The following is a 72,089-nucleotide window of genomic DNA, read 5'->3' as shown; positions in this document are numbered from 1 at the left end:
GGCTGTAGAGACAACCGGCATCCCTTGAAGTCACTGACCTTGCTAGTCGCCACTTAGGTCTTTGCTGCTTTAGCCTGCTGGGGCTGATCATGTGTTCAAAGGTGGCCCAAAACAGTGCTGCTCAGACTACGGCTTCCAGTGCTAACGTTGGAGAGGATCTGCAGTGAGCCACACTTCCCCAAATCATAAAGTAACACTGCGTAGGCCATCACTTATTCCTTGTACGTTTTGGGCCAGTGGGTGGTCACATATCACCACGTTGATGATCACTTGGGCCATTGAGAGATGAGCAGAATACAAAGAATCAAAATATCTTCACTGATTCCTTCTTTCATGGATTCAACAGATACTCTTTCTACCTGTGACAAAAAGGAATTTATGAATGTCCTCAAGTGTTGGTATCTACAGAGTAGTTTTGGCATCCATTCATCATTCACCCCATATACTGAGCACCATCTGTGTGTCACACTCCAATAGTGTATATAAAATAAGCAAGTCAGACAGTCTTTACCCAGCCTAAGGAAAGAATAGGAAAATAATAAAACAATTGGAGTAAAGAATAAGTTCCTTGGAGGGGAAAAAAAAGTGGTATAAGAACAGAAAGAAGGTGAACCAATCCAGATTTTAAAATCCAGGATGGCTTCCTGGAGTAAACTTAAAAGCTCAAAAGCCAAAGAGTACATCATGTATTAAAAGAATATATGTTCAGTATGGTCAGAACCTAGCACGCGAAGCAGGAAGATACAGGATGCATAAGCTCAAGATTGATGAACAGAACCATGGAACGTCATGTTGAAGATCTTGCAACTTATTCTCAGGGTAGTATAGAAGAGGAATGGAAGTTACCAATTTGATAATTTCATCAAATTTTCCAAGTAGGCACTCTGGAGACATTGGAAGGAATGAATTACAAAAGCAAATAGGAAGCAGGAAGACTTACTAAAATAACTGAAGTAGGAAATTAAGGTTTTCTGAACTAATATGATTCTAGCCATGGTGGGAGAAAAAAAGATGGGACAGATCTGAGAGACAGGGAGGGAATAGAAATGATAGCCTGGTGACTGGCAGAAGGATAGAAAAAAATGGGAACTCATCATTCCCTACTGATGAGTCAGGTCATGTCACTCCTGAGCTCAAAGCCCTGCAATGGCTCTCAACCCATTCAAAATGAACACCAAACTCTTCACAGTGGCTGTAGGGCCTGATGAAGTCTAGAGCACACCCTTCCACACCCCTTAACCCTGCCCTACTACATCCTACAAGCTCACTGGCAATCTTCCTGTGTTGTCCAAGCATTCCAGACGTAATCTGGCCTTAGAGCCTCTCCTCTTTTTGTATGCTCAGCCCATTGTGGTTCACACTTTTGATTTCCTCAAGTCTTTGTTTAAATATCATCTTTTAAGCCAGGTCTTCCCTGATTGTTCAGCTGTAAATATCAGCCTCCGTGAGAGTACTTCCAAGTTTTCTCCTTGACTTACAATATTAATTAACTGAATTAATATGTTAACTATAACATATGGTGACTAACTTATTTTGATAATTGTCTATCTCCCATCACTTGAATATAAACTCCTTGCAGGTGAGGAGCTGTGTCTTTGTTCACTGCTATATCCCCAGCTCCTAGAACAGTAGCTGGGATATGCATTCAGTATATATTGAGTAAATTAACAAGGACCAATTGATCAAGTGGGAGTTCCTATCAGTAAGATAAGAAATCTGAGAGGTGGGAAAAGTTCTCAGAGAGAAAGTTATGAGTTCAATATGGAATCATTTGGAGGGTCCCTTGCCTGCTACCAAAACTGTAATAATAAGCATGACATGTATGTGTAAGTCAAAAGTACTAGTAAAATTACAACTTCTCCTAAAATATTGAAAGCCAGGCTGTTTTCCAAGGGGAGAACATTCAGAATTAAATTTCTGATGTCACTGACAGGGCACCTGTATTAGTTTCCTACAAGTCTATTAGTGCTATCATGCCCAGCTTTTTTTATTGGTTGAGTTAGGCCTCACTATTTGATGGTTTCAAACTGCTATCCTCCCAATCCCTAATTCCCCAGTAGCTACAATTATATGCATGAGCTGCCACACCCAGTTCAAATTGATTTTTAAACCTTCTTTTATTCAATGTGATTGGGTTCTGACATTTTTCACACACAGTATAATCTACTGGCCTCTCTTTTTCTTTTTTAAAGCAATTTTTTGGTTAAAATGTAAGTGAGCATTTATGTTTGTATGATTGCACTGCTGAGTTAAGCATTATATCAGGAGGATTATTTTTCCTCTTAGAACTGCCTCATTCTTAATTCGCTTGGTTTTCTATGACCTATTGCTAATGTGGTGGACAACTGCTAAATGGTAACACTTTGCAAACGATGATCCACATGGGAAGATCAAATATTTCCCCCCACTCCATCTTCCTGCCTATGACTGTTGAGTCACATGGGGCATTTCTGAACTTTCTGCACAATCCTTACCCTAGAACTTCCTGTCACTGTCCTGTGTTAGCTCCCTGTTTCCTGTCAACACCCTCTCCTCCTGCTTCTTGATTTGCTCTTTGTCGCAGCATTCCTGTAGCTGTGGCAAAGGAATGGAGGCAGGTGAGGTAAATAGTGTGAGCCATTGCAGGTGTGAAAAATTCTGTTCTCTTGATGAGCTGGATAAGAATTTTAGATTAACTTTATTTTTACTTCAGCTTTTTTTTTTAGGGTTTTGTTGATGGCATTCTAATTCCCAGTGTTACTTGTGAGTATTCAGGTGCCATTTTGGTTTCCTTTTTCATTTTTATGGATATTGTGACTTTTCCACTTTTAGGGTCTTCACCTTTACTCTCACACTTTGGGCAATGTCCTGGGGCCTTTTCTCATGGGCTGGGAACTGAGGCCCCACATGAGGGGCCACTTCAACCATGGCACTCATGCTTTTCACCCAGAGACATTTTCTCACGCTGTTTATTTGGCAGTTTCTTCTATATCTCTGTGGGAATCCTATTAAGTAGATCTTGGATGTATTCTATTAATCCTTTTAATTTTCTTATCTATCTTTCCTTCTCATCTCTTTGTCTCTTTATTTAGTTGGTGCTTTCTGCAACTTTGTTTCCACATTCTTCCACTGAATTTTTTTTTCATTTTTCTTTTATTATTCATATGTGCATACAAGGCTTGGTTCATTTCTCCCCCATGCCCCCACCCCCTCCCTTACCACCCACTCCACCCACTCCCTCTCCCCCCTTCAATACCCAGCAGAAACTATTTTGCCCTTATTTCTAATTTTGTTGTAGAGAGAGTATAAGCAATAATAGGAAGGAACAAGGGGTTTTGCTGGTTGAGATAAGGATAGCTATACAGGGCATTGACTCACATTGATTTCCTGTGCGTGGGTGTTACCTTCTAGGTTAATTCTTTTTGATCTAACCTTTTCTCTAGTACCTGTTCCCCTTTTCCTATTGGCCTCAGTTGCTTTAAGGTATCTGCTTTAGTTTCTCTGTGTTAAGGGCAACAAATGCTAGCTAGTTTTTTAGGTGTCTTACCTATCCTCACCCCTCCCTTGTGTGCTCTCGCTTTTATCATGTGCTCATAGTCCAATCCCCTTGTTGTGTTTGCCCTTGATCTAATGTCCACATATGAGGGAGAACATACGATTTTTGGTTTTTTGAGCCAGGCTAACCTCACTCAGAATGATGTTCTCCAATTCCATCCATTTACCAGCAAATGATAACATTTCGTTCTTCTTCATGGCTGCATAAAATTCCATTGTGTATAGATACCACATTTTCTTAATCCATTCGTCAGTGCTGGGGCATCTTGGCTGTTTCCATAACTTGGCTATTGTGAATAGTGCCGCAATAAACATGGATGTGCAGGTGCCTCTGGAGTAATAGTCTTTTGGGTATATCCCCAAGAGTGGTATTGCTGGATCAAATGGTAGATCGATGTCCAGCTTTTTAAGTAGCCTCCAAATTTTTTTCCAGAGTGGTTGTACTAGTCTACATTCCCACCAACAGTGTAAGAGGGTTCCTTTTTCCCCGCATCCTCGCCAACACCTGTTGGTGGTGGTGTTGCTGATAATGGCTATTCTAACAGGGGTGAGGTGGAATCTTAGCGTGGTTTTAATTTGCATTTCCTTTATTGCTAGAGATGGTGAGCATTTTTTCATGTGTTTTCTGGCCATTTGAATTTCTTCTTTTGAGAAAGTTCTGTTTAGCTCACATGCCCATTTCTTTATTGGTTCATTAGTTTTGGGAGAATTTAGTTTTTTAAGTTCCCTGTATATTCTGGTTATCAGTCCTTTGTCTGATGTATAGTTGGCAAATATTTTCTCCCACTCTGTGGGTGTTCTCTTCAGTTTAGAGACCATTTCTTTTGATGAACAGAAGCTTTTTAGTTTTATGAGATCCCATTTATCTATGCTATCTCTTAGTTGCTGTGCTGCTGGGGTTTCATTGAGAAAGTTCTTACCTATACCTACTAACTCCAGAGTATTTCCTACTCTTTCTTGTATCAACTTAAGAGTTTGGGGTCTGATATTAAGATCCTTGATCCATTTTGAGTTAATCTTGGTATAGGGTGATATACATGGATCTAGTTTCAGTTTTTTGCAGACTGCTAACCAGTTTTCCCAGCAGTTTTTGTTGAAGAGGCTGCTATTTCTCCATCGTATATTTTTAGCTCCTTTGTCAAAGATAAGTTGCTTATAGTTGTGTGGCTTCATATCTGGATCCTCTATTCTGTTCTACTGGTCTTCATGTCTGTTTTTGTGCCAGTCCCATGCTGTTTTTATTGTTATTGCTTTGTAATATAGTTTGAAGTCAGGTATTGTGATACCTCCTGCATTGTTCTTTTGACTGAGTATTGCCTTGGCTATTCGTGGCCTCTTGTGTTTCCATATAAGTTTCACAGTAGACTTTTTAATCTCTTTAATGAATGTCATTGGAATTTTGATGGGAATTACATTAAACATGTAGATTACTTTTAGAAGTATAGACATTTTTACTATGTTGATTCTACCAATCCATGAGCATGGGAGATCTCTCCACTTTCTATAGTCTTCCTCAATCTCTTTCTTCAGAAGTGTATAGTTTTCCTTGTAGAGGTCTTTCACATCTTTTGTTAGGTTTACACCTAGGTATTTGATTTTGTTTGAGGCTATTGTAAATGGAATTGTTTTCATACATTCTTTTTCCGTTTGCTCATTGTTAGTGTATAGAAATGCTAATGATTTTTCTATGTTGATTTTATATCCTGCTACCTTGCTATAGCTATTGATGATGTCTAGAAGCTTCTGAGTAGAGTTTTTTGGGTCTTTAAGGTATAGGATCATGTTGTCTGCAAATAGGGATATTTTGACAGTTTTTTTACCTATTTTTATTCCTTTTATTCCTTCTTCTTGCCTAATTGCTCTGGCTAGGAATTCCAGTACTATGTTGAATAGGCTTCCACTGAATTTTTATTTTATCTTATTTTAATTTATTATATATAAAATTTTAATTACTTTCATTCTTCTAACTAAATATTTGCTATATATTTAACTTCTAAGAGTTCTTATTCTCACAGCAGTCTTGGATGTTTTTGAGAGTATTAATTACAATTCCTTAGATGATTTCTTCTGCTCCATGGACTGTTTCTTTTATGCTCATGTCTCTTTTTCTCCCTGATTTGATTTTTTTTTCTCTTAATTTGGAAGCTACATTGGCAAATATAAAACAGTAGTCCATTTGCATATCACCTGAAAGGCTTATTGAAACACTGATTACACATTCTAACCACAGAGCATCTGAATCAGAAGGTCTAAGGTGAGGCCCACCTACCTTCCTCACAAATTCCCAGGGGCTGATGATGTTTCTTATGCAAAGACCGAACTTTGAGGACCGAACTTTGAGCACCATGGATTGAGCTCATGATTAGCTCAGTTTTGATGGAAGTAGTAGCTTAACATTTTCAACATCTTCCATATATTTGCAGAAAATTGTCATGCCAATAAAACATATAACACATATAACATTCTTACACTTCCCAAATTTGTGCTTATAAAATAGACTGTTCTCTTAGAAAAATAGCAGAGAATAAATAACAAGAAAATTCCAGAAAAGGCTTAGAATTTAGGATGTCACTCTGACTTTATCTGCTGTAATATAAAAGAATAAACAAATTGCATAATACACCCTGATTATTCTTTATTAGCTATTGAAATCTTCCTGATAATGAGAGAAAATTTGAGAATTGAGTTGTAGCCTCCCATGTGACAATGAAATGAAGCTTCCTGGAAATGAGGTGCCCAGCAATAAAAGGGCACCAAGCATATTCTTTAAGACTGTCCATCTCATGAAAGACATTATCATTTATAGTTTTTCCTCTTCTTTGGTCTAATTTGCTTACAAATCCTGAACTGTGAGATGCTTAAAAATAAGACAAATAGCTCTGTCTAGTGGTAAATCCAATCATTACAACCTAAGTCACGAATAATTCTCAAATCAGACACTTCTTCAAAATCTGTCTAAAACTTGGCAAGCAAACATGACAGGAGGTGGCCAATTTAATCCCTGCTCACAGCATACAATGCATAAACACTTAAAGCCATCAGTCATGTTTTCTCTATTTGGGACTTTTCACTGCAGTTAAAGAGTGACAGGTGCAAAACCCAGCTTAGTAATGTAATTTAAAGGGGAACAGATTTATTGTGAAATTTTGCTTTTTCAAATATTTTGTAAAACATAGGCACAAATTTTAGCTTGTTCTTAGCTTCAGCTTTCCTCCTCATTTTTTCCCCCTTTCTCCTCTCTTGCATTCAAGAGAAATCTGGAATTCAACTACAAGTAAAAATTTTATCATTCTTCATATGGCAGAGATAAGTCACCTGAGGGATCTGAAGTTCCCTGCCTTTGACATTGTTTCCACAAAGCACTCAAGGGTGTAAATAGAACACTGTGGAAAAATGAAGAACAGCAGTGATTTCCTCCTGGGTCTAGGATGAAGCACTCCGAAAACAATGGATTTTGCTGACAAGCACTGGTACAGCAGGACAAAAACTTACTTTCTTCCATGCCATTCCTCTTTCATAAAATAATATGAAGCACCACACAAAACATAAAAAGAGCAAATAAGCTTGAGAGAGGTGAGCAATCTAACTGTGGCCCATGACCAGTGCCCCATGGTATTTCTAGATAAATTGGATGGAGAGGACATTTACTGGATTTAATTAAAACTGATTGACAGGGAGAATTTGGCTTCTTGATTTTGCTTTTCAGTGCAGAGATGGAACCCAGAGCCTCACGTATGCTAGGCAAATGCTTTACCACTAAGCTACACTCAAGGCTCAGTTTTCAATACATAAGAGATTAAGCCTGTGGCTGTGCCCCAAAGTAAAATGATGAAAGGCTTAAATTTTTACATGTGTTTCCTAAATGGGTAATTAAAAATTGAAGAAGTCACTTAAAATTAACATGTTCAAGAAACATTTCAGTGTGAAAGAGTATTTACTTTCTGGAAATAAGTATGACATGTTTGTTTAAAAAAATTGTAGGACCAAAAAATGTAAAGAGGTCTAAAAAAAAAACACAAGATCTGCAGACAAGAACTGTTACTATTTAGTTCCTATTCTTTAAGATTTTACTCCTATGAGAAAGGAAGCATGGAGATCAGAGATTCTTCTGTATGCATTACTGTTATGTACAGAAGTGACGACTCATGGTGCTGAATCTCGGGATAAAAGGCTGATTCCAAGGAAATGCACATAAGCTTTTTCTAAAGCACAAATTAAAACATTATTTTTTCAAATGTATCAGAAGGATGAATTTGTGGAGACAACCCACAGTATGAGTTGAAAAGGTAACTGTAGAGACTAAAAACATGGTTATGACACAAATGGTGTCAGTTTCATGGTTATGCTGAGAGTGGACAGAAAAGAGAAACGCTCTTTCAAGTTCTCCCCCATGGCAATATCTTCTCTAATTAAAAATTTAAATTATGAAATGATCACAATATCATCAAGAAACAAACCAAGAAGTCTAGGAATCCTAAATATGATCTGGTGTTAGAATCACACACAACCCACTGCAAGGCTAATATGACACATATTTAATAATATGCGTAATCACAGTAGTGTTACACAGTAATTTGGCATAAATGGGGAATAATTACTTCAGTTCATGCAGCCAAATTGTGCTGTTAAAATCCAAGTACAGCTCATCTCTTTTCCTTACCTCCTATTGTTTCAGAAGCCCAAACCAGCTCACATCTCAGCTTCTACAGGTGTCTTTCTTCTTACCTGAAATACAAAGACAACAGTAGAAAGTCTGCCAATTATCAGGAAATTCTCAATCAGGGGTCGTTTTGACACTCAGCCCACAAATTTTTGTTGTCACAAGTGGGATAGTGGAACATGGGGTAATGGTGTCTAGTGGGCACAAGCCGGGGGTCCTACTAAACATCCCACAACACTCAGAACAGCTCCTAGAATAAAGAATTATCCAGCCTGGAATGTCTCTTATGCTGAGGTTGTGAAATGTTGAGCCATAGGTAACTAGCCCCACTGTGACTTCATCATCAGAGACTCACACTAACTGATCTGCGCAGGAGTGTTTTATTCTTTGCCAGGCTGTAGGCATCCCATGCTGTAGGGGCCTAAATTTAAACTGAAGCTAGTTGAAAACTAGTTCAAAGCCTTTCCTCAATTCTGATTTTGTTCAGAAATGAAAGGCTTACTTTTCCAAGTTTAAAATAGTCAGAGGTATAACTTTCTTATATTTCATATATAAGAATATATATATATATATATATATATATATATATATATATATATATATATATTTCATGGTCCCTGGAGACTACTAAGGCACCTGTAAACTAGTCCATTTATGTTCTAAGGGCCAACAGAAACTTGCAATCTAAACTTAAGCTTTCTGCAAAAAGTGTGAAAGATCAAAACACTCCACTTAATGGCAGTTCTTGATTTGGGAAGTCACCCACACCCCTTAAGTTGCTTGGGTGATTGAAATAATGCTATTGACTGTCAATCAGTAAGTGAGATGTGACTTTGCACAAGATGGGTGCTGAAGGACAGACTTCTTTCCAGCCAGGATTCATGATCAGCTAATTAACAAAATCCCATGCCACACCATTCAGAAGCCATAGCATCAATCAGTTCTGAGCTGAGAAGTGTTTCAGAAACAATATCCTCAAAGTGGGGAAAGGGACAAGAAAATTAATAGGAGTGAGCAAGTCTTTAAAAAGAAAAAGCAACAAAGCATTTACTTTATGAAAATGACAAAATGCGTGTTAAAAAGATACATCTCTATGTACTGAAGAATACTGGCTCTCACTCAGTCTCCATTGTGTCTGAGTGCATGTAGTTTCCTGTGTGAAGGTCTGGTTGACTAATCAGTGTTTGGCTCCTTTTCATCTTTGCACACAACAAACACTGAGTCTGATGGTTAGTACAGGGAACTGAGAACGAAAACCCTTGGGACCCAATGCAAGCTAAAATTGATCAGGAAAGTTGGGAGTTAGTGAAGTACCTTTGTACTTTGCTCTAAGAGAAGTTATTTTTTCTCTCCGAACAATAAAAATTCCTAATTTCACTGTGCACCTGTTCACAGTCTAGGCTCTGGATAATCAGCATCTGGAACTCTGTCTGAACACATCTCTGAGGACAGCAGATGCCTTTCCTGAGTCTGGTCTTTCTTCCAATGGAGCACCTGGGTCTGAGGATTGTGCAAAACGCACAATTGTACATTGTGTTTTGAAAGGAGTGTGGGATTGGAGCTTGGGCATACTAGTGAGGTAGGATACCCACACTGAGCAAGTCAGAACCTCCTGGTAGAGCAAGGAAGAGAGGGGCTGGGTTGGGGTGAGAAAAGAAGAGTGGGGCTGGGGTGGGCCATGAGTTAGATTTCCAAATATGGTCACATTCCAGTTTACTCCCAAAAGTCCAAGAATTCAAAAATGCAAACCTGGTCTTCTATATCTTTAAGAAGGTATTCTGTTAAGATAGGTGGACAGTTAATAGCTTGATTTGGAACTTTTAAAATACTTATACATGTGGTATGTGGTTTTGCTCCATCTCCACAAATAAAGCTGTGAGAATTCTTTTCACCCTGCTCCCCACTACATTCCACCTTCCTCCATAGCCTTTGCCTTACCTGGCTCAGCAGAGGTGGCTTTGCTCTTCAGATCACTTTATCTCATCTATTTGCCCTGGCTCTCAGAGTTTGGGTGACATGTATTCCAATTAGTAGGACATTTTTCACCCACAATCTGCTCTCTGAAATTCTCCTAACCTACTCTTTGTCTCTAGGAGACTTCTCCAACAATCCTTAAACTTGTATTTTTGAAACTGCTGGGTTTGACCTTTTCCTTATTCCTCTCCCAATCCTCTGGGCTAGGCAGGCATTTGCATTCATGTTTTCTTTCTCCCTGGGCTCTAACTCTTTTTATAAAGTCTGACTCACTTCATGCCCTTTGTGTGTTCCTTTCTGGCTTCATCTGTCATGAAGGCCTGCCAATTTCATGCAGTCTTTGCCCCTGCATTCATCATAGTTCCGGCTGCTTCTCAATTCTCATTCTTAAGCAATTTCAATTGCTTTTCCCAATGAACATTCACCTACACTCTTCACTTGGTGTATCTTGTTTACAGGAGATGGAGAATTGATGGGTTAGTCTCCCTTCCTCTGCCTTCCAGACAATGAATTTCCACCCCACTGAGGGAAAAATGATAATAACAGTAAAACTGTTTTTACTCCCACACTGACTATATTAGAACTGACTTCTGGGACTAGGCACATGACTCAAGTAGTAGACTGCCTGCCTCACAAGCTCCAAGTCCTGAGTTCAATCCCCAGTATCACCAAAATTAATAAATGAACCATAACTGACCTCTGCAACTGCAGTATTATCAAACCCACCAGAGATTTGACTTTTGTTTCTGACCAGCTTCGTTGCTTTCTTGTAAGAACACTGCCAAACAATTTTATACTTTATACTTTATTTTATTGGAAATATACCAAAGCTAGTATCTTTTGCCTCAGACTACATATCTAGATATGTGCATATATGTTTTACCTTTTAGGTAAAATCATTGTCTAGTTAGTTTGATAAGATGCAATAAGACTTCCTAGGAATTTTTCTTAGAATTTCCTGGCATACAATGAATGTTGAAATGAACTTTGAGGTTTTACAGTCTCAATCCTTTGTTTACAAGTAGACTTGGAGCAAAGGCTTTAAGTGGTTTGCGAAATAATAAATGACAGTGATTATTTAGAGCGTCTGTGTTGAGGACCTCATGTAATACTCAAAGAAAATAGTAAATATATTGTTTTATGGCAAAACATTGAAAATAGTATAATTGAATAAGGAATAGACAATAATGTCTACTATTACTGCCACTCTTTCACATTGTTCTAGAGAGTCTAACCCAAGAAGACAAGAAAACTGGTGTTCTATGTACAAGAAAAGATTTTCCGGGTTGGTAGTATAGCTCAGTGGTACAGCATTTACACAGCACATGCAGGGACCTGGGTTCAATGCTCAGCACTGCAAAAGTAAAGAGAAAAAGAAAAGAACTCCTAGAAAAGTTTTCAAGATGTTCATAAATCAAAAGATTTACATATCTGAACATGAAAAATAAATATTTTATATTTTTAAAATCAGAACAGCTAGAGGCATAGCTCAATTGGTAGAGTACCTACCTAGCAAGCACAAAGCCCTGAGTTCAAATCCCAGTATCACCCCACCCCCAAAAAAGTGACAACAGAAAGTTAAGAAGCAAGTAGGAGAAAGGGGAAAATATTTGGAGCGTACGTAGAGACTAAAAGATTAGTATCCACAGCACACAAATCAGTTAAAAAGAGTCAAATGCCTAAGAGAAAAAGGAGCAAAAAAGATAAATAGCTCAGGAAGGATTGTTGGTCAGTGGTTGAGTGCTTCTCTGGCTTGCATAAGTGATAAGATTTGTTCAACCTCACTGATCACCACGGGAATATAAACAAAATAACACACTAGTCTCAACATGCCACATGAATTGCTTGTATCACTTCTAGATTGAAGCATGTGAATCCTGGGTGACTTTCTGGCTCTTCTTTGAGAGAACTATTTAAAAAACTACCTCCTTGGGTCTTTTGAGATGCCATGTATCTTTATTTACATACTCTCATACATGAGGTTTTTATTATTGTTCCTTTAGTTTAACTTAGTAGTTTCCACCTTGAAAATGCTAGTCCAACATGGGAATGCCAAATTCTCAATCTAGTCTTTTCACTGAATCTAATCTTGGTTACCTGGAAAGTTTTCATGACATTTATTTCTGAATGATCCGGTTAACTTTCTCTTCTATTTAGGATTGCAAAGAAGTTGGTTTTCCCAATAATGCAAGGCTATGGACTTCCTCTATTCAACAGAATGCTTTCTCAGTCTCTCTCTCTTTCTCTCTCTCTCTCCCTCTCTTTCTACCAACACATGCAATTAATGCTCTCTTTTCTTTTTAAAACACTTCCTTGCACTTGCTAGACTTCTATGTTATCAAAGATTAGTACTAATGTATTTTGATTCTGCATGACATAGATCACTTTCCATTCTCCAGTAAAAGTTTCTTTGCCAGCCACTACCACAGTGTAGCCAATAACACATATCCTGGTTTTTGATTGCAGTATCCTTCTTATTCCAATTTTTGTATACGCAAGTGAGCAACAAACTATGCTGTCTTAAATTAACCTTGTGATCAGAGAAAAGTATATTCTTACTTATACAATTTTCAGTGCTGAGTTTTGCAATCTTCAAGAGCAATTATCTCAGAGATAGTAATCATCCACCTTCTGAACTCAGGGCTTTGCAGATTGCTGCCACAGGAAAAGACATAGGGCTGGGTGGTCACTCCAACTAATCTATGGCTGAGCCCAGAAGTAAGTAACACAAGTGTTTCTGCTCCAGTCCGTAGGTCAACACTGGCTCCATGTCCCCACTTAGCTGTGTAGGGAATGAAAAGGGTGAAGAAACAAGTGGCTATTTGTGATTATTCAATGACTTTTTCAAATCCCCTTTATAACAAATGTTTTATAAGATTCTCTTAACTTGCTTAAAAGAGATAATCTGAACAATTTCACCTGCCTAAACATACAGTACCTATATCAGTTTTCTAGGGCTTCCATGACAAAAATACTTGTTGCCTAGGGACTCTGCTCCATGAGTTCTGCAGTTAGTTTTAAAGTGATCCAAATATTCAGATATGGTGACATACACCTATAATTACAGTACTCAGGAGGCTGTAGCAGGACGATCTCAAGTTTGAAGCCAGTTTGGAATACATAACAGGACCCTGTCTCCAAAAAAAAATGCATTTAAGAAAGTTAAAAAGGTCAGAAACCAACTATACAACACTGGGGGAAACTAAGGACAATGGTATGAACCATACTAGAATAAAGCCTATTAGGAGCAATAAACAACAACTACCTGAATAGAACTCCAATAGATTGGCAAATAAGAGCAAGGGTAACAAATGGGACTGCATCAAACTAAAAAGCTTCTGCACAGCAAAGGAAACAGTCACTAAAATGAACACATACGCATAGAATGGGAGAAAATCTTTGCCAGTTATACATCTGCAAGGGATTAATAACTAGAATATACAAGGAGTTCTTAGAGACATTGCACACCCATGTTTATTGCAGCATTATTCACAATAGCCAAGCTTTGGAATCAGTCTAGATGTCCCACTACTGATGAATGAATAAAGAAAATGTGGTATTTATACACAATGTAGTCTTATTCAGCCATAAAGAACAATAAAGTTATGGCATTTGCAGGAACTGGATGGAACTGGAGATCATCGTATCAGTGAAGTAAGCCAGGTTCAGGAAAACAAAGCTTGCATGATTCCTTTCATATATGCAGTCTAGACACATGTATTCAAAAACATGGCTATAATCAAGGGACTGTCAGGGTACAAGAAGGAGGGAGAAGAGGGAGATAAAATTATTGAGGGGACAATGCCAGAAAGACATTGTGTCTATGTATGAAAGTAGTACAAGGCAACTTACAAAAAGCTGTTGAAAAGCAGGGAGAGGTGACAGGGAAAAGGGAGCAATAGAGGGGTCAATCTGATCCATGTTCAGTATATCATATGTGAACCCCCGTGGTGTAAAATCTTTGCACAATTATAAAACAAGAATAAAGCTTATTGGAAAAGTAATAGACCAGAATCATTTATATAAGGAAAAGAGGAAAATAACACTGGAAAAAATGGACATAAATGCCAGGCTATTGGCACACCATCCAAGTGGGAAAAATGAGTGGAAGTAAGATATTCTCTCAAATGAAAGCCTGTATAAGCAAGGTGCTAGAAAAATGTTTTTATTATACGTCATGCCATGAGGTAGAAAAAATATTGTCATCTATCTTGATATCTCCCTATGTGTTAAAACATAAATTTAATCCAGATTTTCAAGTACTCTAGAAATCATAGCTTTTGAAGGTGATGGAGGATGGACGGTGAAACTTCAGTGCAAACGCCTGAAGAGAACTAACGTTCTAGACCTCTGGAGACAATATTTGAAAAAGTCAGAGGCGTCAGGCAGCCATCAAGCAATAATTAACTCCTGTGTGAAATCTTCAATATATGTATTTATCATTGTGCCACAGACAAAAATAAAAATACACAGAATAACTATAATATGAAAGTCTTGTAAGAAACAACTATTAATAAAATTCACTGAGATCCTCTAGTTCATGTGATTCCATGAACTATTAGATTCTAACTGTGTTCAAAAAGATCTCTTTTTTTCTCTATGGCACATGAAAGTCACGGATGACAAAATAGTCCAGATTTGTGATCTTAGTGATTTATAAATCAGGTACACTGTTGCTGTCAGAGAATTGATTTTCTGAAATGGTGAATAATTCTTAGTGAAGTTCTAAACAAAAAAAGTTTAATCTTCACTGAATTAAAATGGTAGTTGTGTTTCTAGAAAATTCATCATATAATAAAATCTTGTGAAAAATATTTAGTATTATATGTAAAGGAGGTTCCTCACTTAGATGATTTTAAATAGATTTTTCACCCACATGACTCTCTCTCTCTGGGACATTTGAAAGTCATTCAGGACATACAACACTGTTACATAAGCAGGTCCTGCACATTGTAGGAAGTTAACCATGCCTGCTGGTAACCATCCAGCTCTCCTCATCACTATGACAACCAAAACACTACCATCAATTTCAAATACACCCCTGGGGGGCAGTACAGTCCTGCTGAGAAGCATGCTTCCAGTTCTTGGACACTGTGTTCAGAACCTCTTCTCTTCCATTATTCCTACCACAGACTGTTCTTTTTTCTTGGAATCTCTCAGAATGGAGCTCACATCTCAAGCTTCAACACCCTCTAACCCACCACACACTTATTCCAGATTTATCTTTGTGAAGTATAAATTTGAACTTCTGGTCAGAATGGTGTGTAATTCCACCTGTCACCTCTATCCAAGAATAGCAAAGATGTAGGACAACATAATTTGAAAATTCATACTCATCCCCATAAACAGTTGGCTCCGGAAGGAGAAAAACATAGAACAAAAATACAGGAACACAAGCACTGACTCTGAGATCCAAAATGGGCAGAGAATTTTCACCTTTGCTGTGGTAGTAGGGCTAGAGGTCCTAGTCATTGTGGGGAGACAGCAGACTATATTGTCAGATTGATTGTCCTGTCATATGAGCTTCTTCACACATTAACCAAAGTCAGTTCATTATCACTGTGGAGGCCTTTCAGAGAGTAGACAGGAAGAGTAATAGGACCTGAACCAAATTTCTTACTGATCTGCAATATCTCTTCAAACAAAAGTCCTGATCTACTAATGTAAGAATTTCTTGGGCTGGTAGAATATCTCAAATGGTATAGCGCCTACCTAGAAAGCATGAGGCCCTGAGTTCAAGTTCCAGTACTGCAAAAATAATTCTAATTCTTTGCATGGGAAAACACCGCTGAGACTCGCAGAAGCATCACACAAAGCATAGCTAGGAGTGGTGAGGAGGGAGCAGCAGAAAGTGGAGAGGGACACACTGGAAATGTCTACATAAAACATAAGAATAGTAAGATGAATAACAGCCAAATAATTTAAAATCACTCAACAAAAACTCATGTCTAAGTAAGTGAAAATAATAGGAAACACTTCTAGAAAAATAAATGTCCTTAAAATCTCAAGCTTTTATAAAATGCATAGCATTGAGAAAGATAAAAACTCCATAACAAAACAAGTAATTATGCATTGAGGACAGAGGTGAGGAGGAAAAATGGAAGATAAGGTGGTATGTATGGTAGACATAGGTAAGAGGATTGTGGTCCAAAACCGACCTGGGCAAAAACCATGAGATCCTATCTGAAAAATAACTACAGCAGAAAGGACTGGGAGAGGAGCTCAAGTGGTAGAGTGATTACCTAGCAAGCTCAATTCCCTGAATTCAGAGTCCTGGTACCACCTAAAAAAATGAATAAATGGAGGCCTGGCACTGTAGCGACTCTGTGGCCTTGTGGGCAGAAAACACCTTTCCTGAGCTCCGTGCCAAGAGCACGGATATCGTAGTGAATTCAGGTAACCCACGGTGATACCACTTACAGTCAGACCCAGAAACAAGAAAGAATGTACTAGAATCGGTGAGACGGCCCCCAGCCTGCAGTGGTGTGTTGGAGACAGCCCATAGTCATATCAAGATTCTGCCCTCCAAAAAAATCTTGCCATGATTGGATAGAGACCCCAGATAAATATTCCACCTGTTCCCTTTTACATCCCTGAAAATGAGTCACCATTGGAGCAAAAGCTTAGAGAGTCAAAATACACAAGAATGGAATCAGCATCTCTGGGAAAGCCAGAATTAGACTTTTAGTAAGGTTTTGACATGGTTGGTAGCTCAGGAAATCCACACCAGGCCTCTGCAGAACACTGTGAGCTGTGCTCTAGCCAAAGAAGAGGAGAGATGGAGAAGGGAGTTCTGATGGCGGGCTTCCTTTAGGGAAAAGAAGAATTTATTCAGTCCAGACTGAAAGCTAAAGGCCTGTGCCTACAAACAGAATCAGTTCAAAAAGCAACACTCACTGAAGATGAAATAACTGACTTAATTTATCAGGAATTTTTAAGTAACAATTTTCAGAAGCACATGTATTATAACAGAGACCGGTACAAGTATAATTTTGCCATCACCTTCATGGGACAAGTGACCTTGGAGAGGATTTGGAACAAGCTGAGACACAAGCAAAAAAGAAGCCCACTCTGGCCCATCCTCCCAGCACCCAGGCTCCATTTATAAGGGCCCTGGAAATTCCAAGTGACCCCAAGCCCCACATTGCCTGTGTGTCAAGGCAGGGTCACCTGTCCCCTCCTAACTGTGGCTCCCCAGTTGGATCCTTGTCACAGACATAATGTAGATAAAGCCCAAGCACTGTGAAAAAAGAAGAAAGAAAAGATATGAAGAGGTTTCTTTTAATATGAAAATGATTAAGAATATGGAGAATAGACAGAAATACTTCAACATGAGATGAAGCAGCCTTCCAGACATGGAAAATAGTGAGACTGTGCAATCTTCCTGAGTTTCAGAAAAAGGTAATCCTCACATGTAGTGTGCATACTCTTTACTGAGTGCATAGTGAAAAGCAAATACACACCTGTGCACACCTGGCATAAGATGGACGAACACAGCAGTGAAACAGAGAGGGCGCCCATCGGTTCCTTTCCTACCTGGCAGTGAGTATGCTAACAGGGTGCAGTTCTAACCAATTAATTACTTTCATATTTGAATTGTATAATTAATTGTCCTATGAAAAGTGGAATAGCCTCTTCATATTTCAATGCATTTGTACTAAAGGATTTGGGAGTTATTTAAAGAAGTGAAAGTAAATTGCATTGTTGCTTTCCTGTGGCCTGTCTGAACACACATACTGTGAGTATCATAAGAGTCTAAGAAATACCATTCAAAATTGTTCACATCATGAAATCCTTTAAGCAATTTGAGGAAATTGCTCCCATTTTTCTAAGTAATGATAAAATGGAGGGCCTGATGCCTGGACACGACAGAGATGGCAGAAGAATGTTTTGACTCCATGTAAAGAGGATAAAGCCCACTTTATATTTTGTGGAAAGTTACCATTTCTAAAAGAGGGCGGTAAGGAAAATCCACATGGAGAAATTTAAGACTCAATTAAAAGTAATTACAAAATCAGAGCAGTCACTGCTTACTTGTGGTTTAATGAAGAAATATCAGCCAAATCCCTCACAGGAGAACAGAGACCACAGAAACTTTATATATTTCATATATATAGCTGCATTATTGTAATTCTGTTTTTAATTTCATTTGGATAATTTTTATTAGCATGTAATACTGTACAGAGTATATATACTGTAACATTTACATATGTACTGACTATGTATCTTAATTAGCTTCACCCCCTCCATTGTTCTCCCTCATCCTCCCTCTCCCGTTTCTTAGAGCAATTTCATTGTTCTATTTTCATACATGAGTACAAACTACATCCACCATATTTGCCCTGCTTCACCCTTTCCTTTTGCCCTCCCTCCTCCCACTGATATTCACCCCCAGACAGGACCTGTTTTACCCTCCTGTCTTTCATTTTTTTAAGTGTATATTGATAGTTCAAGGGAGCTTTGCCTTGATATTTCAGACATGTGTATATAACACTTTAACCAGATTAACCCCAGTTACTCTTTCTTTATCCTATGCTTCCCTTTACTCAGCAGGTGACAATGCACTGGGTTATGTTATCTTCATGCACAGGTATACAGAGGCAATGCTTCAGGATTTTTTGCTCTTAACATTCTATTTTCCTCTCCTGCCTCCCCAAAGTCACCTCAGACAGACCCTCTAATATAATCATGATCTCTTCACATATACACATATATGATCATAAGCTTGTATGTGTTTATATGTACATTTAACTTATAGGTCTAACTTCCACATAGGAGGGAAAACATGCAAGCTTTGATCTTTTGATCCTGGCTTACTTCACTTAACACAATGTTCTCCAATTCCATCTACCTAACTGCAACCAACACAATTTCATTCTTCTTTATGGGTGAATAATATTCCTTTGTACATATGTACCACATTTTCTTAATACATTCATTAGTTGGGGTAAGCTGGGCTATTTCCAAAGCTTGGTTATTGTAAATAGTGCTTCAGTAAGCATGAGTGTGTGCGTGGCTCCACTGTATCCTAGCACACAGGATTATACCCAGGACTGGCATTGTTGGACCATATGGTAGATCTACTTTTTTTTTTTTTGAGGAACCTCCATACTGCTTTCAAAGTAATTGCACTACTTTACATTCCTACCACAGTGTGGAAGCATGCCCTTTTCCCCCACATATTTGCCAGTGTTTGTTGTTGTTTGTATTCTTGGTGATAACCATTCTGACTGTAGTGAAGTGAAATCTCGGTGTCATTTTCATTTGCATTTCCTTTATGGCCAAGGAGGTTGAGCATTCCTTCATGTGTGTTTAGTAGCCTTTTGGACTTCTTTTGAGAACTGTCTGTTCAGTTCATTTCCCCTTTTATTCAGTAGGCTGTTGATTCTTTATGGGGTTAGATTTTGAGCTCCCTATATATTCTGGTTATCAATCCCTTGTCAGAAGTATAGCTGGCAAAAATTTCCTCCAGTTCAGTAGGCTGTCTGTGCAGTCTAGTGGCTTTGTGTATCTATTGTGACAATGATGTGGTTTTTGTCCTTGATTCTCTTTATCTGTCATATTACATTTACTGATTTGCATATGATGTACCATTCTTGCATCCCTGGTTGAAACCTACTTGATCATGGTGTATGATCTTTTTAATGTGTTGTTGGATTCTGTTAGTATTTTATTGACCTGTTTTTTCATCTATGCTCATCAGCCATATTGACCTATAGTTATCTTTTATTGATGTGCCTTTATCTGGTTTTGGTATTAGGGCAATGCTGCCTTTGTAGAATGAGTTTGGTAGCATTTCTTCCTTTTGTTTGAGGAGCATTAGTGATAGTTCTTCTTTAAAATCTGGTAGAATTCAGCAGTGAACCCACCTGGTCTTGGGTTTTTCTTTTTTGAAAAGTTCTTTATAACTGCCTCAATCTCATTGCTTGTTATAGATCTGTGTAAGTTATTAACTTCCTCTTGGTTCAATTTTGGTGGTTGATATGTGCCAAAAAATTTATCTAGTTCTTCATTTTCCAGTTTTCTGGAGTAGAAGTTTTCAAAATATTCCCATACAGTCTTCTGAATTTCATTGGTGATGGTTGTAATATGCCCTTTTTTATCTCTGATTTCATTTCTTCTTTTAGTCAGTTTGGCTAAAGGTTTGTGGATCTTGTTTATTTTATCAAAGAGCCAAATTTTTGTTTCATTGATTCATTGTATTATAATTTTGGTCTCCATCTCATTGATTTCTGCCCTTACTCTTATAATTTCTGTCTATTTTTGGATTGGCTTGTTCTTATTTTTCTGAGTTTGAGGTACATCATTAGATTACTTACTTGAGGTCTCTCTAATTTTCTGATGTGGGTGCTCATAATTTGAGGTCTTCCCTCTTATGACTGCTTTTTCTATGTCTCACAGGTTCTGATAAATTGTATCCTCATTTTCATGTGAATCAAGAGATTTCTTAATTTCTTTCCTAATTTCTTCAATAACCCATTGATCATTCAAAAATGTGTCATTCAGTCTCCATGAGTTTGTTGATTTTGTGGTTTTCCTTGCTATTGATTTCTAAATTGATTCTATTATGGTCTGTTAGGATAAAGGGGATTATTTTGATTTTTGTATTTGTTGAGGTTTGCTTTGATACCTAGGATGTGATCTGTTTTGGAGAAAGTTCCATGTGATGCTGAGAAAAAATGTGTAATCTCCTGCAATAAGAAGGGAAACACTATAAATGTCCATTTCATCCATGGTATTGTTTAATTCTAGGATATCTTTGTAATTTTTTTGTCTGGATGAGAGTGCAGTATTGAGATCTCTCACTATTATTGTAACTGGGCCTATCTTTCCTTGAAGCTCAGAAGTGTGTACGAACTTGAGGGCACCAATGTTTGGTGTGTATATATTTAGAATTGTTGTATTCTCTTGCTGATTTTTCCCTTCGTTAGTATGTAGCAATCTTCTTTTTCTCTTCTGACTGATTTTTGTGCAAAAACTGCTCCAAGAATAGCTACTCCTGATTACTTTCAGTTTCTGCATGCCTAGTAAATCTTTTTCCAACCTTTCACTTTTAGTTTGTGTGTGTGTGTATTTGTGTTTCTGAGGTGTGTTTCTTGTAGACAACACATCATTGGATCTTGCTTTTTGATCCAATCAGATTATCTGTGTTTTTGATTGGTTGGAGAGTTAAGTCCCTTTATATTTGGCTATGGTTAAGAAGTATTTGCTGAATCCTGTGTTTCTATTGCTTCCCTCCCCCCAGCCCCTGACTGAGTCTCATGTTGATTGTTAGTTCCATTTGCCATTGTTTATATTTGGGTTTTGCTTGTTAACTGAGTTGATCATGCTTGCTACCTTCTTAGTTCTCATGTGTTCATCAATTCCCCTTTTGAGTCTTATCCTTTCTGACCTCTACTGCTTGTGATTGTTTTTTGCCCTCTTCCATGTGAATTATTCACTTGAATATGCTGTGTATGCAGGTTTGGTGGACATGACCACTTTAGATTATCCTTTTCCTGGAAGATCCTTATTTCTTCATGGAGATTGAAGAACAGTTTTGCTGCATATGACATTCTTCATAGTACTCTCTCAGAGCTTGAATTCTATTGTTCCAAGCTTTCTTGACTTTTAGGATTTGTGCTGAGAGTCTGAGGTGACACTTATGTATTTACCTGTATATGTAAACTGGGTTTTTCTCTTGCTTTTGTATCCTTTTATGATATGACATGGAGTTATTCTTTTCTTATCAAGTCTATTTGGAATTCAAGATACCTCCTGCACATAGGTGTCTATATCATTAAGTACATCTGGAAAATTTTCTGCTATGATTTTATTGAATATGTTTCCCATGCCTTTAGTTTATGTTTCAGCTTCTTCTTCCACCCTGTGAATTCTTAGGTTTGGTCTTTTGCTCATATCCCAGAGTTCTTCTATGTTGCACTCATATGTATTCTTTTTTTCTTTGTGATTTTTTGCATGCAATAACTCCTCAATTATGTCTTTCATCTCTGATATTCTTTCTTCTGTTTGACTTAGTCTGCTGATAATACTGTCCACTGTGTTTCTTATTTATTGAGGTTTTCATTTCTAACATTTCTACTTGGTTATTTTTCACAATTTCCATTTCTTTGCTGAATTTTTCTTCCATAATGCTAACTTTCTTGTCTGAGTCTTATATTCATTTCCTACCTATATTTATCTGTTTATTTGAATTCATTCTTAGGTCACTGATTATTTTTAACATTAAGGTTCTGAATTTTCTCTCAGACATATCAGCCAATTCATTATCTTTGGATTCAAATGTTGAATTTTTGTGGTGGAATTTTGAAGCCTTGGTTTCTCATTTTTAAATGTCGGCTTTGGTTTGAAGATGTGTTGGTCTAAGTTTCCTTTTACTACCTCAAGTAAGTGGAGAACCTAGTACAATAACAAGGTTAACAATTTAGCAACAAATCAAATATTTGAATAAGTAAAGGATAATTGGAAACCTTATCTGTCTCCCCACTAAGGATGTATAGGATCAAAACTGGTTTCTAGGGGAATTATGTGGGAGCTTAGGTGGGATAATGGAAAGAAGGGGATACAGGTATAGGAGATAATAGTGTTGGGACTGATAACCTAAGGCAGATGAGTGAGTATCCCATCCCCCATGGAGGGCAGTATCATTCCTGCATCCTGAGGAGATGGAGGCCTGCATTCCTGCATCCTAAAGGAGAGATACAGATTTGCCACAGGGCTGATAAGCAAAATGCTCTCAAGATTGTTTCCCCTCCCCCAATAAAGGTGCAAACTAAACCAGTTCACCTGAGAAAGTCCATGAATCCATGGCCAATGAGAAAAAATCCACCTAACCCAGAGTTAGAATGTCCATTAAAACCCCAGCCTTCACCTGAGCAGCGAGCTACCAGTTTCTGGGCTCTGCTGTGCTTCTCTAGCTATAGCCTGTCCTTTCTCTCTAATAAATCCTACTTTATACACCAGCTTTGGCTCATCATTCAGCTGCTTTACGAGCCAGTTCCCTGGCCTGTGAAGAAAAGGACCCCCAACTCCGGCACGTAATAATAGCATGAGAGAACTCTACATATTTATAACAGGGAAATAGAGACTCAATTGCAAGATAGGATGAGAGAAAAAGGAGAAAAAAAAAAAACACCAAGATTCCAACAATTAGAAGTCAATTAAAAAAAAAAGAGGAAAAAAGAAATAAAAGAAAAAGATAAGAAACAGTCAAACAAAAACAAAAGGTAAAGGGAAAAAACAGGCCAAGAAACAAACAACAAGAAAAACATACACAAAAAGCATTTATATTTCTTGTAAGAGAGAAGTGTCATTGTTATTCCTTGCCTTAGTCCAAGTTAGTCCTTCTTGCCCTGGCTGTTATGGGAACAGCTTCAGGAAGGTGGAGATACACCTCTACCTTAGGGTATGGCAGGGGCCTCAGGGGAAGACAGCTGGTGCAGTGTGATTGACACTCTCCTGGCCAAGTCTCTTTGCCCTCTGAGTTGTTTTGGTTCTGTGAGGCCTCCATAGATAGAGGGTTGAGACTCCTGTTGAAATACAAAGAGATCTGAGCAAGTAGGGCCACTCATACTGTGAGTAGGATACAGCTACTTGAAAGGACAGGGTCACCAACCTCTGAGCCTTTCCCTGCTTTTTGATTGCTTCAGTCAAACCTCATCATCTCTATGCCTCCCTCTGGTGGCAGCCTCACATGATGGTTCTGAGACCTGGAATTCACCAGGCTGTGACATTTTCAATGCCCAAAGTTGCTCAGTTTGGAAGCTTGTGCCTTGTCATTGTTTGCAGTCAAGCCACTGTTCTTACTTGAGTTCTCAGTCCATGGAGGCTCCATGCTTTGTTTTTAATTGACCTCATTAAATGAAGTTTTTGTGGTGGGATTGGGTGGGGCCACCAACTCTGGGCATTTTTCCTATTTCCTTGCTCCTGTCAGAATCTGTATATTTGCTCTTTCTGACTCTTCCCCTTGCAAAAGTTTGCTTCCAGTGGCAGATTCCCATGTGGACACTGTGCTTGGGAGTTCCCAAAGCTCTCTGGGCTGTGATTTTTCAAATCCCCTGAATTGCTCAGTCTTAAAGCTCACCTGCCTGCAAGGAGCTTCAGATATCTGAGCTCTCTGCCACCAAAGGCTAATCCTTTATTTTGTAAATTTTCCCACAGGTGGTTAGATGGGTTTTCTAATTTCCTACCCCAGCTCCCTTTACCTTCTCAGCTCACCGCAAGTCAAAGGTTCTCTGCAGCCCAGTGTCTCAAGACCCCTTGAGCAGTGATTGTCTTTGTTTACAAGATTTCCCGAAGTACCTCAAATTTGAACAGGAGTTCCTCTCTCATGATGGTAACCTGCCATAGCTCTCTGAACAATGGGGAATGAGGGGTTGTGTTATCTGCTGCTGGTTGGTCCTGTCATATCCCCAAACTGGGGTTAAAGTTTGTAGGTGGTGTAGTTATTGTCCCACAGCTAAGTCTGCCAGTCTGTTGCAGCAGCTGCCTTGCTTACCTTGAGGTGGAGGCTTCAGCTCCCCTCCCCCAAGAGGAGCTGGGACTGAAGAGTGGGCTACAGCCATAAAGTATTTCTTGATTTACTCTGTTCTTTTTGATTCACCATATTTTTCAGATATCCTGTCATTCTTTTTGCGGTTTTTAGTGTACTTCCTTACTTTGGCATTTCTGTGTGTAGTCTGTTCTTTGTTATACAAACTCATATTCATAGGGTCTAATGGAGAAATCTTCTACTCCTCTACTGTCTTGACCCCTCCTCCCACAGAAATTTTTTTTTCTTTTCTTTTTTTTAATTTTATTATTCATATGTGCATACAAGGCTTGGGTCATTTCTCCCCCCTGCCCCCACCCCCTCCCTTACCACCCACTCCACCCCCTCCCTCTCCCCCCACCCCCTCAATACCCAGCAGAAACTATTTTGCCCTTATTTCTAATTTTGTTGTAGAGAGAGTATAAGCAATAATAGGAAGGAACAAGGGTTTTTGCTGTTTGAGATAAGGATAGCTATACAGGGCATTGACTCACATTGATTTCCTGTGTGTGTGTGTTACCTTCTAGGTTAATTCTTTTTGATCTAACCTTTTCTGTAGGTCCTGGTCCCCTTTTCCTATTGGCCTCAGTTGCTTTTAAGGTATCTGCTTTAGTTTCTCTGCGTTAAGGGAAACAAATGCTAGCTAATTTTTTAGGTGTCTTACCTATCCTCACCCCTCCCTTGTCCCACAGAAATTTTTAAACCTGGAGACGAGCACTCGGTTTAGGCATTGGAAGACACAGTGGCAGACACTTCAGACAGAGAATTTTACAGAGATTTTCTAAGGAGAAATTAGCCAAGCTTCTAGAAGACAGTACAGACCAATGAGGCAGGTTGCAAACTGGAAGAGACACAGTCACACAAAGGCATAGATACACACACATACACACACACACACACACACACACACATACACACACACATAATTTGCATGGCCCCAACAATCACCTTCTTTCATTCAATCACATCAGAGGAAGAGGATTTATAACCATAGTCCCAAACAAGCTCATAGATAGCCCCTCTGAACCTAGTCTGAATGGATCTAAAGTAAAAAGTCCACAAACTCCAACCCTTATGAGACCAAAAGGGCAACTGTCCTAGAGGTTGGGAAGTAAGCTGGTCATAATGCACTCAGTGTCATCAGAACTGTGACCCGACAGCTCACTTGCAAGAGGAGTCCAAGCAATCAGCGTCCAGTATTTTTATCAGAATGTCTGAAATCCAAACACTCAATAGAAGCAAAACTGGAAAAAAGGGCAAGATTTTGAAACAATTACTGAAAATATATTAAAGAGTAACAGAGTAGGCAAAAAATATGGGGCATTTTAAGAGAGAAGAACTACATAGAATTATATAACCAAGCAAAACTTAATTTTTAAATTTGTGGATTTATTTGTTTTCAGTGTTGGGCATTAAACCCAGGGCCTGTGCATGCTAGGCAGGTGTTCTACCACTGAGGTACATCCCCAGCCCAATCTTATGTTTTAAATTTCAAAATTCATTGGAAGAGTTTAAGAGCTAATTGGACACTGCAGATGAAAGTACAAGTGAACTTGAAGATCAGCCAAAAGAATTATGTAAACTGAAGAAAAAAATAAAAATAGTTTATACAAAAAAGTAAGCAAAGCATCTGTATTTTGTAAGATAGATTTAAATGGTACAGCCCGTGTGCAGTCAAAGTTGCAGAAGAAGAGAGAGGACACAGAGCAGTACAATATTTGAAGGAAATTGTAGCTATGCAAATTTGATGGGCAAAACCTCCACACAGCTCTAGGAAGCTCAACAAACATGAAGACTACAAATATTTTGACAGAAACCACAACTGCAAATATCATAATCAAGTTGCCAAATATCAAAGATTTAAAGTTTAAAAGCAGCCTGAGAAGAAAGTCGTAGGGCACATAGAGAAAAATGAAAAGATAAAATGATAAAAGAAAAATGTAAGATAAAATCAGTTTTTTAAATTGACAAAGAATTTGTTATCAATAGCATTTAAATTGATAAAAGTTTAATTAGTATTTAAATTGATAAATCATAGCTATGAAAAAGAGTAAAATATTAAGAAATTAAAGTTGAAAAAAGAAAGAAAATACATAGTTTTACATAAAAGAAGCCATTAAAAATTTAAAAGACAGAAATGAGAGAAATTCAAGGTAAATTTCATGGGAATGCAGTACATGAAACCCATGACTTTTTATATGAATCAATTGCAGCCAGAATAAAATTAAGTACTTGCAGGGGAGTTTGCCTAAAATTCCATGTCCATCAAAAATATCTGTCAAAATAAAAATGAAATGAAAATATTTTCAAAAGAACAAAAGTTGAAGTGTTTGCCAATAGATTCTTCTTAGAAGAGGTATATAAAGCAGTTCTTCAGTTTGAAGGGAAATGCAAAATTATATGGACGCTTGGATTTTCAGGGAAAATGTGAAACACAGAAGGGTAAATATATATAATCCTGCACTGTGGAGTATATAACATGGGTGAGAGAATAATGTACAATAAAACAAAAGATAGGAGGGAGCAAATGTAAGTTCTTATTGTTATATGTCAAGTGGCTGTTATTTCAAGAATTCTGTGTTAAAGATACATATTTGTAATACCTAGAACAGTTGTTAATAAATGAAAGAGATATTGTTACAAAGCTAATAGAAGAAATAAAAGGAAACCTTTTATTTTTATTAGTGCAGAAGCACTAAAATACATTAAAATACCTGGTTCTCATTGTGGACATGAGGTTTGAGTGAAGGAAAGCACTTATCAGAGAGGACCAAGCACAAGGAAAGAGGAAGTGGGAGTCAGGGGAGGATACTTTTCAATGTGAGGCTGCAAACCAACATACTAGGGCAAAATGTAATCACCACAGAGATAGTCGGAAAAATATACAATCATAATGTTAATATAAGAAAATTAATTTTATAAATTGACAAGGAATTTGTTCTCCATAGCATTTAAATTGATAAAAGCTTAATTAGTATTTAAATTGATAAATCATAGCTATGAAAAAAGAGTAAAAACATTAAGAAATTAAAGTTACAAAAATAAATAAAAAACATAGTTTTACATAAAAGAAGCAATTAAATTTTAAAAAGACAGAAATGAGAGCAATTCAATGTAAATTTCATGGGACTACAGAACATGAAAAGCCTGAGCAAAATAATGCAGAAGTAACTTTTAAGGAGATAATTCTTCAAAAGGATAAAATTAGAGTAAAACTGTAATCATTAAGGCTGAAACTTTAATTCTGAAAGCTAAAACAAGCAACAAATTACCTTTCAAAAGAACACAAGTTAAACTCACAGTAATCATAGTAGCTACATTACTAAACTAAATGAGGGCAATAGAAAATTATGGAACAATTACACTTATGAACATAGACACAAAAATCCTTTCAAAATATAGCAAATTCAGCAGTGCTCTAAAAAATAGATCATGAGCAAATATTTCACCCAAGGAATGCAAAGATGATTTGTCTTGAGGAAGTCTATTAAATTTAATATGCCAGATTAATAAAAGAAGAGGGAAACTACATGTGTGTAGTAAATATGTCTAAATTGTTACTCACATGCAGCAACACAATAACAACAGTTATGTTGCAATGTAATCTTACTGCAGCTAAACAAACAAAGAAAACAAACAAAACCACTGGCAAGTGAAGATGAACTGGAACTTCTCTAAATTGATGCATGATTGGAGAATCTAGTCAGGAAAATAGAATCCTTTTAATACAGGGAAGTAGTTACCAAGGTATGGACAGAGCTGAAAGCCTAAAGGCTGACAGAAATTAATGAAGCTATTACATCCCTAATGGAGGGGCAAAAGGAGGAGGTAGAACCAAGACTAAAAGGTCACCAGGCATGGAACCAAATGTACATAGATACTGTCTGGTGTGAGCTAGGACCATGAACTATAGGACTGTCATAAGAGATGGTATGATGGAAGATATGAAATTACTGTGGGATAATCACATATCAAGAATAAGGGAAAAACTCTCTGATTTCTTTCTTCCACTCCAGTCTCCTAAAAATGTGTCCTATTGCCAAACATACCCAAAACTCAGTTAGTGTCTGGGAGAAGCAGTTTGCAGGAAAAGGACAGAGATCTGAGAGCAAAGAGACAAATGACCAGCATACTTGATGATAACATATCTGTCAACAAGCCAAACAAACTTAAAAGACATTCCCAAGAATGTACTCATCACCATTTCATATAGTCTATTAGAAGACCTAGAAAAACAAATGAAAACTTAATACTAGAAAAGTAATATATAAAATCATCCTTATCTGCTGACAATATGATTGTCCACACAGTAAAGCCAAGATAATCCTCAGGCATTTCCCTCAAATTAATGAGGGTTGCTGAATAAAAAGTCAATGAACATAAATAGCCTTTCTATTACAAGCAAGTAGAAAACATAATAGAAAAAGATAGCATTTACTATAGTAATAACATCTAAAAGTAAAACAAAAGCTGTGAGACATTTATAAAAAAATTTAGAAGACATTAGTAAGGACCTGATTAAAAGAATAGCAACACCATATTTATGGATGCAAGGGCTCAAGATGTTCTTAAAAAGGTTAAATGTTTGAAAATTAATATCTATCTTTATCCAACTTGACAAGCAGATAGTAAAATCATATGACAGTTCAAAAAGGCAAGAATAATAAAGAACAATTTAATAAGCAAGCTCTAAAGACTAGATATTAAGGAATTTACTTTAAATTTTTGTTATTTAAGATAGGAGAACATTGAGAGGGATTAAATTAACAGACTAGGAAAGAAGAGAACCCAGAAAACAGACACAGGAACATATAAACCAGATATATCTTAAAGTGCTGTTGTGGTTTGGATCTGAAATGTCTCGCAAAGGCCATCTGCTAAATAAAGGCTTGGTCTATAGCTAGGAGCACTATTGGGTGGTGGGGAAAATTTTAGGAGGTGGGGACCTAACTGGAAGAAGTTGGTCCGTGGGGGTTTGCCTTGAAAGTGTATATCTTGTCCCCAGCCCCCTGCCTTTTTTTTTCTTTTTTTGCTTCCTAGCCACCATGAAGTGAACAGGTTTGCTTTTTACAAATGCCCTCCTCATGAAAACATTCTGTCTCTGGCACACTCACAAGGATGGTGATCACAGACTGAAACCTCTGGAACTCATCCTTTAGGCTGATTTTCTCTGGTATTTTGTCATAATGATGCAAAATTAACAAAGGTGGCACCACAAAGAGCTCAATAAATAGAGCTATGATAAATGGAGCACTGATAAGACAATGGTTAAAAATTAAACCATATGCATATCCTATACCATACACCAAAATAAAGTCTAAGAAAATAAAACAAATTCTAAAAATGAAATTTGAACAAGAAAATGGAACATTTTTATGATCTTTTTATAAGGAAGAATTCCTTAAGCAATACAAGTTGCACAAGTCATAAAGGAAACTATTAATAAATTTGACATCAATGAAAACTTCAGCATAGCAAAGGCTGAAGACTAGAAGATAGCATACATCACCGAGAGAAGACTGTTGTCTAAAATGAATACAAGAACTCCTAGAAAGTAGGAAGAAAAAAATGGAGATGGGTAAAGCATTGGAAAACATAAAATCAGGGAATAAAAAATCTAAATGGTTAACAAATAGGTAAAAAAAAAAAAAAAAACGCCATGATCAAACTGACTAGCAAGCATGTGAAAACAAATTAAAATGGTAAGATACCATTTCCACACATCAAATTAATGAACATGTGAGAATCTGTTAATATCAAAGTTTGATAAGTAAATTGGGAAGCAATCACTGGACTATAAAACTGATGCAAACACCTTAAGGAGCAACAGGCAATATCATGTAAGACTGGTAATCTACGTGCAGGAGTTAGTTATTGCTATAAAAAAGCTCCATGACAAACCACCCCAAGAGCCAGTGTTCTAAAGTAGTTATGCTCACAGCTCAATGAGAGGATGCATGGATGTAGCAGTATATTTATGTAATGGTCTGCTATGTGGCAGTTTAGGTGAATGAGCTCAAGCTATGTGTATTGACGTAAATAAACCTCAACACATGATATATTGAGAAATAAGCAAGTACAAAAGAAAAGCATTTAGTATAATCCCATTATATGAAGCATAAAGCCAGGAAACACAATGCGCCATGTTGCTTAAGGCTAAATACTTGCTTAGTAAAAGTATCAAGTCATGTGTGACAAAAAATAAATACTAAATATAGGATACTGTCTACCTTGAAAGGGGAGAAGGGAAATAAAATCTAGAAGGTCTAATTTTAGGGAATGGGAACCCTCTACAATGTGCTATTTCTTTCTTTTTGTTTTCTAAGAAAAAACACCTGAAGAAAATATGGCAAGATCTTAAGATTTGTTAAAGCTTAGTTATGTGAATCCATTCATACTTGAAATATTTTCTAATTTTAAAAAAGAGAAATTGATATATGATCATCTCATACTACTAAAATATTAAAACCTTACATATACATAGGTAAAAAAAATTTTAAAAGAATAGGAAAGGTATTAAGAATATTATTGAGAAACTATTTCTTTTTTAATAGAATTTTACTGTAGTATTTTGCCTTTTTTTGTTTGTGTCTCTTGCTTATTTTTGCAGGGCTGGGGATTGAACCCAGGGCCTCACATATGCTAGACAAGCCCCTGTAAAAATATTTATGTCATTTTTAATTCTCATTGTTATTATAATGAATTGTTTACAGTAAATAACTACACAAATGGTCTACAGAACTTAAATGGGTGGATAGATAAAATTAGAAAGTCACTTGGGCCCATGGTTGGTTTTAGTTTTACCATCTCAAAAAAATAATTGCTATGCAATGCATTCTAGTAAATTTAGTTCAATCTCAGATATTTTTAATCTTATAAATTAATTTAAATAATCCATATATATTTAGTCTAAGTAGAAGGCAATCATTTCCTTAAATATTTTTCTATATATTATTTGCTTCTTTGGTTGAAATACATTTCTTCAGTCTCTAGTCGATAGACTATGCCCTAGTTTTTATAAAATACTTAATGAAATTTTAAATTTGAACAAAATATGGCAAAGGCATTTTAATGGCCTTGTGTGTTTATTAAAATAGCCTGACATACAAGCAGATGAGCTGACACAGAAAACTTGTTTCCAGAAAAGTTATTTCAGGAAAGTCTGTCAGGGCTCTGATGGTTTCAGATCCCATGTAGTCCCTCTAGACAGTTAATCTGCAACACAATTTATGCCACTTCCTTAGGCCTCTGTGTTAGAACCTGTAGGCAGCCACACAGTCTGTTTGCTTTTATAAGGACCTAAGTCATAGTTTGAGGTCACGCTGGGAAAATTCAGAGCCAACAAGTTATGGCTCCACTGTACTTATGACATGGTCTCCAGATGATCTCAAGGGCCTGAGGTGCCTATCTATAGACCAATGCTACAAAACACATATAAGAAAACACCACAGACCTAAAAGTATCCATGCTGTACATGTTTCCTTATGATGCAGTCACTGCACTTGGAAGAGTGAACCATATTGCCCAGAAAAGACTGGCTTGACTTGACATGAGAGCTAGGCATGTACGGAGGTGTGGGGCTGCTACATATGCAAAGCACTACATAGCTTCAGAGAAAAACCACTGAGGAATCAGCAGAGCCCTCATCCACAGACTGAGTTCAAGGGCAGAATGCAAAGCCAGAACACCAGAGAAAATGAAATTGAGCACAAACCAGTTTCAGAGGCACACAGGACACTGGGATCAAGACATTCAGCCATGGATCACCTGTCATACAGACCTGTTCTGAGGGCCTGCCATGTGCCAGGCACTGTGCTTGGTGTTGCACATAGGACCTGCTCTCTTTTCCCATCACAGTGTAAGAATTCTAACACTTGTACACGCAGGTAGAATTATTGAAAATCTGCAAAATACTCGTAAGAGAGATTATTGTTAGTGAATAAAAGATCATAATTAGAGATTAGAGAAAACAAAATGCTTTCGCAAACTTTGGTATTATTTGGCTTTAATTACTGTGAAAGTTTATTAATTTGATAATTTGTAATCATATTGTCTCTTAAAAATAAGTCATCAGGCTGGAGGTGTGGCTCAGGCAGTAGAGTGCCTGGCTCACAAGCACAAAGCCTTAGGTTCAAATCCCAATACCACCCTAAAAATAAGTAAGTATATTACTTAAATGAATATTTTACAATCAGCTTTCCAGATGTATAAGTTGAGCCTAGAGACACTAAGTCACATGTGAATTTAAATGTCAAATTAGTGCTAGAGTCAGTAGTACAATTAAGGTCTCCAAATCAGTGTTTGGGTTTTTGTTTTGTTTTATGGTTAAGACTTTTGATCAAGTTATATACTATGAAAACATACATGCCCAACTGGATGTGGCCAGAATTTCAAAAAAGTTTAACAATCTTAAAATTTGAAACTTAGGGAGGAAACTATTTGATCAACTTTATATATTATTTTCAAGCTATATTCTTACAATCTCCTACTGATGACCAAAAAGCTGACTTGATTTTAATAATCATATTTATATTTTAAATACTCCCAAAATAATAGGAACAGCATGGGGCCAATATTGAGAAACATATTATTTAAAATTTGATAGGTAGCTTCAATTTCATAAGAAACATAAATAACATCAAAGTCTTGTTCCCCAAAAAACTTTCTGAATTGCTTCAAAACTTGTCGTTGAAATGTCAGAAACAAGACTTACTGAGCCTTGCTATCCAGCTGGGGCTTCACCTCATCTTCCTTGTGTCATCTTTCCCATGCCACATCAACCTTTATACTCTTCCACTGGGCTGTGCCTTTGACTTCTCTGCTGATTTCAGTCAGTAACTATTGCATTCAAGGAACTCCGACCACATTTGGCCCTTGGTAACAGCTATCGATTTGACATTCTCATGTCTACTTTCTTTACATCTTCAGCCATAACTCAACTATCCCTTCAGCTTTTATTTAATCTTGTTTCTTGATTATCACATTTAGTCTGATGAAGCTGTAATTGTGATCATCGGTATTTAACATCCATGAAAACACTATTACTTTGCTTCTTCACTATTTCTTTTACTTAATGTTGGTCAAAATTAAATTAAATAGGGACATGGTTAAATGACTAGATCCAGGGCAGGCAGTTGGGGAACTCCCAGCAGAAGGCAAGAAGTAGCAGCAGGCAAGGTAGGAGTCAACAAGTGGGAAATTTAGCAAGTAGGTAAGTTCAGTATTGGGGTTCCAGGAGCAGGAAGCAAAATATGCAGACAGCAAGAAAGACAGGCTGGCAGAGAGATGGTAGCGGCAATTACACCAAAGCTCTAAGAGCAGTGCATAGGTAATGCTGATTGTCAGTGCCCCATGCCCTCTTAGTGTCTGTTTTCATTTTCTCTGGAGAAAGAAGAAATGGAAGGAGGAAGATGAAAAGAAGAAGGAAGAGGAAAATGAAAAGGAGAAAAAAGAAACAGAAGAAGGGAAAGAAGAAAGAGTTGTTTCAATGTCAATCTCAGGTAAATGCTTTCATTTGCCAATGTCCCTTGAAGCTAAGAGTGGTGGTGTGGCATCTGTCCATCTGTGGAAAATTGCATTAAAAATTCCAATTCTTGAATCTCACTGTAGTCATATGATTAGCCATGTGATTTTGCTATGCTCCCCCATTCTGAATCTGAACTCACCCATGCAATTTGCTTTAGCCAACAGAACAATCCTTACACGTTACTGCTGCTTATTCTTGTACTAACTGCTATGCGTGAAATAGCCTTATAGTTCCAAGAAAAGAAACCAATGATACAGAGCTGTGCCAGCTAAGGCTCCTCAACCAAGCCCAACCTATTCCATCCTGGAGTAGCCTCCAACTTATGTACAGATGCCTAACTGAGCACAGCAAAACCACTGACAGGAGCCCAGCTCTGACCAGCTGAACCCCAAAGCACAGTATGGTTGTTATATGCAATTCAGGTTATGTAGTCATTTGTAGTGCACCAAAAACTAACTGATACACTAACCAATGAGATGTATGTGGATATCTGATGGCAGGGGTAGGGAAGACAGTGACAAAGCTTAGCATGTCTAAAACTTCAGTCCTCCTTTTACTCTTTCCCCTGCCTTCAGCTCAGACATGTTACATGAAGGTGACACAGCCATCTGTAATTGAGGTTGTATAAGTAAAGATGTGAAAGACAGGGCTTGTCTAGGTATCTGATGGCATTGTGAAGCAATGTAGCAGCCTTTGTTTAAATGAACTTGTTATGGAAGCTATGTAAGATTTAAACTGATTTTTTTAAACCACTGTATTCACAATTTCTGTTATAAATAGCAAAATTTATCCTTGATACAAGGATCAAAGCATTGGGCACATGGCAGGAATGAATGGAAAGAGGACCTCAATGAAACAGTAAGCAAAGGATCAAATGATAAGCGGACTGACCTGACACCACGTCATAGCAGCCATCCCAGGATTAATGATTTCTAGTTTGTAAAGATTGGATGAAGCCCAGAAAAAGAAAGAGGTGGAGAGCAAATGTTTAGAGTCTTACTGAGAAACTGACCCAAATAATTACATTAATCTGTGACAAGCTGGTCACATGTTTTAGGCCAACAGACTATCTGGGCTTTATAATTTTTCATTTGCTATCTTAAAATATTTCTTGACTTTTTCTAATTCTTTCTTTCCCTCCTTTTTTTTTTCATTACCTGTACCCCTTTGACTTGTATTCTTTTATGACATTTTTTTCTCAGTCATAAATCCCATTAATATGTATCAAATACATCCCTTTGTGCTATGAAATATGTCTTACAAATGCAACTTCATATTTTATAGCAGGGCAGAATTGACATAGGGTGTTGCTTGATAAATTGTAACAAGAATATAACTTATAGAAAATCAAAAAAGTTAAGATAGGTTCTTTCTAAAACCAGTTGAAATTTCATACAAAATACTTTTACAAAGGAATAGTTTTAAGTTTCTCAAAGTTATCTTTAAAAACTACCAATATGATATGAATTATGAAAATGTAAATCAAATGCAACAAATACCTGAGAAAGGCCATCAGGTAAAGCTTTGTCCAATGTTCTTTCTGGAAATGCTTTCCCTGGGCTAGTGGACAAGTAGCTCTTACTGTCAAAAGCTGCACTAGCTCTGCAGCCTGCCAGGTGATTTAATAAGTCACCTCCAAACATGATTCCAAAAAAAAATGGAATTGATCTCCATGGCTTTTGTTATTGTTCAAACCTTGTGTTTGGGATTTCATTAACACCAAAAATGTATTAATATTCTCTATATATTAGCATTTGAGCCATAGTTAATTATCAAAACAGCAAGGGAAGAAAACTTAGCAAACACCATACAATTTCTTCTTACTGCCTTGAGACAGCAGGGTCTTTGAGGACAGTAACATGATAAATTCAGGATAACTTTAGTGAATATAGAATGAAATGCCTACACAGTTAAGTGAACATATTAACTAGATATCTTCCTGGAGCCAACAGAAAGTAAGTCTTGGTACTTGGAGGGGCCATAAACAGAGGTTGCATTCTACTCAACAGACAAGCCAGTTTCAGGAAGTGGGTGGGCAAAGCTTTATGTGGTCACATTTCTCAGATATTCTTCTTAATATGAAGGGTAGGAAAAAATATATAATAGAATTTCCACTTTCTATATTAGCACAAGGATAACATTTAAGTTTCTGCAGTTTTTCCTTGAAAGTAAAATATTTTACAAAACTTTTCTCCTTTGAACACAGTTATCATATAACTATCACAATGAAATGGTTAGTATTACTATATCATAAGACTATTTTTAAACCTTTATTTTTCAAAAACACAAGCTAAAATGCAAAGTGGGTTACATCTTATAAAACAAAGTTATTTCATGAATTAAGCTGATGAGAGAAAATTGAATGCAGAAATTAGCACAATTAGAATGGATAATTGTTATAATATGTATCTGGATTCAAATCAGTATTTCCACATAATGACAGAGGAAGGTGAGTACAATCACATATTAAATGCTAAGTCAATTAATCACATTAAAACTGCTGACTTAAATGCCAAAAAAATTAATGTGACCTTTGATTTATCAAGAGCTTTTGGCATTTTCAAAAGAAGGGACTTAGAAAACACTATTCTGAACATATTTTGAGACTCTCAGAAAATATTTGAATTAGTTTATGTCAACAACAGTCTTCTCCTCAAATGTAATACTTCAGAAAGAGCTAACTCTTTTTACAGAGGAGCATTTAAGCATTCCTCCAAGTGAAGAGTCATATTAACTCTCAAAAACCATTCTGCATATGGGCTTAACTTTTTCCACCAGAAGTTATACATATCAACACTAGCATAATTTGAAATTCTGATTCATCTGGCAGAGGGATTCCCCTCATCAGAGGTCTTCAACTCAACAGAGCTATCTAAGAGATAACAGGAGGGTGGCAGTCTGAGGCGAGCCCAGAGAAAATCGTGAAACCCTACCTGAAAGCCAAGCTATGGAAACAGCCAAGATGCCCCATTACTGATGAACGGATTAAGAAAATGTGGTATTTATGTAGAAATGAATTTTATTCAGCCACACAAGAGAAAGGAATTTTGTCGTTTGCAGGTAAATGGATGAAACTGGAGAACATCATCTTAAGTGAAGTTAGCCAGGTTCAGAAGGCCAAAGATCACATGTGTTCTATTACATATGGAATATAGACCTAATACAAATACAAGCAATATTATGAAAAACAAGTCACACTAAGGGGAGGTCACATACAAGAGAGGGAAGGCAAAAAAAGGAAGTTAAGAAGGTGAATATGCTTGGTGTACTTTCTATACAAGAATGAATATAGAATTTTTAAACTAGTTGAAACAACCATAAGAAAGGGACTGAGGTAGAAAGAAGAAAAATAGAGGCAATGAACCAAATTGGACTATAATACATACATGGAAATGTCACAAGGAAACCAATATATGACTATCTTAAACAAAATTGTCATTTTTTTAATACAAAAATGGAGAACAGGAGGGCAGAACAGATCTTGTAGGAGGGAGGAGGATTCAGGGAAAGGGTGTAGGAGGGTGAATATGGCACAAATACTGTGTACACATGTATGTAAATGGAAAGATGAGACCTGTTGAAACAGGAATGGGGGAAGGAGGGTAAAGGAGAACAGTGGAAGGGGTGAATTCAACTATGATATATTGTAAGAACTTTTGTTAATGTCACAATGCACCCCCAGCACAATAATAAAAATTTTTTTAAAAAAATAAGCAATGCAAAAAGGGTAACAGCTTAAGTGGTAGAGCACCTGCCCAGCAAGCGCAAGGCTCTAAGTTCAAACCCCTGTACCACCAAAAAAATAAATAAATAAAATTAGGTACCAAAAAAGTATAATAAACAGTGTCTGTTGAAGTGAGTTAACAACAAAGGAGGAAAATTACAGATGAATGGTAACACTCTGAGGTGAGTATGAGAGTATAGTGCTTCATCAAAAAATAACATTCATTACAAAATATAATTATTCCAATAAACTATGCATATCTGAATAGGAGTATTTGCATCTTTGAGTAATTATAGGTGTATAATATGAAAAACAAATAAATTTCACTAATGTCATTAACAAGATATTAGTACAACAGAAAATGAAATTAAAAACTTTTCAGCATTCTGAAAAAAATCTACTGAAAGTCCCTTTTGAAGAGACTTCAAAGATATGGAAGCAATTATAGCCTAATAGCAATGTAAACCTCTTGTACCAGATTGTGGTCTTTAAGTAGCTTTTCTCTCCAAAAGGAACCAGCTTTCCTTTAAGAATAACCAGTTGTAAGTCTGGAGCAGAGATTGCACTTAGTAAATTGGGGACACATCGCTGTGCTAGAGAGCAAGGAAGCTATCAGAGACTACTGGTGTCATGTCAGTTAAGACAAATTTGGGTTCTCACTGACTGAGGAATAGAAGTTTGGCTGGTGGAAGGGCTCAACTGGTAGAGTGCCTGCTTAGCAAGCGTGGGAAGTTTGAATATCAAAAATAGAATCCTGATTATTATGGCAAAAACCACATCACATATACAAAATGGTGAGCTCATAATAAATTCTGTGTGGTGCATAATAATCTTTGAAGGTTGCTAGGCATAAAATTTACTGCTAATGATAAATGGTTCATGGTGGATACTGAAAACATAAGATAAAATGTCAATAAGGATCTTTAAAATAGAGAGATAGGCAGATAATCAATGAATCCACCAACTGATCAATAGAAAATAAAGACCATTTCATTGCATATCAATTACCACTTATGTTTTAATCTTGACAGAATTTGTGTGTGAATGTCATTAAGCTGCTAGATCAAGATGTTAATTACAGAAACCTGAGTGACAGAAAGCACATTAAATGCTACTACAACAACACAGTCAACAGCATCCAAAGTATGAGAAATTCTACAGGAGAACATACTTTGTTTCTTCAAGAACCAAACAGTATTTTTAAGAGGAGTGGGAACTATTATAGGGTAAAGAAATTTTCATTTCTTCTAAAGTCAGGAAGAAGATAAGAGAGGTCCAGTCTTTCCACTCTAATTCAGTACAATACTGGATTCCTAACCAGAGCAACAAGACAGGAGAAAGAAAGAAAAGGTATTCAAATACAGGAGGAAGAAGTCAAATTATCACTATTTGCAGATGTTATTATTCTATACTTAAAAGACCTTAAAGATCTCACCAAAAAACTGTTAGATCTGATAAACATTTTTCACAACATAGCAGGATATAAAATCAGAATACAATAATCCGTAGCTTTTCTATACACCAAGAAAGAACAAGCTGAGAAAGAAATCAGGAAAACAATTCCATTCACAATAGCCTCAAAAAAAAAAAAAAGAAAAAGAAAAAGAAAAGAAAAGAAAAAAACCTAGGAACAAACTTAGCCAAAGAGGTGAAAGACCTCTGCAATAAAAAATATAAAACCTTGAAGAAAAAAATTTAAGAAGACACCAGAAGGAAAGACATCACACTCATGGATTGGCAAAATTGATACCATGAAAACGGCTACATTGCCAAGAGCAATCTACAAATTTAGTGCAATGCCCATCAAAATCCCAATGTCATTCTTTTCATAAATAAAAAAAATCAATTCTAAAATTCATATAGAAGCATAAAAGACCCCGAATAACAAAAGTAATCCTGAGTAAAAAGAGCAACACTGGGTGTATCACAATGCTGGATTTCAAATTATACTACACACAGCCATAGTAACAAAAACAAAAAACAGATACAAAAACCAATGGAACAGAATAGAAAACCCAGAAATAAAATATAGACATCTGATCTTCAACAAAGGAGCCAAAAATATACAGTGGAGAAAAGATAACTTTTTCAACAAAAACTGGAAAAACTGCCTATCTATATACAGCAGAATGAAATTAGACCCCTAGCTCTCATCCTGTACAAAAATCAACTCCAAATAGATGAAACATCTTACTGTAAGACCTGAAACTTTGAAACTATTGCAGGAAAAATTCTGGAAGTCATAGAAATAGGTAATTATTTTCTGAATAGGACTCCAGTTTAGAAAGTAAGAACAAGAATTGACAATGGAACTGCATCAAAAGAAAAAGTTTCTTCACATTAATAGAAACAATTACCAGAATCAAGAAACAACCCAGAAAATGGGAGAAAATCTTCATCAGCTATTCAACAAAGGAGGGATTAATATCCAGAATGTGTAAAAGTTCAAAAAAACTAAATAGCAAAAGAACAAATAATGCAATTAATAAATGGGCAAATGAGTTGAAAAGGCAGTATTCAGAAGAAGAAATACAAATGGCTAATAAACACATGCAGAAATGTTCAGAAGGAAATGCAAATCAAAACTACACTGAGATTCCATCTCACTCCAGTCAGATTAGCAACCATCAACAAAACAAACAACAAAGGCTGGGAGGATGCCTGGGGGTTGGGGTGGGGAACCCTCCTGCACTGTTGGCAGGAATGTAAATTGGTGAAAGTACAGTGGAAATCAGTGTGGAGATTCCTCAAGACGCTAAGAAACAGACTTACTTTATGACAATGCCGTACCACTCCTGGATATGTACCTAAGGAATATGAATCAATATACAAGAGAGAAACCTGCACGTCTATGTTTATTGCAGCTCTTTTTACAATAGCTGATCTGTGGAAATGGTCGAGATGCCCAACAATGGATGACTGGATGATGAAAATTGCAAATGAAGGAACCAAAGACAATGAAATGGGAAATACTTGAATTTTTTGTTTGAATTTCAGAACCTTAAAAATGGGAAGAATATTTAAAGTGCTAGGTGGAACAAATGAAAAAGATTCATTCCCTGGCCTCATCTTAGTGAACTTTCAAGCAAGACATCAAAAAATATCTGAAAATCCTCAAGAGAGGAAAAAGACATTACCTATTAAAGAGAAGGAATAGCAATTACCTCATTGGTAAGAATGAATACAAAGCAATGGAAAACTATCTTCAATAGGTTAAAAGAGAAATGATTTTAAAGGTAGAAATTCAAATCATTTTCATGAAAAGGCAAAACAAAGACATCTTCAGATATCAAAATATGCTTTCTACAAACTCTGAAAGATTAACTAAGATTCTTTTTACTTAAGGAAAAAGCAATAATAAAAACAAAAAGCCAATGTAATTGTTAAATAGTGACTGTAAGAAGTAATAATAATAAAACATATACTTAAATCCCAGCTGATCTCAATGTAAGGAGAGGGAAGAAGAAGGAAAACAATTGTATTTGGGTGCCATACATGGGGTTAACTCACCAGTTTACAAAATTATGTTAAACACAAAAGTTAAAATTTCAACATTTGAAATACAAATGCTACAATGAAAATAATTTATGATACTAAGTGTTAGCAAGGATGTGAAACAATTAGTACTTTGTACACTTGGCAAGAGTTCACATTGTCACTGTCATTTCAGGAAACAGGCCTTGTCTATTAAAGTTGAATATACATATATCCTATAACCTGGTACTTTCATTTCTAGAAATATACCCAACAGAAATGAACAGAAAGGTGTGTTAAAAGACTAGAATACTCATGGCTACGTCGCTTATACTTGCCCCAAATTGGAAACTGTCCAATGCCTATCAACTATAGAATGGATAAATTTTGACATCGTGATAAAAGAAAGTTTTTATTTGATAATAATAATAATAATGAGTAAACTACAACTGTGTACAACAATATGGGTGAGTCTTACACACAGAATGTCAACAAAGAAAAATAGCCAAACAAAAGATAAACAATTTTTTAAACAAATACTAACTGATTCGACTCAAATAATGTTCAACAACAGATGAAGCTAATTTATTATGTTAGAAATAGGATAGTGGTTTTCTTCTGAAGAGCTTAGAACTTAAAAAGGAGGGCCCAGCTCATCACGTTCTGTTTTTAGATACATTGTGAAAACTCATTGAGCTGTATCTTTATGATTTCGCTCCTTGAAGTCAATGAAATTTCAAAGACTAAGGAATCTCCTGAGAATCAGAACTTATAGAACTTCCAACATGTGGAATGACTGATCAACTCAACAATAAGTAGAAAAAGAAACACAAAGAAATGAAAAAGAGTAATTGAGTACAAAAAACATTGCAAAAATAAGAGCAAACTTCTCAGTAAACTAAAAAAAGTGAATCGTTTAAATTTACTTCTTAAAGGACAGAAATTCTAAGATACAGTTCAATTTTAAATCCTATTTAAATAATTTAAAAGACATTCATTTAAGAAAATAACATGAAAGATTTAAGATAGCAATAGGCAAATTTGAAATGCAAACAGGCAAATACTAATAAAGAGAAATCTGATGCATTTATCTAAAAGCAAAAAGTAGATTTCCAGATATTAAAAAGAACAAAAAGAAATATTTCACATTAATTACGGGAATGTGCGCAGTGTGCAGTACCACTTCCAATACTGACTCTACTTTTCCTGTTTGCATGAATTAATTACACTACTAGGACAATGAAAGACTCTGACACAAGTATCAATATTTGGAGCAGGGCGCCTTAGAGTTAATTCTACAAAAAAGCCCACCTTATCCGATTTTTTTTATCATACTCAGTTTTGACTAAGCAAGGTCAAAAAAAAGAATAAAGAAATTTCAAAAACAAGCATTTAAAATTCTGTCGCTGCATGGCCCAGTGGATGTGAAAGGGCGCACATCAGTCCTGGGTGAATGTCAGCTGTGTTTAAATCGTTGCATGATCTACTATTTCTCTGCCCTTCATTTTGTGAAAAGTTGCTTCTCAAAAAGCAAGTGGTGACCCAAAAGTCAGATAAAAGTGAATGTGCTTTGTTGGGTTTGTTTTTTGGTGGTGCTAGGGTTTGAACCCAGGGATGTACACCGACTTGAGCCATGCAGACGCTCTACGCTGAAGCCAAGTCCTGAATGCGCCTGTGATTAAAGCCATAAAGGGAGAATCTGAGATCTGTTCAAAGTGGAAATTGAGAGGCGTTAGGGGAAAGTGAGTCAAGCATGCGCAGGACAGCAGGACCCCTGCATTCCGGGCTTGCGGGGTTTGTCCTCAGAGGTCTCCTTGCACCCAGAAATCCAAGAGGCTAGGGTCTGCTGCGCTCCAGAGGGCACTACGGATTCTGTTGCTCTGCCCAGAAACACTGGCTCACATTAATAGGAACTGAGTCTGTTTGGACTCCTTTTTTGAGGAATGAGGAAGAATCTCATAAGAAGTTTGCCCCAAAAAAAAGTCAGTCTGAATTGTAAATGGAGCCTTTATTTAATAAGATAATAAGCCAGTTATTCATTTTCATGGAACATGTTTTCAATTGAAGAGGCATTCTGGAACTATATATTCTAAAACCAGAAATTCATTTTCATTTCATAAATTTTCTACAAAACATTCCTTTGTGCAGCCTTCATCTTTTGCTCTTAAGAATATAGCGTTTGACTTAAACTTTACAGAGTATTTGATGCTGATGATTGACTTCTTCACCCCTAACCATACAAACTTCAGCAGTGGATAGCAGGTTGTGGTGTGCTGGTTGATGTTGAAGCAGCCCCTCTGGAGAAAAAAAAAATAAAACAAGCTGGTTTGTAATGTTTTGCTGGTTTTCCTGGCAGTGATGCTCCCTCCAAGACAGACTTCAGGCTGTCAACATGATCTCTAAAAATTTAGTAATCATTTCTTGCACGCCAGTTTCAGTACACCAATTGGGAGAAAATGCCTTTAAATCCACAACAGTGTCTGCAACTTGCTGACTGATTGTGCAATTTATGTCCATGGTTTATGATAAGTTCAATCTTCCAATTCAATTGTTTTTTAATTAGGCAAAAATCCTGCAATGTAGATATCATCCTTTTTTTTTAACCATCAAACCTCAGAGAGAGATGGTAAAATAAAATTGCAAAACCATCGAGTAGTATGCAATGGTAGACTAAAAGCAGGTGTTAAAGAAATATTTTAAGGGCTCTTTTGAAAGCAGAGCATGGGCAATATGTCTTTGTGTTGGTTTTGTTTTGATTTTTATGATCGAGAATCAACATTACCTGCACATTCTGTTCAGATCTTAGAAGCTGTATCCTAGAATGCAGATGAATGTCTGCATTTTAAAGTACACATCGGCTTTCATAATGACATCGCCTCCTCTGAGATGTCATTTAGCTGCAATCTCAGTCTGTGTGACTCCAAAAAGCTTTGTATGATTTTCAAATAAGAGAAGCTATCTTGCTGGCACTTTCTTCCAACCTGAAAATGGGCTCCTTTTAATTGGAAAATTAGATTGTGTAAAACCTCATTTTTCCTAACTTACTATACCATCTAATTTTTATGTGATATATGTTTCTATATAACATGTTTTAGGTGACATCTGAATTTCTCTTGTTCTTAATTTTTTTCTTTTTTTAGGTGGTGGTAGTCGTGGTACTAGGATTTGAACTCAAGACTTCTTCATACTTGCTAGGAAGGCACTGGGGCCATGCCTCCAGTTCTTTTTTCTCTGGTTATTTTGGAGATAGGGTTTTGCTTATTGTCCAGGCCAACCTGGAACCTCATCCTAGTACTTACATTTCTCATTGTTGCTGGGATGACAGGCCTGTGCTGCCACACCCAGAATTTTTTCCCTGTTGAGATGGGCTCTTACAGACTTTTTGCCTGTGCTAACCTGGAACTGTAGTCCTCCTGATTTTAGCCTCCCAAGAGCTAAGATTAAAGTTGTGAGCCACCAGCACCTGAGTTATTCTTAAAATTATATTTAATTAAAGTAAAATATACTCACTGTGAATTACCATGGCAAAACCCCTTTGACTAATGAATATACACTTTTTAGAAATGAAGGACAAGAATGTAAAACAGGTCTTGGTAGAGGGTAGGTATATGTGTGGGGGGGAATGAATGCAGCTGATGAAGAACGGTGAATATGGTCAATGTACTTTGTATAGTTTTATGAAAATAGAAAAATGAAACTTGTTGAAATTGTTTTAAGTAAGGGGAGGGTTAGCAAGAATGATGGAGTGCATAGACCTAAGCAAGCTACATTGTAAGTATATATGGAAATGTTACAATGAAGCCCCCCATGTAACTAATATATGCTAATAAAATTTTTAATTCTGTATTTAAAAGCTGCCATTTTTTGAAGAGTTAATGCTGCAGATAGAAAAATTTCTAACATCTTTCCAGGTTTGTGTGTGTATATGTGTATGGCTGAGTAGGGCAAATTTTACCAACTTTCAGAAACTGGTGTCTTATTTCAAAAACTAGAATAACAACAAAATACATGATGTGCTTCAGTCAGTCAAGATTTAAATCTAACCAGAAATATGGAGACATGTGTGAGTGAGTTATAGTCCAACATGTGATTTATCTGCATCGTCAATGTGGTTGGATCGAGATATGCCGAGGAGGTTCGTAAATCAAGCCTCTGCCTGTGTCTGTGAGGCCTTTGCAGAGACAATTAGATCATGAAGACCCTCTCCTAATCAGTGGTCCAACCCATTGATGGGCTCAAAATTTGAGTAGACTATTGGGAGGTGGTGAAAGGTGAGGCCTGGTTGGAGGATGCAGTTCCTGGGGCATGCCTTTGCATGATATATCTTGCCCTGGCCCTGTCCTGTTACCACTCTCTGCTTCCTGGCTCCATTGAATTGAGCAGCTCCACCACAACCTTCTTCCATGATGCTGTGCCTCATCACAGCCCCAGAAGCAGGGGACCCACCTAACTTGGACTGAAACTGTGGGCAACGTAAATGCTTGCTCTTTTCAGTTGTGTTCTCTCAGGTACTTGTCACAGGAACACAGAAACTGAAACAGACCATAGGGTCACATGCTATAGTTTTGTTGAATTATGTTTAAACGAATGTCAGTAACATTACTAAAATATCACAGTATACAAATAAGTGGTCATCATTTTTTCCTTATTTGACCTTGTTTCTTTATTTTTGAGCTTAATCATTTAGTCTGTTTTATTTTTGCCATAGTAAAAATGCTGTTCATAAATAAAATAGCAACCAAAAAATATTTATGAAGGTAGGGAGATGGTTTACATCAGCAGTTTTTAAATTGGGATATAACCTTGGGGCTACCTAACACTTTCTATGAGACACAGGAACAAAGATAGTTCTAAGGGAATAAATCCATTTAAAGTGGCTCCCTTCCACAGTTGCCCTCTTTACGCTTTACAAAACAAAGAAAATTGCCTTAGGGATATAAAAACCTCTTGAGTATCAATGACACTATTTGAAATGTTGGTGCAGGAAAGAAAGTTAGAACTAGGTAACAAAACATTTTTGTATTCAGGGAGTAGTCAATTCCTTGTTTAAAAAACAACAGCTTTGGTGCATACCTGTAATCTCACCTTCTCAGGAGGCAGAGATCAGGAGGCTCTCCATTCAAGGCCAGCCCAGGGAACCAGTAAAACAGGTGTGGTGGTGCATCTTTAATCCCAGTAATTCAGAAGACATGGGTGGAATGATTGTGGTACAAGGCTAGCCCCAGCCAAGACGGAAGAGTCTATCAAAAAATAAAATAAAATAAACCTAAAGTTTAAAAAAGGCTAGGAATGTAGCTCAATTGGTAGAGTGCTGTGTAGCAAGCATGAGGTCCTGAGTTCAAATCCCAGTACAGGAAAAAAAAAAACCTCAAAAGTTATCCAATGTCAAATGACAGATCATTAAAAACACTTGGTTTGTTTTCATTTTCTGAGTCAGACTCTTGCTATGCAGCCCAGGCTGGCATTAAACTCCAGATCCTCCTGCCTTAACCTCCTGAGTGCTAGGATTCCAGGCATGAACCACCACCTCTGGCTTTATAAATACTTTTGATAAGAGATTGCATTCATCAGGGCTCTCTAGGGAAATGGATCCAATGGGAGTTAGAGCCAGATATAGAGATAGAGAAATAGACATAAAGATACATATAGATATACATAAAGAGATTTACTGTAAAGAATTGGCTCACATGATGGGGCTAAATCCAAAATTTGTAAGGCTGGCTGTCAGGCTGAAATACAGGTATTGCTGATATTGCAGTCTTAAATGCAGAATCTGTAGAGCCAGTGCAGGCAGAAATGCAGTGTTTCTGTGTTGCAGAACACACAGAAGAAGCTCACTTCTTCCCTTTCCTCTTTGGCCTTAAATTCTTAAAGTCTTCACCAGATTGGACGAGGCCACTCATAGTATAGAGTGCGTTCTACTCTACTCAAAGTCTATTGGTTTAAAGTTGATCACTACACAAACACCTTCAGACTGACCAATGTTTACCAAGTAAATGAGAACCACCTCCTAGCTGAGTTGACACATGAATTAACCATTGCAGAGTCATATTGCATTTTTGCATATGACTTAACCTAAAGAATTGAGTGACATTGCTATAATGAAACTTCTATTTCTATCTACCTATTTAACTGAACACAATCTTTCACTCTATAAAAGCTGAGAAATAGAGCAGAATGGGTGATGGACCCTGTCTAGCAATAACTGACATTCATCCACGTTTACACAAGTTCATGGGTAGTCAGTTTCCATCTGTACACCTAAAGAAGTGTATTGGCTTGATAATTACATATGAGTATTTACAATATATTTATGGCATTTAGTTCCACTGTGTACTTAAAACTGTCGTGAAAGTTCAATTCCTAAGACATGTTTGAATAGTAAGATATAAATATAAAGATTTTTAAAAACTACTTCCCAAAAGGGTCACATATTTTTATCAGAGTGACATGATAATTGATAAAGGATTTTAAGCTTTAAAATAGAAGTACAAATACGAAGAAAAGTACAAGTGAAATTTCTCATTCAAAAACCTTAACCACCTATTTTGGAATGGAGTGTAGTTAATAACACATTTAATGGCTTTTAGTTTATGTGGAGTTTTTTAAACCTTTATTTTAAAAGATCAATATTTATATTATACTGAAAATCCTATTCCTTACAGTTGTCCATGAGTTTTAAAAGTCCATTTAAATGTGTAAGACAATATACAGGTTTTCAAAATTGCTTTAGCAGGTGTATTAAAAAAAAAAACCATAAGAAGACTACTGTCATACACGATATAGCATAACATCACAAAGGCATTTCTGTCTAGAAATAACTCTGCCAAGTGAAGGGAACATCAAATTCTCCACCCAATAGGATGCATTGCCAAGATACAACTGAATCTGGGAGCTCATCTGAGTCCGTTCCATGGTTAGAAATGAGGATCTCTGACCCTAAAGCAGGGTCTTACCACCTCTCCAATGTGTTTGCCTACATCATGTTGTGCAGACATCTTGGCGAGTGATTGGGTGCATCATTGCTGCACTGAAGGGGCAACAACACAGCACCCAGTGTTAAATATCAACATTAGAGTGACATTGCATAAGCATTTTTATGTACCTAGTACTTCAGGATTACCATTTCTTTTCCTAAGGATAAATCTAGAGGGTATCCCTGAACCTTCAGAATTTAACATGTTAACATGAGTGTATTTGACTCCAGGACCCTGACCTCTGGAGGTAGACAGAATGGCTGCTAAGGGCCATGGCTCTCAGATGCAAGTTGGGGAGCCTTAGTGCTTTACCTGAGTTAAAGTGTACAATACCATTATGACTAGACTTTTTTAAAGAAAAAAAATGGAGATCAAATAACCAAATAAGCAATGTATTCATTTATAAGAGTTTGTATTAGAGTAACACTATCATAAGGATTGTCTTTTTGCTTGCACTTTTTTTTCTTCCACTTTTTTCTACAATGTGATTATATGACTGTTAAAACAGAATGTTGTTTTCAGAAATGGCCAGAGAATATGTCACTTCATGTTTGCAAAATATTTGGAGTTTAGACAAAAAAGCAATTAGAAAAAAGGGAGAGTTTAGAGATCTAAATATACATCCAGGGAGAGCTATAAAGCATAGCAAAAGAAGAGTAAGCACCAAAGGCATTTGTGGCTTCAATTTTTCACTTACTAGAATGATTTCATGTACTCAGTTGAAGAAGAGATGAAGCCCATCCCTCTCAGTCTTCATCCAGGAGATTCTACCCTAGACTGGTATCCTTGGCAAAGATGCATGGGATGAAGGTACACATCTGTAGTCCTAGCACTTAGGAGGGCAAGGCAGGAGGATGGAGAGTTCAAGGCCAGCCTGGGCTACATAGCAAGATTCTGTCTCAAAAACAAAAACAAGAGATAGAGAGAAAGAAGCCCCTGGAGTGGTTGTGTGTGTAGGACAGTGACAGAGTTCTTGCTTAATATAGGCAAGGCCCCAGATTTGAACTCCAGTGTGCAGGGAGTGGGGGAAGTTGGAGCATCGTCTAAATAGGCAAAAAGGTTTGAATTAATGTTCCTTAGTTAGACCTCCAGGAAAACAGGAAAGCACTCCTCAAAATATTGCAGTCAACATGTCTTATTTTCCCCTTATTTTCCTTTCCAGTTCTCTCAAATTCCACTAGAATTTGAGCTTTACATTTGCCCAAACCAAGGGAAGGGAAAAAAAGAAAGGAAAAGAAAAAGGAAATCAATTAAATAGAGAAAGAGCTCTCCCTTCCTCCTCCAGTCCGGAAGTTCTGCTTTCTCTCCCCAACTCTTTGGCTGACTCTGAGAGTCAGCCTTGGCTGGATTCTCTCTTTCTTCCCCTTCCTGGAGGTGGGGTCCCAGGGAGTGACCTGGTTGTTACAGGATTCTTGAGTCATTTTGCTTAAATTGAAATCATCCAAGTTAACATTTAGAAAATAATTTAAATGCTTAAAGTTTACTTACAAAATTATAACAAATATACTTTATCATTTCTTGAAACAAAAAAGTCAGAATTTACAATGAATGCTCACTCACTTCCTAAAAAAACCAGGTGATCCTGACCAAAAAGCCTCAGCCACTGACACTCTATGAAATGTGTTCCTTAGGAACATCCATGGTAAGGAGACACACAGCATGTCAGAATCACTGCTACCGGAGCACAGGTGCAGAGTCTGCTGAGATGGCAGAGCAGTGCTTGGAAACATCAGTCAGCAACACTTGGCATTTCCTGGTCCTCGCTTGGAAAATTTCTTCTTGGGCCTCCACAAATGGGATATCTCCAGCTTGGCATAAGTCACTTTTATGCATAAAATGCCCTATTAGAGTGGCTTTTTAAAAATCTATCCATGAGCATCTACCTGGTCACACCCATGGCTTAAGGGTGACAGCACCCACCACGGGGTCTCAGCCTCCTGAGTTCCCTGGTGGACTCCCACAGTTTGGCAGAGTTACCAGAGCAATCAGCAAATGATTCTTGCACTGACATGTAAAAAACAAATGATAAATTTGAAAACATTCAACACAATTCTGCTGTTTAGATGCCTACTTCTAGATAAATGATCTACATACATAAACTAGCTAATTTGTTTTCAAAAAGGAAAGAAGAGAAGTTATGAAAGAAGGAGCTCTGGAGAGGAGTAAACAGTCTGGTCCTTGACCAAAGGCATTTATTTACTCTGAATTAACTGCCTTATTTAATCAGCCAGATTGCATAAAACTCCACTGATAAATTTTTGGCTGAACACATATCTTCTTTTAAAATGAAAACAATCTTGAGCCTATATTTCAGAAAAGACAGGTTTTGTTTGAGGGTATCTAGGTAGGGAAGAAATAGGTAATACTGGAGTAAGGAGCTCTTCTGTGAGAAAGGCAAGATCAAAGACCATGCTTGTGAGCCTAGGTAGGCACTGGCAAAAGGTCCTCAATAGGTTGGAAAGAAATACGAGTGTGGAGACAGGACATGAAAGACATTTTGTGAGGTTATAATTCTACCTCAGGCAGTGTTTCACCCAGGTAAAGAAGAGAAATACCAAATACCTGTTTTAGTTCCTCTCCATGGGATAGACCTCGTCCCTGCCTAGCTTTTATTCGGATGATCATGGATGCAACACCTGTTAATAGTTCTCTGTTTATGAATTATAAGAAGAGCTAGCATCAAGGCTTTAAAGTAACTTGTTCTGAAAGGGAATGAAAAACTGCCTCCTAAAACTACTTAACAAAATACACTCCACAGCACGCACTAGGCCACTATGCTAGACAGCTTACATGTCCCTCAGTGTCCCATTTATAGACAGAAGAACACACCGACTGAGGACACTAACAAGACTCACCCAAAGCAATGCTTCCTCATTATTGGCAACCATAGAAATTCTAGGAAAAGTTACCCTGTCCTCAGCATTTCAGTTGTTGGATCTTGTGTGGTAGGACATTGCATAAAGATTACGTAATCGCTCTGAGTATTGCAGCCTCTCATCCTCCCAGCTGTCATGGAAATACCTATGTACTCTCAAATGGCACTGGCAGTATTGAGTGGATATGTCCTGTTGCTTCATATACCACATATTTCGGCTTTTCAGAAGTGAACAGGATGTGTTCCTCCAAGCAATGGTCTGACACAGTCTAAGACTGGGGAAGTAGGTTCTTATTTCAAGAGTTTTTCATCCCATGAGAGATGAATTCTTCCAAATGATCAGGTTATTGAATATCAGAGTTCAATAGGTATTAGAGTTCTTTTTAAACTAAATCCCTGTTTTCATAGATGAAGCCACTGAAGATCAGAAAATTTTTTGTACAAAATTTACTCCTAGCTAGTGGAAGAAAAGAGACCAGCTCTTAGCCTTTTGAGCATTAGACTTTCATATTTGTTTAGTAAAACTAAACAGTTAAACACAAAAGAGGATGCCACGGTTCTCAAATCTGTACACATAATAGAATCACCAAAGAATTTTTTAAGTTAAATTAGTAAAACCCACTCCAAACAATTTGATCAAAATTTCTGAATGGAGAAAATTGAATTCTGTATTAAAAAAAAAAGTTTCTCAGGCAATCATAACATGGAAGCAGTTTAAAAAGCTGCTTGGAAGTATGGAAGAAGTCAGCCCCCTTTGGTGAGGATGACCATACATTGTCATGTTCTTGCTGTAAACCCGTCGTCCCAGGTCAGCACCTTTCAATCTCAAAAGTTCCAGTATGCATGACAAGTGACATTCTACCTTTAATCTGTCTGATTCATAGGCATCCAAATAACACCTCCAATGTCAAATGCAAAATCCCTCCTGAAGTGTTAAAAAAATTAGAGATATGAATCATTGTGTCTGAAAGAGAATAAAACTGTTCAGGTATCCTGGCAGTCCCCCCTTAAGAAAGAGATCTTTCCATCTTCACACTGATATTTGATCTCCTAAGACAAATTATAGAAGACTTTAGGAAGTCTCTTTCTGAGATCTGTCTTAAACTTAGTATTATGAGTTCCCTGTTTCCCTAGTGAAAAAATAACAGTCTATTAAAGTTGACTACATAAGGAAGGAAGGGATTTTGAGAAAAGACTAAATTATAAAAGAAAATGCTAAGTCTACAATGTATCCAGAAAACTCACTTACATAATTCAAGGGATTACTAAATTCTCAAATTTTTAAAACATCTCTTTTTCAATTTGTTGTTGCTGCTGCTATTGCTGTTTATTTTAGTCAAGACATTTTCCATAGAAGATAACACAAACCCAATTCAAACAGCTAAAGGTAAGAAATCTGTAGATTTATTGGCTATGAAAATGGGAAGGAAAGGAAAGTTACCAATATCCAGCAGAAGTATATCCAGAACCAGGGCATCAAGATTCTTTCCCTCAGAGAGGGAACTTTGTTCTCCCACATTGTTAGCAGATTCTATCTACACTATGAGGAGGAGAATTACCAGTGATGTTCAATTCATATCATTCCAGCAAGGGACCACAGAGGCAAAACACAATTTTCTACCCTTGTCCCAATAGAAATTTCCCTAGGAGCCTGATTTGTTGTCTAAGGTCATTTAGCTCCTTTGAGCCTATCCATGTTCAGAGGATGGAATGGGCTTGGAGGAGTGGGTGCTCCTGTTATCCAAGACTGAGTCTCATTCCCATTTAGTAGTATAAAGAAGGGAGCTTCAGATGTGAAGGTGGTAGGGGACATGGGAAAACATGTTGAACATTAAGAAACAATAGCTACCTTGTAGTATACCACCATCATCCTAAACTCTCAAAAAGCAGATACTTTTGTTCAATAGATTAGTAGAAAACTCTCACAGCATCTCTGAGGGGAGACTAGCTCATTTCTAAATTGAAGGTATGATAGGTGAAAAATCCACAGGTTTTACTAAAAAATACAGTGTCCCAAATTCATTGAGATGTAGGAAGAATGATGGCTCTTCACATAAGCACCTGCACCTCTATTGCAAAGTTGTTATTAGAAACACAGTGTCATACCCAAGAAAGACAGCTACTGAAATCTCTCCTTTATTCTAATAGGATTCTGATCCTATTATGCATTGAATTACACAGGAAGTCTAGAAAGGAATGAAATCTAGACTCACAACATCCTAACCCTTCCCTGATCTTGAAAAATGAAAATTTAGTAATCAACACTTAATGTGCTGTATTTAAGTATCAGGGGGAGCAAGAATTTGTTGATTATTGAAATCAAGCCTGAAGAAAACACATCAAAGAAAAGAAGGCATGAGATTAGGTAAACTCTCTGATCAATTTTAGAATAAATTTCATAGCCCTTTGTCTCTAAGTTGGGACCACATTCAAATGTGAAAAGAAATAAATACTGATTGAACACAGCTGGTGAGCACTTTAACATCAGGAGTCCAAAAGAAGGAAGCATGATTCCCTGAGCTCATTCCCAGTGTGATCTGTATCCATTTTCAGATGTTCTAACATATTCAAATTCAGCACTTTGTAAATAAGAAACAGCAAATGTGAATGAACCCATCACAATTTACGGAGGAAAATACTGTGGCATGAACAAGTTGGGCTTTCCTGGAATTGGACAAATTATGACAATAACTAGAAATCAGTTGCTGAAGGAGGATATTCACTGGTCAGCACACTTACACTATCACAAAAGGGAGTGTTTTCTCAATTTCAGCTATTAACTGTTCATTTCCATGCTTCAGGAGCTAAACTGAGGTTCTTCAGGCCAATGATCCCCCTAGTTTGAAGTGTTCACGCACATTGCTAGGTGTCATCTCATCCTGGCTGAGTTAGTATCTCTGCAGAAAAGGCCTGCCCAGAAATCTTGATCTCATATATCAAACATGATGTATAGTGGTGAAATAGTGTAAGCTTTCCTTTGAGAATTGAGAACAAGACAGGAAGTCTGCTGTCACTGCTTCTGTTTCAACATTGTTCTGGTTGAACCAGTCAGGTAAATAAGAAAAAGGGAAGAAATAAAAAGGTTAAAGCTCATCAAATGGATTACATTAAAATGAAGAACTTCTGTTAATCAAAAATATCATCAAAGGACTGAGATATATCTCCGTGGTAGTGTCATCCAGAGGAAGGTGTGCATAAGGCCCTGGGTTTCATCTCTAGCATCACAAACAAACAAAATGCCATAAAAGAATGAAAAGGCAAGTCATAGAACGAGAGAAAACATAAATCTAACCAAGGACTTACATCAAAACTATATGAAAAATTTCTGTTGAGCAATATGAAAGAGAAGTAGCTGCAGTACAAGAATGAACAAAAGATATCAACAGGAAATTCAAAAAAGAAACATCCAAATGTTTAGTAAACAGAAAAAGATTCTCAGCTTCACTAATACTCAAGGAAATTCACCATGAAGATACAATGAGTTCTCACTACATTTATCAGAAAGGCTAAATTAAAACAAATTTAAAAACACAGGTATCCAATATTTAGCATGGGATGTTTTCTAGAACATATACAACTTGAATGTGTTTTTTATTTTTTTACACTATTTTGTTTTTACTTTGCTGGATTCTATTTGTTAATGTTTTGTTTGGGATTTTTTTAATGTGTGTCCTCAAATGAGATTGTCCTATAATTTGATTATTGTATCCTAGTCTAATTTTAGTTTCAGAGTTTACTAGCTTCATAAAATGAGTTGAAAAGTATTCATTCTTTTTATATTACCTGGAAAAAATTTTACGGCATTGTAACTAACTCCCCCATAAAGGCTTGATTTAAAACTCACTAGGAAATGTGTTGGTGTCTAGTGTTATCTTAATTTCTTTAATAAGTATGTGAGTTCTAAGTTGTCCTGCTTAATTGAGTTTTCCTAAATTATGGTTTTCTAAATAGCTGTTCATTTTGTCTGTAACTCTGTACACATTGGCATAAATTGTTTCACAAAGATATTTTAAATATCTGTCAATTTCCTAATATCATTTTTTCATGACTTGCTTTTTATTACCAATATTTTCAAACATACTCAAAACAGAACAATTAGTACAAATAAGGATACCAAGTCACTCCATAACTATTTCTATCTTTTCATTTTTGACTTTTTGTGCTTTTTTAAACTTGTCTTTTATAATTGAAAAGCTAACAAATTGTCTAGTTATATTTCTCCCCCAAGACCATAAACTGAGTAGCAACTGAGTCACTAGGCAACATACTCAAAGCTGAGAAGATGGAAAAATAAAAGTCCTCAAATCCAATTAAGAGAGACCTGAGAGGATTCCAAGATGGCGGCTAGAGGTAGGAAGCAGAAAGCAACCCTCCTATAGTGAAATCTTGGAGAGATGCTGGAGACACACTTTGCAGGCATAATCACTGAGAAAAGGCATAACTTTGACCCCTCCACATCTCCAGCTGGTGCAGAGAATCTCCACTTCACATTAAACGGAGAACCGAGGAGGGCCCCCAGGGCCGCCAGTGGCCGGTGCCCATACGGCTTGGGAAGACGCGGACCAGGTGAGCTTCGTGGTACCACGGTAGCCCCACAGACAAGCCTGGGCCAGAGAAAGCATAGCCCCCTGGACAGACTGACCTCCACCCGGGAAAAAAAAAAAAAAGAGAAACTGAGTAATAAGCAATAAGAACAGTTAAGACACACTGGAAAGAGGATGGGGCGCCCTGAGCGCTGAAGATTGGGGGAAGGGAATCCTTCCTGGGACTGTAAATAATGGCGGGAGCAGGGCGCGTGCCCAGCAACCAGGAGCGGGGAAGCTTGTGAGAGGAGGGAAGACCCACTTCCCACGTGAACTGTAAACAAACATGGTGGCCGGCAGGAGCAGCAGCACCGCCCAATAAGCAGGAGCAGGAAAGCTTCTGAAAGTGGCAGTGGGAGGAAAACTTCAGAGGAGAGGGGGGAAGACCCACCTCCCATATGAACTGCAAATAAACATGCAGGCCTGACAACGCGGGGGCAGTGTCACCTTTCCCAGTGCTTGGAAAGGGGAAAGCCTGTAGCAGAGGCTCCCGCACAGGAGAACTCTGACCAAACAAAGCCTGTGGGACCAGGTGAGTGCTAGCTCACCCCAGAGATCTGCATAAATAACGCTGCCTGCTACAGGCTGAGAGCAGCAGGCAGGCAAGCCACAGTTGCAGATACCACTCTTGGAACTGTCTCCAGACTCTTTATTTTTTTCTTTTTCTCCCTACCTTTGATGAGAGAACAACTGAATTACACCTGCAAGCCGAAAAACTTACTGAAACTGTATTGCATTTGAACTGGGGACACTTGGTGGGGCTTTTTGTGTGTGTGTGTGTGTGTGTGTGTGTGTGTGTGTGTGTGAGTGTGTAGTTTTGTTCTACTTTATGCATACCCTTTGATGAGACAACTACAGAACAACATCTGAGGCACCAACTCCAGGACTGGAGATTGAGACAGACATCCAAATTATTAAGACTGAAACTGCATTGCATATAAACTTGGAAGTTTTTTGGTTTTTTTTTTTTTAATTTTCTATTTCCATTTTATTTTAATTCATTTTTATATAGAGATATTACTTTCATTTACTTATTTTTTATTTTTTTATCTTTGATTTTCAATCCTCTCTCTGTCTCTCTAATGTCTGTTCAGCTTACTGTTGATTAGTACACTAACACTCCCTGTTTATACCTTTGAAACTCTCTTGTCTGATACCTTGTTCTGCTTTCTCCCTCTTGTCTGTATATTTGTTTTCCCCTTTTCTTTAACTTCTTGCTTTCCACCTCAGCTCACTCTTCCATTCTCAATATTACCATTGTTATTATTACAAGCTAGAAAATACTTAATTACACACAGTACAGGGACAGTGACAACACCAAGGACAATGACGGGAAGACAGAAAAAACAGGGAAACCAGTTTCCCCACAGCAAAAAATTAGTACAGGAACCAGAGGGGAATGAAGAGAACAGAAACTCAGATCCAGACTCCAACAAAATGAAGATAAACTATGCCAAAGGACCCAATGAAGCCCACAAGAATAATTTAAAAGAAGACATACTACAAGTACTCAATGAGAATTTTATAGAGATGATACTGGATAGGGCCAACCAAAATGTACAGGAGACACTCAAGAAATTCCAAGACAATAAAAATAGAGAATTTGAAAAAGCAAAAGAAGAAATAAAGGAAACCATAGGAGCACTGTATAAACACCAAACTGAAAGAGAGAACATGATGAATAAATGGATAAATGAACTCAGGACAAAAATAGACAACAATAAAGAAGAAAACTTCCAGGATATGGAAAACCTCAGGAAAAAGAACGAAACAGAACTGCAAAACAAAACGGAAGGCCAATCCAGCAGAATAGAACAAACAGAAGACAGAATCTCAGAACTTGAAGATGAAGTAGTAATTAAAGGAAAAACCGAAGAACTATTAATCAAACAACTCAAGACCTGTGAAAAGAAAATGCAAGAACTCACTGACTCCATCAAAAGACCAAACTTGAGAATCATGGGCATCGAAGAAGGAGAAGAGGTGCAAGCGAAGGGAATGCATAATATATTCAACAAAATAATAACGGAAAATTTCCCAAATCTAGAGAAAGATATTCCCATACAAATGCAAGAGGCCTCCAGGACACCAAACAGACCAGATCAAAATAGAACTACTCCAGGACATATCATCATTAAAACAACAAGTTCAGAAACTAAGGAAAGAATATTGAAGGCTGTAAGAGAGAAAAAACAAGTAACATACAAAGGTAAACCCATCAAAATCACAGCAGACTTCTCAACAGAAACATTAAAAGCAAGAAGAGCGTGGGGTGAGATCTTCCGGGCACTGAATGAAAATAACTTCAACCCCAGGATACTCTACCCAGCAAAGCTATCATTCAAAATAGATGGAGCAATAAAAGTCTTCCATGATAAGCAAAAACTAAAACAATATGTGACCACAAAGCCACCATTACAAAAGATTCTGCAAGGGATCCTGCACACAGAAAGTGACACCCAACTTAACCATGAAAAGGCAGGCAGCACCAAACCACAGGATAAGAAAAAGCAAGACAGTAGAGAGTAACATCAAATTAGGTACACACAATTAAACCTTCATACAACTAAGACAACTAAATGGTAGAAATCACCACATACCTATCAGTACTAACACTTAATGTTAACGGACTTAATTCACTCATCAAAAGACACCGTTTGACAAAATGGATTAAAAAAGAAGATCCAACAATTTGTTGCTTACAGGAGACTCACCTCACCGACAGAAATAAGCATATGCTTAGGATGAAAGGCTGGAAGAAGATTTACCAAGCCAATGGCCCCCGAAAACAAGCAGGAGTAGCAATACTTATCTCTGACAAAGTAGACTTCAAATCTACATTGATCAAACGAGATAAAGAAGGACATTCCATACTAATAAAAGGGGAAATAGACAAAAAGGAAATAATAATCATCAATCTGTATGCACCCAATGTCAATGCACCCAATTTCATCAAACATACCCTGAAAGACCTAAAAGCATATATAAACACCAATACAGTGGTTGTGGGAGACTTTAACACTCCATTATCATCAATAGATAGGTCATCCAAACAAAAACTCAATAAAGAAATCCAAGATCTAAAATATGCAATAGATCAAGTGGACCTAGTAGATGTCTACAGAACATTTCATCCAACCTCTACACAATATACATTCTTCTCAGCAGCCCATGGAACCTTCTCCAAAATAGATCATATCCTAGGGCACAAAGCAAGCCTCAGCAAATATAAGAAAATAGAAATAATACCATGCATACTATCTGACCACAATGCAGTAAAAGTAGAACTCAACAACAAAAGTAAAGACAAAAAACATGCAAACAGCTGGAAACTAAATAACTCATTACTTAAGGAAGAGTGGATCATCGATGCAATAAAAGAGGAAATTAAAAAGTTCCTGGAAGTCAATGAAAATGAAAACACAACCTACCAGAACCTATGGGACACAGCTAAGGCAGTCTTGAGAGGAAAGTTTATAGCCATGAGTGCATATATTAAAAAGATTGAAAGATCCCAAATCAATGACCTAATGATACATCTCAAACTCCTACAAAAACAAGAACAAGCAAATCCCAAAACAAATAGAAGGAGAGAAATAATAAAAATAAGAGCTGAAATCAACAAAATAGAAACCAAAAAAACCATACAAAGAATTAATGAAACAAAAAGTTGATTCTTTGAAAAAATAAACAAGATTGATAGACCCCTGGCAAACCTGACTAAAATGAGGAGAGAAAAAACCCAAATTAGTAGAATTAGGAATGCAAAAGGGGAGATAACAACAAACACCATGGAAGTCCAGGAAATCATCAGAGACTACTTTGACAACCTATATTCAAATAAATTTGAAAATCTCAAAGAAATGGACAGATTTCTAGATACATATGATCATCCAAAACTGAACCAAGAGGAAATTAATCACCTGAATAGACCTATAACACAAAATGAAATTGAAGCAGCAATCAAGAGTCTCCCCAAAAAGAAAAGTCCAGGACCTGATGGATTCTCTGCTGAATTCTATCAGACCTTTAAAGAAGAACTGATACCAACCCTCCTTAAACTGTTCCACGAAATAGAAAGGGAAGGAAAACTGCCTAACACATTTTATGAAGCCAGTATTACACTTATCCCAAAACCAGGCAAAGACACCTCCAAAAAGGAGAACTATAGGCCAATCTCCTTAATGAACATTGATGCAAAAATTCTCAACAAAATAATGGCAAACCAAATTCAGCAACACATCAAAAAGATTATTCACCATGACCAAGTAGGCTTCATCCCAGGGATGCAGGGGTGGTTCAACATACGAAAATCAATAAACATAATAAACCACATTAACAGAAGCAAAGACAAAAACCACTTGATCATCTCAATAGATGCAGAAAAAGCCTTTGATAAGATCCAACATCATTTCATGATAAAAGCTCTAAGAAAACTAGGAATAGAAGGAAAGTTCCTCAACATTATAAAAGCTATATATGACAAACCTACAGCCAGCATTATACTTAATGGAGAAAAATTAAAGCCATTCCCTCTAAAATCAGGAACCAGACAAGGATGCCCACTATCTCCACTCCTATTCAACATAGTACTGGAATTCCTAGCCACAGCAATTAGGCAAGAAGAAGGAATAAAAGGAATACAAATAGGTAAAAAAAACTGTCAAAATATCCCTATTTGCAGACGACATGATCCTATACCTTAAAGACCCAAAAAACTCTACTCAGAAGCTTCTAGACATCATCAATAGCTATAGCAAGGTAGCAGGATATAAAATCAACATAGAAAAATCATTAGCATTTCTATACACTAACAATGAGCAAACGGAAAAAGAATGTATGAAAACAATTCCATTTACAATAGCCTCAAAAAAAATCAAATGCCTAGGTGTAAACCTAACAAAAGATGTGAAAGACCTCTACAAGGAAAACTATACACTTCTGAAGAAAGAGATTGAGGAAGACTATAGAAAGTGGAGAGATCTCCCATGCTCATGGATTGGTAGAATCAACATAGTAAAAATGTCGATACTCCCCAAAGTAATCTACATATTTAATGCAATTCCCATCAAAATTCCAATGACATTCATTAAAGAGATTAAAAAATCTACTGTGAAACTTATATGGAAACACAATAGGCCACGAATAGCCAAGGCAATACTCAGTCAAAAGAACAATGCAGGAGGTATCACAATACCTGACTTCAAACTATATTACAAAGCAATAACAATAAAAACAGCATGGGACTGGCACAAAAACAGACATGAAGACCAGTGGAACAGAATAGAGGATCCAGATATGAAGCCACACAACTATAAGCAACTTATCTTTGACAAAGGAGCTAAAAATATACGATGGAGAAATAGCAGCCTCTTCAACAAAAACTGCTGGGAAAACTGGTTAGCAGTCTGCAAAAAACTGAAACTAGATCCATGTATATCACCCTATACCAAGATTAACTCAAAATGGATCAAGGATCTTAATATCAGACCCCAAACTCTTAAGTTGATACAAGAAAGAGTAGGAAATACTCTGGAGTTAGTAGGTATAGGTAAGAACTTTCTCAATGAAACCCCAGCAGCACAGCAACTAAGAGATAGCATAGATAAATGGGACCTCATAAAACTAAAAAGCTTCTGTTCATCAAAAGAAATGGTCTCTAAACTGAAGAGAACACCCAGAGAGTGGGAGAAAATATTTGCCAACTATACATCAGACAAAGGACTGATAACCAGAATATACAGGGAACTTAAAAAACTAAATTCTCCCAAAACTAATGAACCAATAAAGAAATGGGCACATGAACTAAACAGAACTTTCTCAAAAGAAGAAATTCAAATGGCCAGAAAACACATGAAAAAATGCTCACCATCTCTAGCAATAAAGGAAATGCAAATTAAAACCACGCTAAGATTCCACCTCACCCCGGTTAGAATAGCCATCATCAGCAACACTACCAACAACAGGTGTTGGCGAGGATGCGGGGAAAAAGGAACCCTCTTACACTGTTGGTGGGAATGTAGACTAGTACAACCACTCTGGAAAAAAATTTGGAGGCTACTTAAAAAGCTGGACATCGATCTACCATTTGATCCAGCAATACCACTCTTGGGGATATACCCAAAAGACTGTTACTCCAGAGGCACCTGCACATCCATGTTTATTGCGGCACTATTCACAATAGCCAAGTTATGGAAACAGCCAAGATGCCCCAGCACTGACGAATGGATTAAGAAAATGTGGTATCTATACACAATGGAATTTTATGCAGCCATGAAGAAGAACGAAATGTTATCATTCGCTGGTAAATGGATGGAATTGGAGAACATCATTCTGAGTGAGGTTAGCCTGGCTCAAAAAACCAAAAATCGTATGTTCTCCCTCATATGTGGACATTAGATCAAGGGCAAACACAACAAGGGGATTGGACTATGAGCACATGATAAAAGCGAGAGCACACAATGGAGGGGTGAGGATAGGTAAGACACCTAAAAAACTAGCTAGCATTTGTTGCCCTTAACTCAGAGAAACTAAAGCAGATACCTTAAAGCAACAGAGGCCAATAGGAAAAGGGGAACAGGTACTAGAGAAAAGGTTAGATCAAAAAGAATTAACCTAGAAGGTAACACCCACGCACAGGAAATCAATGTGAGTCAATGCCCTGTATAGCTATCCTTATCTCAACCAGCAAAACCCCTTGTTCCTTCCTATTATTGCTTATACTCTCTCTACAACAAAATTAGAAATAAGGGCAAAATAGTTTCTGCTGGGTATTGAGGGGGTGGGGGGAGAGGGAAGGGGTGGATTGGGTGGTAAGGGAGGGGGTGGGGGCAGGGGGGAGAAATGACCCAAGCCTTGTATGCACATAAGAATAATAAAACAATAAAAAAAAAAGAAGTTTAAAAAAAAAAAGTTTTTCTGGGTAGCAAAATTGTATTGTGTCCTGACAGCCAAGAAACCTTGCACATCACTGACTTAGTTGAAAATGCACGACCCAATGATTTGAGCTTTTATATTTTTGTGAATTTTTAGATACTGTGAAACATGAGTGGCTTCACTAGAAGTCTTTTTAAAGCTTAGTAACTGCTGATAATTGGCTTTTGGGAAGACAGAGCATTAAGGCCCAATTTCTAAATGTTTTACAACAAAATAGCACATGTGGCCAGATAGCTATCTGGTAGAGTGTCTGTGTAGCAAGTGTGAGGCCCTGAATTCAAGCCCCAGTACCCCCCCAAAAAAAGCCAAGAGCAGAGATCATGTCCCCCTAAAGATACACCTGTGTTTTTATACCTCCTTGTAGAGGTCTTTCACGTCTTTTGTTAGGTTTACTCCTAGGTATTTGATTTTGTTTGAGGCTATTGTAAATGGAATTGTTTTCATACATTCTTTTTCCGTTTGCTCATTGTTAGTGTACAGAAATGCTAATGATTTTTCTATGTTGATTTTATATCCTGCTACCTTGCTATAGCTATTGATGATGTCTAGAAGCTTCTGAGTAGAGTTTTTTGGGTCTTTAAGGTATAGGATCATGTCGTCTGCAAATAGGGATATTTTGACAGTTTCTTTACCTATTTGTATTCCTTTTATTCCTTCTTCTTGCCTAATTGCTCTGGCTAGGAATTCCAGTACTATGTTGAATAGGAGTGGAGATAGTGGGCATCCTTGTCTGGTTCCTGATTTTAGAGGGAATGGTTTCAGTTTTTCTCCGTTAAGTATAATGCTGGCTGTAGGTTTGTCATATATAAGCTTTTATAATGTTGAGGTACTTTCCTTCTATTCCTAGTTTTCTTAGAGCTTTTATCATGAAATGATGTTGGATCTTATCAAAGGCTTTTTTTGCATCTATTGAGATGGTCAAGTGGTTTATGTCTTTGTTTCTATTAATGTGCTGTATTACATTTATAGATCTGCATATGTTGAATCATCCCTGCATCCTTGGGATGCAGCTAACTTGGTCATGGTGAATGACCTTTCTGATGTGTTGTTGGATTTGGTTTGCCATTATTTTATCAAGGATTTTTCCACTGATGTTCATTAAAGAGACTGACCTATAGTTCTCCTTTTTGGAGATGTCTTTTTCTACTTTTAGGATGAGTACAATACTGGCTTCATAAAATGAGTTAGGCAGTTTTCTTTCCCTTTCTATTTCATGGAACAGTTTAAGGATGGTTGGTATTAGTTCTTTAAATGTCTGATAGAATTCAGCAGAGAATCCATCAGGTCTTGGGCTTTTCTTTTTTGGGAGACTCTTTATTGCTGCTTCAATTTCATTTTGTGTTATAGATCTATTCAGGTGATTAATATCTTCTTGGTTCAATTTTGAATGGTCTTAAGTATCTAGAAATTTATCCATTTCTTCAAGATTTTCAAATTTATTGAAATATAGGTTCTCAAAGTAGTCTCTGATGATTCCTCGGATTTCCATGATGTTTGTTGTTATCTCCCCTTTAGCATTTCTGATTTTCTGATTTGGGTTTTTTCTCTCCTCATTTTAGTCAGGTTTGCCAGTGGATTGTCAATCTTGTTTATTTTTTCAAAGAACCAAATTTTTGTTTCATTGATTCTTTATATATTTTTTGTTGTTTCTATTTCATTAATTTCAGCCTTTATTTTTATTATTTCTTTACTTCTGCTTGTTTTGGGATTTGCTTGTTCTTGTTTTTCTAGGAGTTTGAGGTGTAGCATTAGGTCACTGATTTGAGATCTTTCTGTCCTTTTAATATATGCACTCATGTCTATAAACTTTCCTCTTAGGACTGTCTTTGCTGTGTCCCATAGGTTCTGGTAGGTTGTGTTTTCATTTTCATTAACTTCCAGGAAGCCTTTAATTTCCTCTTTTATTTCATCAATGACCCACTGATCATTGAGCAATGCATTGTTCAGTATCCAATTGTTTGCATGTTTTCTATTGTTTTTTGTTGTTTTAATGCATTGTGATCAGATAGAATGCTTGGGATTATTTCTGTTTTCTTATATTTGCTGAGGCTTGCTCTGTGCCCTAAGATATGATCAATTTTGGAGAAAGTTCCCTGGGCTGCTGAGAAGAATATATATTGTGCAGAAGTTGGATGAAATAGTCTGTAGACATCAGCTAGGTCCATTTGATCTATGGTGTGATTTAGATCTAGGATTTCTTTACTGACTTTTTGTTTGGATGACCTATCTATTGGTGATAGGGGGGTATTATAGTCTCCCACTGTCACTGTGTTGTAGTTTATATATGTTTTTAGGTCTTTCAGAGTATGTTTATGAAACTGGGTGCATTGACGTTGGGTGTATATAGGTTGATAATTATTAGTTCCTTTTGGTTTATTTTACCTTTTATTAGTATGGAGTATCCTTATTTATCTTGCTTTAAGTCTACTTTGCCCAAGATAAGTATTACTACTCCTGCCTGTTTTCAGGGGCCATTGGCTTGGTAAATCTTCCAGTCTTTTACCCTAAGCCAGTGCTGGTTTCTGTCAATGAGATGGGTCTCCTGTAAACTTGGATTTTCCTTTTTAATCCAGTTTGCCAAACTGTGTGTTTTGATGGGGGAGTTAAGTCCTTTAACATTCAGTGTTAATATTGATACGTATACTATGATTCCTGTTTTTTAGTTGTTTTTGTTGTTTAAGGGTTTGATTGTGTACAGCTGAATTGTTACTTTCTGATTCCTTGTCTTTTCTTCTCCTGTGCTTTGATATTGCCTGCCCTCTTTAAGTTTTGTTTGCTTTCACTTTCTCTTTGCAGAATCCCTTCGAAAATCTTTTGTAGTGGTGGCTTGGTGGTCATATATTGTTTTAGTTTCTGCTTATTGTGGAAGACTTTTATTGCTCCATCTATTTTGAATGATAGTTTTGCTGGGTAGAGTATCCTAGGGTTGAAGTTATTTTCATTTACTACCCAGAATACCTCACTCCATGATCTTCTTGCTTTTAAGGTTTCTGTTGAGATATATGTTGTGATTTTCATGGGTTTACCTTTGTATGTTATTTGTTTTCTCTCTCTTACAGCCTTCAGTATTCTTTCTCTATTCTCTGTGTTTGTTGTTTCCATGATAATATGTCATAGGGTAGTTCTATTTTGGTCAAGTCTGTTTGGTGTCCTGGAGGCTTCCTGTACCTGAATGGGCATAGTTTTCTCTAGGTTTGGGAAATTTTCTGTTATTATTTTGTTGAATATATTATGAATCCTTTTTGCTTGGACCTCTTCTCCTTCTTCAATGCCCATGATTCTCAGGTTTGATCTTTGATGGAGTCGGTGAGTTCTTGCATATTCCTTTCACAGGTCTTGAGTTGTTTGACTAATAGCTCTTCAGTTTTTCCTTTAATTTCCATTTTATCTTCAAGTTCTGAGATTCTGTCTTCCACTTGTTCTAGTCTGAAGGAGTGGCCTTCCATTGTGTTTTGTATTTCTGTTTCATTCTTTTTTTCTGAGGTTTTCTATATCATGGGTCACTTCCTCTTTAATATTGTCTATTTTCATCTTTAATTCATTTATCTCTCTTTTTATAGTGTTCTCTGTGTAACTTTGATATTTGTTTAGGGCTCCTATGAGTTCATTTATTTGTTTCTGTGTCTTCTTGTAGTCTTCATTTTTGGTGTCTTAAAATTTCTTGAGTGCCTCTTTTATGTTTTGGTTAACCATGTCTAGTAACATTGTCATGAAATTCTCAGTGATTAGTTGCAGGATTTCTTCCTTGAGGGTGTTCTTGTGGATATCATTGGGTTCCTTGGCATCATTTATCTTTGTTTTATTGGAGTCCAGAACAAGACATCTGTTTTCTTCATTTCCCTCTGAATCCTATATTAAATTATTTTTGGGTGGGAGAATGGCTTCCATCCCTTTTTTGTCTTCCAGTCACTTCACTTGGTACTGTGTAACTATGTTCTTGATAGGCTATTGGTGGTTTCAGTCACCTGTTTTCTTTCCCTTGGATTAATTTTGTTTTGTGACTGTATTGGGTTTGTAGCTAAGTGTGTGTGTGCTATTTCTGTCCCTGGTCTGGGTGTAATTTAGTATTAGCTAATTCACAATAATAAAACAAACCAAAAAAAATAAAGAAACAAAACAAACAAACAAACAAACCAAAACTCCAGGTTCAGGAACAATAGAATTTCAGTCTAAGTTTAATTTCTGGTGTTACTCCTCCAGCATCCAATCCTGGTGTTGGTATTTAAGCCAAAGCTCTGTTGTAGTCTCACCAGGTGGTTGGATAGTGTTTGTTTTTTTTCTTCTGTCTTTCAGAGGCCACTGCTTGGTCAGCTCCTCCCTCTGTGGGGTGTGGCAGTTTAAGTTTGTATGTCGTCCTCAGATTGCAGAATATGCTCTGTAGCCTACCAGCTGTCCTGATTTGGAGTTGGATTTTCACTGTCCTTGATTTCTGGGGACTTGTTTCTTTGCCTTGCTCCCTTTCTCTGGGGCTAGGTCAGTGATCCCTCAGCTGGCCCCCTGCTGTCAGTGGTGTAGCATGTTGTGATAGTTTGCTGATTATTTTTCAATTTTGCAGTGTTTTTTGACTTTGGATGTTGCTCACTGGCTCAGGAGATGAGCTTTATGGACTGCTATGCCCTATTTCAGGCAGCGGCTTATCACCCACCTGCTGTTGGCCTTTCTGCCTTTCCAGTCTTTGTTTAGTGAAGTTCACAGGGAGACCAACTCCTTGCTTCTCCCCCCTTCTTTGGTGCACTTTCAGAGTTCCTGCTCCTTCTGCTGTGTGCTAGTTTTCAGTTTGTTGTTTATTCAGTTTTGTTTTGTTTTTTTTTGCAGGGAGGGGGTCAGTCTGCCCAAGGGGCTATGTTGGTTTATCCCAGGGGTGGCTGGGGGAATACCATGTGATGCTTGGTGCTCACCTGTTTGGTATGCCAAATGTCTCCCAAGCAGGTTTGGAGCTGCAGGAGCCCTCCTGTTTTCTCCTTCAGTAAAGTTTTTGATATTGGAGGTTTTACGAATCTTCTCAGGAATTTTCCACTTTATCAAATTGGCAAGTCTTACAGGTAACATTTAGCAAACCTGTGATTTCTAAGTCATTTGCAGCCTATTTTGGTGTTGCAGCATTAACATTTAGTGGAGGGAGTGGATTTTGCTTTCCTTCATCATCCACTTCCAAATTTTCCAACACGGTCTCGATGGTCACAGAAATTTGGCAATTTCTACATTGACTTCAAATACCTCTCCATCAGAACTCTGCAGCTTAATTGAAGGCATAGTGTTTTGTTTGGTGTACTGGAGGCTGCCAGGGACTGAAGTGCATGCAAGAAGGGAAAGGTGAGGACAAGGACACTCTGCTTTTTGTTTTTGAGGTTCCTCTGAAAAGTAACATACCAGATCTTTCTTGAAATCCAACCTGATTATTACCTAACTGGAGAATTTAGATTCTTTCCTCCCCATCCCCATCTTCTTGTAAGTTTGGGTTTTCAATTCCATGTTCTTCTCTAGTTCTGAAAATTAGATACACATTTCTACTCATTTCATGATTTGCCTTAAGATATTAAAGTACAAACTATTTTAACACTTAAAACATGATGTTTTAAATTTCCTCCCAAGCACTATTATTTCCCACATTTAACTCCTATCACACCTTTTCTTCTTACATGTAAATTGTGCTAAAAAATTTCTGTTCTGTCTTAATATAACTGCCCAAAGCAATTATTAATATGATGTCACCCACAAATTTTTCTAGATTACCTATACATTCCCAGGTTTCTTGCTCACCAGTTCTCTCTGCATTTCTTTTTTCAGACTTCCCTTTGTGAACAATTTACTTGTTCTTCAGCAACATCATATGTATTATCTTTTTTTAAAAAATGCAATTCACTTACTTATATTAGTTTCTTATGACTGTGGTAACAAATCATGACAAACTTGGTGACCTAAAATAATAGAAATTTATTCTTTCACAGTTGCTGAGACCAGAAGCCTTTGGTCAAGGAGTGTACAGGACCATGTTTTCCCTGGAAGGTCTAGAGGAGACTCCCTGCTTGCCTCTTCTGTCTTTCTTTGACTTGTAGAAGCATCACTTAATTTCTGCCTCCATTTTCACATGGTCTTCCCTCTGTGTCTCTTTGTATCTCAACCTTTTATAAGGACCAGTCATTGAGTTTGAGGTCCAGAATGACTTCATTTTCAAGTCTTTGCCTTCTGACATCTGCAAAAACTTTATAACCAAGTAAGGTCACATTCTGGATTTCCAGATCATGGTGAGTTTTGGTGGTACACTTTTCAACCTTCTAAGCATACTATAAAACTCATCAATTTATACATAGTAAAGTATATGGTGCAATGTTCTTAGTATACTCAGGTTTCTGCAACCATCTCCACAATGAATATTGTCATAATCTACCAAAAGGAATCCCATATTCTCAAATACATATTTCAAATTTTTCCCTTATTGGTAACTTAGTTATTGCAAATTTTTCAGGTTTTTTAATGCCTGAAAGTGTAATTTGTATCTGTTCCAAAAAATTTAAGAAAATTTACAATTCTAAGTTGACATTTATTTTTCTCAACAGTTTAAATAAATTATCCACCTTTTTCTGGTACTACTGTTGTTGAAAAGTTTGTCACTGGTCTACTTATCATTTCTTTGTAGAATCTGTCCTTCTTCACTTTCCCTCTGTTGTAAAAATCTATTTTTAGACTTCTATAGTTTCACCATGATGTATCTAAGTGTGGTTGGAATTTGTTGTAATTATTGAATCTACAGATTTGAAAATTTAATCAAATTTTAAATAGCATCAGACATTATGTTTTTACCAGTTCCTTGTCTTCCATTCATCTTACTGTAACTCTGTGGACATACACTTGGGGGAATCAGGTTCTAGTGAGCTTGGCAGAGCACTGTACTCTGGCTCTGCTTGTAGTGGAGGGGCTTTTCTGGACAACACTGTAGCCATCAGCTAAGTCACACTACATGCAATTCATCACTAGCAAAGCTGTGGAGAAACACAAATGCCTGAGTACAGAACCATTTCCATTCTCTGAGGGTATCTCAAAGCCTATGCTTTACTGAGAATGGTGAGCATAGTGAGCCATGTCTTCATATTAAGGATTGTATTGCTATTTTTATAAATGAAAAGAAGAACATTAATTATTTTTAAAAAATGAACTGGAAATAATTACTTGCCTGTAGAGAAACATTTGAGATTGGCAACTGATCTCTATTGATTATTTCTTTAAATATCCTATGGTAAAGGTGATACAGGAATCTCATCAATCATACTTTTGCTTTTTTCTGAGAAATTGCCTGCTGTTAATTGAGCAATGATTATAGTCAAATCCAAGTATATAATTCCAGTTAATTACTGCCAGTTAATTATGCTTTCTTAACAATAATTCTCTTTTAGTAAGCAAAACTCAGTCTCAGAATAAGACATCATCTTACTCCTTATTGCCAGAAATGAATTCCTAAACTAGAAAATCAAAATTCAGCTGTCTACATGGAGGTTATGTCTTTGTCATAAACCTCACTCAGGATATTTGGAAACTATAATTTGAAAACCAGAAATCAAATACATCCAAAAGCTATGGTCCATTTGTCAGAGCACTTCTACATTCATTTTTTAATATGCTCCCTCTCCATAACAAAAGATATTTACACATGTTTGGCAGAAGTTAATGCAGTATTAATATGTTTTTTTCTTTTGTATTTTCCTTTCCCTCTTTCCCAGAAAGGAGACATGCAGTTTTTAAAATGTCCTTCCCTCAGTGTGACAGCCACTACCAGGCTTGCACACAAAAAGCCCCTAAGCAGATTAAATGGGAATCTCAGAAAAGACCTGTCCCCAACCTGGCAAAGCAACAGTTTTAAGTCCTGGAATTCAAACCTTTGGTCTGGTTTACATTGCTTCCTAGCAAAGAGGAATTGTGGCCTTTTATGGTAGTGTTATTCTGAGTGCCCAATGTGGCTGGACATGTAAAAGGAAGCCATCCTACCTCCAACCTGGCAGAATTTTTCCCTTTCAGGGGCTGCCTAGGTCCCTCAGACTGGGTGTGCTTTGGACAGACACAAGGGAGGCTGGGAGGAGCTACACATGCATACTATGCTCTGCCTTGATGCTGCTCCAGGAGTAAACAGTCTGTGTTACAGTTCTGATCCATTCTCAAGGCAGAACGAGACTCCACTGTCTATTCCAGGCCCTTAGGGATATTTGAAGGGTCTTTAGCAAAAGTGATCTTCTGTGACAGTCAGTACTCATTAGAGACATGATCCCTTTAGTCCCAGAGTTTCTCTGAGGTGTCTATTTGGGAGAGTAAGACAAAAATTGTTTTGGACATGTTGAAAGAGAAAGGAGTTCTAGAAAATCTCCATCTTCTCCTAAGCAAAGTTCTAGGGAGAGTGGTAATCCCTTAGAGGAGTTATACTCTACAGGTGACACTCAAACACAGAAGTTTTGGATTTCAGGTGTCTCTGGGTGCTTATTCCATGAGTACAGCTGCAGTAGATCAGAAAGTTGAGGCCTTGCTTCACAAATTTTCTAAGCACCACATACACTTTCTGGATTGCTGTGTAATCCCAGAGAGAGAGGAGCTGCAGGCAGGATTAATACTGAATTTCTTATCTGCTTCTCAGAATGAAGAAACCAGGGTAGAGTTTCAATTGACTTAAAGAAAATTAAGCAATGGATTACTTCTTAGAGATCTATGTGGTTTAAGACTAATAGTTACTATATATGTTATATATTTATAATTTATCTTTCAAACTGAGAAAATGTTCAAAAATAACATTCCTTTCTTATAACATACATGTACATATATCCAAAGGATACACATGCGTGCACATACACAGGCATGTTTCTCTTATTCTGTTTTTCTCTGTGTATGTGTGTGTGTTACTTTTTATATGTTTTTCATTTCCCTCAATATCAAATTTAGTATGTCTTCTCCTCCAAGACTATGACTCTCCTCTCTACCTTTCCCCTTTCTTTGGACTACCCTGTGAGCCTTTGGTAAGTGCATTTAATCCACCCTGTCCTTCTTTTCCATCTTCTTCACCTACCAAGAGCCATGGTAACTGGCTCCACTACCTTCATCTTTGGCTGTGGAATAATAAGAGCTGCTCTGTCTTCTCTTCTTCATGATGTGCTTTTTCTTTTCTGCTTTAAAACTTTAAGTTTTAACCAATGAGTTGAAAAGATGTAGACTCTGATTACAAGCTTAGTAGTGAAGTGAAAGAACTAAAAATGTATACTTCATTATAATAACAAATTAAAGGAACAAGATATTTTCAGCACAGGAGAGACATGAAAACA

At 37.1% G+C, this 72,089-nt stretch overlaps 1 long non-coding RNA gene across 2 annotated transcripts; it reads right to left on the bottom strand.

Moving 5' to 3' along the window:
• Nucleotides 1–43,341: 43,341 nt before the first annotated feature.
• Nucleotides 43,342–51,344, bottom strand: LOC141423098 (uncharacterized). 2 transcript variants are annotated; one of them, XR_012447751.1, is made up of 3 exons: nucleotides 51,255–51,344; nucleotides 46,496–46,662; nucleotides 43,342–43,719 (listed from the first exon to the last, which is right to left on the bottom strand). It is a non-coding gene; the product is annotated as an uncharacterized lncRNA (long non-coding RNA). The 2 variants fall into 2 exon arrangements; XR_012447752.1 differs by having other exon boundaries at nucleotides 46,508–46,662.
• Nucleotides 51,345–72,089: the final 20,745 nt, after the last annotated feature.

The sequence above is a fragment of the Castor canadensis genome, chromosome 5, assembly GCF_047511655.1.
Source record: "Castor canadensis chromosome 5, mCasCan1.hap1v2, whole genome shotgun sequence".
In the NCBI taxonomy this organism is placed as follows: Eukaryota; Metazoa; Chordata; class Mammalia; order Rodentia; family Castoridae; genus Castor; species Castor canadensis.
The sequence above is the reverse complement of the archived record's forward strand: the minus strand, read 5'-3'. Positions and strand labels throughout refer to the sequence as shown.